The following is a 72,089-nucleotide window of genomic DNA, read 5'->3' as shown; positions in this document are numbered from 1 at the left end:
AACAAGTGAAGCAAATGCTACACATTAAAAAGAAAAATAACATCTGGCCCAAAGTTCATTGTTTCTGTGTGTTTATGTCTGGACAGATAATCTTTCATATGGCCAAACGTAATTGTGCCCGGATTCTACCAGATTGCAGTAGCAGTACACAGGTTCCTCTTGTGGCTTTTCGGCATAGGCAGAGTATTCCTATCATTGAGTAGCATGGCCCAACAACATTTTTGCCTTGGGCACAATTGCTGGTACAGAGCTGGTGCATTTGCCATCTGTGTCACTTTATATCCAAACAATGTTCTAAAGTTAATGGGTCATCATGGGATCCCTGAACTTTGTGAATGCATGGTCAGAAAATATTTATTTGCATGATGTTGTGCAAGGGATCACTGACTGCTTCCATCATACATTTAAAGTCACAAAATAGTTTGCTAATTTACATTTGGTACACCCCTGCTGATCTAGTGCAGCACATGTACAATTGTTCACTTCTCAGTATGAAGGCTATCACAGACATGGTTGTATGCTATGATCAGCAGGCCAGCATTCCTGTGAGTGCCGCCATTCCCAAGGTGCTTACAAATAGTGACCTACGTCATCAAGATTGCAGAAGTAGGGCAGTTGCTAAACCATGTTTCAATTAGGGGACAGTGTCAGTTCTGTTGTATAACCACAGATCAACCAACTTGGCAAATGTAAGCTATTGAATGTGGCAAACTGTGATCTACAATATCTGATATAGGTACACAGGGCACAGAGTAACATATTTCAGGGGCAATGTCTACACCTGTGCCCATGCATTCTGTCACGGATGATCAAATTAGACACTGTCAGCATATATTTGTTTGTTGTTTTGATTTAGATAAATGGCCAACCCATGTTTAACGTAACATTGTTATCAAGTAACACACAGGATCCCTGCCATCATGGTGTCATAGGGGGAATATACGGCTCTGGGTACACTGTCAATGTGGCATATGTAACCTACATACAACACAGGCACACATATAATGGACCATTGAAAGCACAATAATTCCAGAACTAAACTCAACCCACATGAGCATCACACAGTAATTCATTGTCCCTTGATACACAAGCAACAATACCTGAGTCACTGGTATTGCAGTGCACCAGGAATGTGTCTTTGCATGTCTCCCATAATAACAAATTAATAACAAATGATGAAATGGAGTACCCTCTAGAAATAAATCTGCACTAAATTGAGTAATCATGTTTGGCACCACATGATTGTTAGGGCCAGTGCACGTGTGCATATGTGTGTCTATCACTCACTGGAGTGACAGTGTCAATGCATGTTTGCAGTAGTATTTCTGTTGGGGTGTCTACATGCCTGATGTGTTGCTCTATCATATAAAATGTCACACACAGTAATTTGTTAATCAAGGTTTTGTACAGGGAGCAGACATTGAGCACATTTCACCCTTCCATGTTTTACAGATGGACCAGCCCCCTACACAATTGGTGAAGTGGCTCGATTTACAGGCCCAGGTGTATCCAGTAAGTGTTGATATGTTTGTCCTGTGTTGTGTTTGCAGCTGTTGTGTGATTGACTCCTGGGTGTTGGACTCATTGCAAGGTATGATGTGCTGGCACATGATCTGATATGTGACTTGACTGGAGGTTGACATTTTGTTCCATGTTTGAGATGGACATTCTGTGGTGGAGTTGAGTGCTGCGCTATAGGCATGGACAGGTAAACAGGTTGATTTTTTGCTACATGTATGCCAATGATTAATTTGGAGGTGGCCAGTTTCATGATTTAGTCAGCAGGTCGTACCCTGATTCACACAGACCAGTGATGCCGAAGTATTACCCACAGACTTGAGCATCCTTGTTAAGTAATGAACATGTAGGACTGTATGTTTGACTTCCTAGCAAAATCTAGCTCCACATGTTGTCCTCCGTTTATGTGGCACTTGAGTGAAATGTCATAGGTGTGCATGCAGCTGTAGCCCAGATGAGTGCTTGCATCTATGTGCTTATTTTTGGAAAGGTACCAGTGAGATCTAATAATGTTGACAATTGTCTGCAATTAGAAACATAAATGTGGATGTGATTGTCCAATGTTTGAGTCAATCCTAGTTGGCAGCCCTTCTTACCTGTGGTGGACTGACTAAACCCACGGACAGCTGTCTAAAGCTTCCTGCCTGTCCTTGATGTTTGAAAGTATGTGTTGCATGTCCATCCCCCCCTGAGGCACAGGGTTAGGGTGAGGAAATATATGTACCTAGGTGTTTAGGATCCCAGTGTAGAAGAAAGACATGTAATTCAAACATTCATTTGTTCCAACTTAGGATGCCCCCTCATGATTAGCAACTGCATACCGTCCATGCAATTCCATTTACAAATCACAGGTCTTGTGGGCCCTGATTGTCATCCAGAAGATAGCCATTAGTTGGCCTGACACATGTTGGGTACTTGCAGCATTTGTTATGTGATTAGTAGCAGTACAGTGATGCACAGATCATTTAAGTAGGTACACACCTTGTTGTGCATTGCTGTGGTGTTAGAGAGTAAATGTATAGGCTGCATTTGCCTGTCATTCCTCAGGGACATTCTGTACTGTGATTTGGACTGTAACAGCTATTTTTGAGGAAGTGTTACAATATCATCTGTATATGTATCACATAATGATGTCACTAATGTTTGGCTTTTTCTATTTTTACAGCTGCCAACATGAATGCCCATGAGATCAGGGAATTCCAGAGGCGGGCAATGCATTACCGCTACATACTAGATGTGGAGTCTGGGTTCCGCAATATGGCACGCCGGTATCGCCATGAGAGAGCCACAGGGGCCTGGAGGGCATTTGCCCAAGGGAGGCTGGCCTTGCCCACAACAGCCACCACCACCACTACAGCTCAGACGACAGTCACCCAAAGGATGACACCCACTGGTGCAGGTCCATCAACCTCATCTGCTCTAGGCCCACAGGCAGCAGCTTCTGCACCTCCCCCTCCAAGCACGGCACCAGCACCAGCAGTGGCTTCAACAAGTGGAACACAGACAACCCCAGCTGCTGTGATCGACAATGTTCAATTTCAGAACATGAGACATGACATGCAACGGATGTTGCGCAGAATGGACAGGCTGCGGCAGGAGGTGTCCCGCAATAGCAGGAGACTGCGGGGTATTAAGAAGATCCTGCGGAGGGCCAATTTGTGACTTTTGGATCCTCACCCATGGTTCCCTCCCCTTCCTCCTCTTTCCTGGTTCTTATCTTTAGTGGGTTTAGGGGGCTTAGTGTTAGGTTAGAGTAGGCTGTTAGTTTAGTTAGTATAAGTGGGTTGGGGGTAGAGGGGGTTATATTGTTACATGTTTTTTGGTGATGATGTTGGGGTTTATGTGTAAAAAAATATATATTAAAAAAAATATCTACATTTAAAAAATATATATATATATTTGTTTAGGATAAGTTAGTATGTGTTTAGGTTAATATATATTGTCCTACATGTGTCCCATCATATAAGGGGGGTGGCGGGTTGATGTTTAGATTGTTTAGTTAAATGTGATAGGTAATTTTAGCTTAGGATAGTTAGGGCGAGTTGTGGGTAATGTGTAGTTAGGATAGGTTAGGTTAGTTAAGGTGTTTCCCCTAGTTTTAGTATCCTTTATTACTGTGAAATAACATTTTAGGTACTCCTTTACAGTATGTGTCATATGCTTGGGGATCAGGGCCTTGGCATGGGTGAACAGTGTCAACTTAGTATTTGCATTTGTGTTCCATCCTGCATCAGAATCCCATTATTGACATGGTTATTCCCAATTCCTAATGTGCTGTCACATTGGCAGCTACACCAAAGCTACTTCTCTATGCATCTGCCATCCATTGCACCCACCACTCCAGGTTACTATGGTTCCCAATGTGTTGTGAAGTTTGGATGTGTTTTTAAATCTGTCATCGTTTGAGTCCTGATTCGGAATCTTGGGCACTGTGGTACCTCTGCCTGCAGCCTGATGTTCATTTGAACCCTGATAAGCTGAGTGATGTTATAATCTTATGTAGTATTGTATACAGTAATCCCACCTATCATTTCTTACTTTGTACTCCCAGGTTACATATTTGTCCATACACTCGTACACATCCATTCCTGCTGTATGGTGTGTGTGTGTGATGAAAGTTTATAGTCAGATTCACATACATAAAGATTGTCTTGAAGGGAATGTTGGCCACATTGAGTTTCAGCTTACACATACCTTGAAGCGGACTTTTTCTGTCCAACGCAGCATTATACTGTTTGTTTTCAATTTACTTCAGAAATAAGCCTCAGGAAGCACAGATGATGATACAATCCAGACCCCAGTGCATAGTTATCAGCCTGCAATCTTTCAATGCAGTTGTATTGACATTCTATGGCCATTGACATGTGACATACATCACTAATCTCCTACACAGTCTCCCTTACTGCTGTGGTGAATTCCCTTACACATTGTTGTAGTCCTTGCAGGATGGATGGTAGCACTTGCATGGCTGCTGCCTGTTCTGCAGATGACATCATGCACGTGCGCATCCCCTCAAGTATGGCTGCCATCTTTTGCATCCCTACCCTCACCTCCTTGGGCAGCTCCCGCTGTACTCCCACTACAGTCCTCTCAAAGGTGGCACCAGTGTCCTCAGAGTCATCAGCTGGGTTGGAGCTGGCAGGTTGGGGTGGTGGGTGGGTCCTCTGTGATGGCTGCTACTTCTATGCTCCTCCTTGCGACTGAAGGTGGGGTCTGGAGGGTTCCAAGGACATCTTGGAGGGTCTGCTGGCTAATGTTTGTCAGCTTTTCATCCATGTCATCAGGGAAGTCCAGGACAGGCATATCCCCAGGAGAGCAATCCTCCTCTGCAATGAAATACTGTACAATTAGTGTGTCTGGGGTGTGGCATTTGTAATGTGATGTTACTGACGTCCTATCAGTGAGACATAGTAATCTTGGTTCCTGTTCGTTGTTCCTGTCATTAATATTAGCATTTTCCCAGGCCTATGCCCCACCTGCAGGTCACATGTAGTGTGGGAAGTTTGGGGACTTGTCTGCATCACATCCTCTAGGTGTAGGTTCTGTCCAAATTGTATGTTGCCACCTTATTGTCCTACTCAACCCTCCGTCTACTTCCATTATCATGGTGAGGCCTTGCACTGGCTGTGGGTGTTCTGATGCCACTTGCACCACACTTAACAATCTGAAACTGATCAAGTCTCAGATATTTCACATCCACCTATATGTTGCTGAGACTTAGCATATACTATGTATAGCATTGGCATGGCACAATACAGGTGTCAGCATTGGTAGTGTGTAATGTTGATGTTGGGGAATGTGTGTTATATTGGATTGCAGTGATTGTCCTGGCAGAGTTCCATTTCCTCTTATGACTGTGCTGGTGTGTTTAACTAGCTAGACACATATGTCCTCACCCTCAATGCTGTTGTCTTAGCAGTATGACAGTTGGGATGTTGCAAGGTGCCATTGCAGCTATTGTAACACAGGCGCGGGGTAGACCCTGACATGTGCAGCATGGGTATGACATTACTGCTGTGTACTTCATAATGGAAGTAACAATACCTGGACTGCCTTTTCCTTTCTAACAGCCTTGGCATGGCAAAGTACCACCATGCAAACATTGTTGGTTTAGTGTTGTGCTGTGCCCATTTCCCCTGCACAGCCCATGCACCCGTGCCGTGCCCCTTTGTCCCTTCCACTACCTGATTATCATGGCTGACATGTATTGTGTAGTAGGTATGTCTCCCCCGCTTACAGTTAATATTTAGGCATTTTTGTCCCCCATGTAACTTACCTTGCATCTGTGTAGTTTCCTGGTAATCTGCGCTGTCCTGTCCTTGAATCCCTGTGACGATCTCCTCTGGGATGACAGCTGCCACCATCTCCTCCATCTGGTCCAGGGCCTCCTGCGGTGCTGGACTCCCACCTCCAGTCTGTAGTGCTGCATTCCTGTTCCTTGCCATATTTTCCTTGGTCCTGCGCTTGCAGTCATGCCAGCGTTTTTTGCACTCAGTGACTGTTCTCCGAACTTCTGATACACTGTTTATCTTGTAGACAATTTGTTGCCAAATTTCCTCTCTCCTCCCAATAGGCAATTTTTAGGTGACAAAAAGTTGATGCTGGTGTTCTATCACCTCTTTCACCAGTATTTCATGCTCCTCTGCACTGAACCGGCACTCCCTTTTCTTCTTCTCCCTCTCCTGGGTCTGGTCTGGGTCCTCCTGGCTGGTTCCTGGTCGGTTGTAGTCTTCCAGGGGTCTCTCATGGCTTCTGGGATCCATTTTGGGGCTCGTTTGCACATTTTGCTGTGTTTGCGCCACTTTTTGATGCTATTGTGGGGGAAAAAGGCACGTATCCAGTTTCTGACATCGTAAACCGTATTAAAGTCATTTTTGCCGCATTAACGTTGTTTTTCTTTACGACGTGGCGCAATGGTTTGAGTAAATAAAATGACTCTAACCCGTGGTTTGCGCCACTGAGCGTCAAAGTATAAATTGACGCCAGGGTGGTGCAGAGAAATGGCGTTAGCCTGTGTTAAACCTTTTGACGCAAAACTGCGTCAGCGCAGTTTTGCGTCAAAAAGCATAAATATGGCCCTAGGGCCCATATTTATACTTTTTTAGTGCTGCATTTGTGCCACTTTTTGACACAAAAGCGGCGCAAACTTACAAAATACAATTGTATTTTGTAAGTTTGCTTACAATTGTATTTTGTAAGTTTGCGCCGCTTTTGCATCAAAAAGTGGCGCAAATGCGGCACTAAGAAAGTATAAATATGGGCCTATGAGGCATATCTCAGGGAACCCATATGGCTTCGTTTCCAAACGCTGGCAATAAGCAGAGATGAAAGCTTGTTGGTTTGCATGGCAGTCTGATTATATATGACGTAAGGGCAGGCCCCGCTCACTGTGGTTGAATGAAGTTTAGACTGTTTAAGCTTTAGCCTCGCTGAGCCCCATACACATTTTTAATAACACAATTGTTTCCCCATAACATGGCAGGGAGAGCATTATAAACCCATAATTTAACCTTAGAGCCACCATTTTTTTGTTAGCTTAAACGCTTCCCTACCGTACGAGTTGAAGATTCAACTACTACACAAAGCCACCACATGTTTTCTGTAATTACTTGGTGCTGTCCCAGTTGTGCATATGATCAATTGCTTTTACAATTTCAACTTTTGAGATACTATGATGTCCTATGTTGTGTATTTAGCCATGGAAGAAATATTCCCTCCAAGAAACTTCTAGGTGCGAGGATGATGTGTGTGTGAAGTCATAAAAGTCTGTAAAAAATGGTAAAGAATTCTGCAAGTATGTCCTACAGGTGCATTAAAAGCACCCTTCTTTCACTGTGAAGGGCAGGGATGGCAGACATCGCTTCACTCTGCCATGACTCGACTGCTAAAAGTCTGTGTTCTCTGTGCTCATGTTGTTTCTTTTTTAGATCATGCAAAGCATATTGTGCCTGAGATTTGAAAAAGTATTCAATTCACATTTAGCCCAAGTTAGATTCTGCACAAAATGGTCAGAGGGAGCGGCATTGTTTCGTCTCATAACTTCTCTGATTGTAGACTGGCAAGCCAATTGGCCACCCTGGTTCTTCTTATTCCACAAAGTTAAGTCCTTTGTCATAGGACCACTTACATATAACGTACTGGCAGCACACAATGCTTAGACGGAAGAATCAGAACCCTCATTAACCAGAATAAAATCTGTGAAGTGAGATTGCAGGTTTCTCTTTTCTTCTGGCAACCTGCATTTATAGGTGTTCCAAAGCGAACAGCGCAAAGAGAGAACTACGAGGCTCAGGCCTAGTTGTAACAGTAGCTGATTTTTATCCACCAAGGCACCTTCCAAATTATTGCATGAAGTGATGTATAGCAATGTGGAAGTCAAAGTGAGGAAAAAGTCACTGTTAGGTTAGGGAACTCTATTGCATGGAGCTTGTATCATGCTTGTTTGCTGCTGCCATTTCTCTATTCCATGAGTGTGGCTCCTTGATCTCCTTTGGTTGTTTTCCAGTATGCACTAGCGTTTGATACCTTTGGGTTTATTGCCCTTTATAAATTCCATTCCAGTGCGAGTGCCAGTTCCATGCATGCATAGTACAAAGTGTAATCATCCTTCTTTTTTGACATGTAGTTTGGAGGTGGGCTGTCAAATGTATTTCTTGTTGAGACTTGACTTAATGTGAAAGCAGCGTACTTCAGTCATTTTGCTGGCGATCTCGTCACTCCCTGGTGGGCTAGCAGGTCCTATTTTCCCCTTGGCATGTTTCCTCTGATTTATTCCCTGCCCTCACAGCCACACTTGGGGTGTTTTGGACTTGTGGTGTGCACCTAACTGTCTTACAGGGTAAGACTGGGTCCCACAGCCTGGGTCTCGGCTGTGGGATTTATGCTTAGCCTCTCTTCTTGCTCTCTGCTGGCTTGTGTATTTGTGTTCTTGTTCATGGTGCTGGGCACTTTTATCATTTGTTTGGCTGATACTTGCTTCACTTGTGCTTTGGGTTCTTGCCTGCTTTATTTGGGGCTTAGATCTTCGATCCTATGGGCGCCCTGGTTGGTGATCGCTTCTTGCTGGTCTCCCTCTTTCTCTCATTTATGTTTACCCTTAAATGTGTGGGATGGTGTGGGCTGCTTTTAATTGGTCTTTTACTTCCTGCTCTTTCAACACTACTGCATCATATGCATTGTGAGTCTTTCAAAAAGGGTATGCTACGCTTGGTGGTCCTTGTCTGGGATTTGTACTTTTTGTGGTGTGCCCAAACTCTTGCAGTGTCCTGTGTCTGTAGGGTTAATACCTTCTTTCATGGTCCTGGTGTTCCAGGTCAAACATGTTTTCTTTGTCTTTGCTGTGCGGAGTGACTTCTACCTCTGCACCACTGTTCTTATTCTGATGGGTCCTGTTTTTTGTGCCTGTGATGACTACTCTGGAATTTTATGATCCTAGGTGCCTAAGTGCCTTCAGGCTTAGGACATGAAATGGCCTGAGCTTTTTCTTCTGGTTGCTCCACACTTTTTTGAATGACCTATTGGGTCTAAATTCTGTAGGTTCCATCAACTGTGCTCCTTAATGGAGCTGGAGTTTACTTCTTCTGTGCCTGCTTTGTGCCTTCTTGCTGGGACCTTTGGCTCCCTCACCCTTTTTAGGGTTGAGCGCAAAGCGCTCTGTCCCTGGTGTAATCTCTCTGTGGGCTTTTAACCACGCCCACGTCACACCCATCAGTTTGGTTTGTTTGTGGGCTTGCCTTTTAAAATTTTCTTGATTTAATTAGTGAAAGGCTTACATATGTCATGCCTTTTCCAGTGTTTAGCCCGCCTCGAGCACTGTGGCCAACTACTGAAAGCATATGAGGCTCGCTTATGTGAAACTGTTTTACTTTTCATTTTCAGTTTATGTGGCAAGAAAAGTTTGTTATGTGAAACTGCTTTACTTTTCATTTTCAGTTTATGTGGCAAGAAAAGTCTGGTTGGGAGTTTACAATGCTTATAGCTTTAACTCGAGCAAATGCAAGACCCATTGCATTGAAAATGCTTGTTGGGTCTGAGAAATGGTCATGCTGTTTGCCTGGTGTTCCCAGGTAGGCACTGGGCAGGGGCCGTATCAGCTCTTGGATATTTGGTTTCTTGATTCAGGTTAATCAGAGTTTCTCCGCCTGAGTTCCTTGTATTCTGGGGTTCCTGCGCTTGCCACACCTCTCCAATGCACTGGTGTGGATTGATGTGTCTTTGTGTTTGGTGTGCAGATCTCATCTTCTTTGCTTCTGTCTTTCATTGACATGCTGGGTCCTAGCTTTTGTGCAGTGTGGTACTTCACCTGAGGTGCTCTTGGGGCATTTATGCTAACATCCATGTTCTTTTGGGCTGTACCTTCTCCAGGGGAGTAATTTGGTCAGTGATATTGTGGGTGCGAGCTTCAGATTTTCCAACAATCATGCTGCCATTTAATGTTAAGGTGCATGAAAAGGGGTGAAGGAGCAGTGGAAAGGGGAACGAGTACAGATTGTTATGGTTACTAAGTAACAGAAAACTAGAGTTTGTAAAAACAACCGACATTTTTGAAGACTTACTTTCAAAACAGAGAAAGGAAGAGAGTGTATGTTTTTATCTGTGGTGAAAACCGACAGACACCTCACCATACCCGTCTGAAAGCACTGGTACCCAACTGTTTATCAGAAAATATATGTACTAGGAGGGTGTAACATCCCCAAACATCCCCACCCCCGAAAGCTATACCCCTTATCTTTTCCTTCTGCTGATCGAACACTAATGTGCTGCCTTGTTGGTGAATGCGGGCTCTGATTCAGCCCTCCTCTTTGGTTTGTCTTCAGAACTTGCTCAGGCTAATGCACCCTGCTAGAGGGTCTTCATGTTGCGTCTTTTGATCCTTTTTGGCCCTTTCCCTATATTGCTGAGTTTGGGTTAGTGCTGGTGCCTTTGGCCTCTTGGCTTTCTTGTTGCCTATTGTTGGTGTTACCTAAATGTGCGCTCCTGCTCCTCCGCCTGCCCAAATTGTAACCTCTGACTTTTAGGATTTTAGTGCTCATTTCCTTGCTTTGGCAGTAGCATTTGATGCTTTATTGTTCTGGGTCTAATACTTCCTCCTTTATGTCTGGCAACCTTGTTTGGGTGATCAATGTTGGTCCCACCTCCTTTGGTATACCCTCGTTGCACAGGCACAAGGATGAAGAAGTGACGAGAAGGTAATGCTTCAATTACTTCCCATAAATCCCATTACTTTAACTTTACTTCCTTATCCCAGTTTTTACGAGCCTCACACCCACTCTTATGTATGCCTTGTTTCATCACAGTCTGCTGAGCTGTTTGGGTAGCACTTAAAACTAACAGATTTCGACAGAGGAGTTTATATGTTTTTGTCTTAGACAGGCAGTGTGATGCCTTACTCCGGCGTGTGGACACATTTCATGATATAAGGATTGGGACGAGGAAGTAAAATCAGACAAATAGGATGACTGGTTAGCAATCAAAGCATTACCTCAGCAGCTCATGCGTCATCCTTTGTTCCTGGAAGAGATGCACTGTTTGTTCCTTTTCAGACCTTCAACACAAACACAAGGCTTCCCTGGTAGTTAGCAATCAAGGCACCTGCTTCAGTCCAGAAGTGTGCATGGGCACCCTTATATATACCTGCCAAGCCGTCAGTGCTTAATCTGTAAAAGTATAAGTGCTGGTGTCCAAAGTTTTGCTCAGAAGCCGATGGCTATTAGTTCTCGGTATGACAAATACTCAGACTACATAGTCTTGAATCCACCTCATGCCTCTTTAATCTACAAGACACTGCTTGAGCCTTATCTTACACTTGCAGTTACTTGCTTACTGCCTTTGTCATGGTTTTTCATCTTTCTCTTCCTTCTTTCTCCCTTGTGTTTATTTTTCTCTCTTACTCTGGGTCAAGTCTGATGAGGGAAAATAAGTACCAGCCCCTAAACACAATTAACACAATTGCCTGTGGGCCCCACCCTCAAGCACTAGCTCACATTAAGCACAGCAAGCCATTGCAACATCTTCCTCGTCCAGTACAATAGAACAGGACCCTACACAAAATGAATAAAGGACAAACCATTTCAAAAGCAATAACTGAGACAGGGCAGAGAACATAAAGTTGTACCAAAATGACAGTATAATTGGCTTATACAGAGACAGAACCAGCATGTGCATGCAGGGAATCTCTAAGTCTTGGCTTTATATATGGCTCTCAATCCCACACCAGTTTTAAGAAGCACTTTTTGGGGCATATTACACAATGTGCCTTGGCACAACAGGTGTGTGTGTGCCACTTTCTGCACCCCTGAGGCACTTTGGTATTATAGAAGAGGCTTCGGACGCTTACACAGACCGTTCTTTAATACAGAGGGCACTCATGCAATGTAGAGCTGGTGCGATCCTATGCTGAATTTGCATGTGGGCTTGGACCTAATGAAAATGTGGGAACACCTTTCCTCTGTGCCTGCGTCATATTATAGATGTGGGTACAGAGAAAAAGCAGCTGTCAGGAGGCTCAATGTCTGTGCTCCACAAAGAGGTCTCCTAAGGGTACCCTTTGACAGAAAAAGGTGTAGGTTTCCAGGGAATTCCCCAGGTATCCTCCTGCAGGTAGATACAGACGCTCACTGCACCCACTTGCAGGAGAATTTCTGCCATGGTGTCTGTGCAGGGTCAAGAGGAGGTGCTTGCCTCCCCCCACCCTTTGGATTTAGGAAGAGCCTGGTTTGCAGGCTCACAGTGCAAAATAACACTACGGCTGCCATAATGTCACATTGCCCATGGCGGCGGCCCCCATTAAAATTATGCGCCCTCGTGAAAACATTTCTGCAGACACCCATGATTTCTGCTACATCTTAGAAATGCAGGTTGTCTTGCCGCCTGCACTGTGAAACAGTGGTAGCTGCGAGTTTGAGGCTGTTCTGAAGGCAGAGCATTAAACTGTAATAGAGCGCACCGTACCATCTGCGTCCCACACACCAAAAGATGCTCTGCAGTCCAGACCAGTGAGACTATACATAAAGCACGCCCTGATGTCAGTAGCACACCCAAGAACACCCAAATAATGCATCCATGTCATGAAAAGGTGTCCACAGCACCTGACGCCATATCCGAAGCAAATCAAAATGCCTACAACAGAAACACAAGTCTGTAGTACAATGTTTAAAAAGGAATCCGAAATACTTGCGTATAACACAACATACATACTGCGGAAATGTAAACCTGTGCCGGAACTCAAATGAGTTAATAGACACAACATTTGCAGACAAACGCAAATAAAGGCGAAATCATCCGTGAGCTTTTCCTTTCCTCATTCTGAAATTATGCAATCCGTTTCGTAAGGTAATGGAAACTGAGTTTGTTTTAAAAGAATTGGAAACTCTGCCTGAAGGTGACATAATCATATCACTACACATACCTAACGTGCTCCTCCGACCAATCAGATTTGGCCTGCTCTGGGACTTCCCTAACTACTCCAGCACAGCAGCAGCAGCTCATGAGTATCGCCATTTATTTTGTGAACCTGTTTTTTCTCATACCGCTGCGAACATGCCAGTTCCTTTAAACACTGCACACCACAAATACCAGATAAAATCAGAAAGAAATACTGCGCAAGGTGAAATAAAAGGCAGGTTAAACACACGTAATGCAACTCGCAAGCGAACTGGTGTGAACATGAAGTAACGTAAAAACGAGTGAACTTCTTAAGTGATCGGCCCAGCCGCTCTTGATGATATATAAAACGGGAAGAAACCGGAAGTGTAAGATTACATTTACAGAAATAGGAGAAAGAGAAGTTGATGAGCTTGAGAGAGGAGCGTGATGAGGACTCGGAGAGAAACTGTGTTATCTGCAGGGCTCCGACCAAGTGCCGAGTAATACTCCAAGGGCCATATGTATCAAAGGGTTTTACCCATTCTGTGTCTATGGGAAAATGCGTTGGTACATATGGCCCCAAGTTCGTTCTATTCAGGCATCCTGGAAAGTTGATACTAGCAACATTCCTCAGTTGAAGGGCCTGGATTGTGAAGTAGGAAACTCTCAAATTCTTATGCTGTGTTCCATAATCAACTTAAGGTTTGCGAATCAGTTTCTGCAACAATGTTGTGGTTGCCATTTGCAATTACAGGGTTAGCCAAGATACTGAACTAAGTTAATAATGATTATTAGGCAGGGGCGGCTCCTCCAACACGGTGGAGGAGCCTCGCTCGCTCCCTCCCCCCCCTGCCAGCAGTGACAGTGCAAAACCTTTACCAAACAATGTTAATAAACTGTGTTTATTATGTTGTTTGGTAAAAGGACAGGGCCACGGGGGTGACGAGCACTTGAGGGGAGTGCACAGTGCACTCCCCTCAGAGTGCATGTGTGTTTGGCTGGCTGTCTCCGGCCGCCAAACACACTTACGCTGTAGGCTCTCTTCTACGTGGGAGTGCCCAGACTGGGTGCGCCCAGCCAATCCTGACATTGCTTTGAGAAGCCGGGAGTTTGTGCCTGCAGCAAGAAGAAGCAGGAGTGGCAAGCAGCAGTTAAGGTAAGTTTAAAAAAATAAATAATTTTTTAATGTTAGTTTTAAATTTATTTTAATTCTTCCCGCATGCCGCCCTGCCCTTTCTACTTGCTGTGAACTGCTTCTGTTATTAGGGATAGAAAAATGTCACCAGCACTCGCAGAATGTTCTTAAACAGTACAGATGACTGCGGCATGATTACAAGTGGCTGGCACAGCAGTTAAGTATTTACCACCGGCCATAAATACTAGGGGTCGGTGTATCACATATTTCTGTGATGCATATTCATGTGTAATTACATAGGAATTCTAAAAGATTACACTTGATTTATTCAAGAAGAGTAATTCTGTGTTTAGAGCAATTTCTTACATCGTCCAAAATGGATGTGAGGATGCATTTTGCGATAAGAAATACTCACACTAGACCCCATCTCCATGTCCAGCAACAGAGTCAGATACAGCCACACCATGGAACTCACCTGGTCCGATCACTTCATCGTCCACTTCACCATTGTTGGACCACTCTGCAGCCCTCTGACCATCACAGCACCCCTTTCTGCAGCTGTGCCAAAGTTACTCAGCAGCAATTGACCAACACCCTCAACATCACCCAGCCTGACGTCTCTATTAACCTGGGTCGAGCAGTAGAGAATTTCAATAAGTGGATCACTTGCGCTGCCAGCCGGGTCGCCCCGACCATACCAGCCAAAACACACAAGACCCACCAAACAAGCCAGTTGGTACAGTCTAGAACTCAGGATGTTGAAAGGCAGTTGGAAACTCCTAGAAAGAAGATGGCGCATCAGCGGAAGTGACACTGATCGAGTCACCTTCAAGTCAGCCATCAACACCTACCACTACCAACTTGGAGAAACAAAAAGAGAGGCCGCGGCAGACCGCACTGGGCCCAGCTCTAACCAGAATTATGAACTCCATCATTGTGAGGCAGTTCACCTGCCCATCAGTCACCGAGAACTCAATCCACGCCTCACAGAAACTGTGCAACACTCTAGCAGACCACTTCCACAACAAGATAGCCAGTATATACCAAAACTTCGATCCCCAACCCTCCAACCTCCTCATCCACCCCACCCCCATGAAGATCACCAGCAATCACTCGCTCACCTCATGGGAACAGCTCAGCACACTGAACAGTACAGCCCTAATGAACTCCATCTATTCAGGAGCACCCTTCGAGCCATGCCCCAATCACCTTTCCAAACTCGGAAGTGACAAGATCAGCCACCAGCTCACTACCATACTCAATGCCTCCATCATCACAGACAGCCTTCCCGATGCCTGTAAACACTCAGACCCCTCTTCAATAACCCTCTGCAGACCCCAGCGTTCTCCAGAACTACACCCACATCTCACTGCTCCTTTTTCCTGCCAAAGTCCTGGAGAAAGCCATCAACTTCCAACTCACCAAACACCTGGAAATAAAAAAATTGCTAGACTCCTCCCAATCAGGACTCAGAGGCAACCACAGCACCAGGATGGTCCTAATGACCGTTACAGATGACATCCTTTCTGTTAGACCTGACAGCCTTAGGGTGGTCACCCCCAACTTTTTGCCTGCCTCACTCCACTTTTTGACACTGTTTATTGCTGGGTTTAGGACTCTGCACACTTTACCACTGCTTACCAGTGCTAAAGTGCATATGCTGTCTCCCTTACATCGTGGTAACATTGGTCTATACTCAATTGGCATATTTGATATACTGAGAAGTCCCTAGTAAAGTGCACCAGGGCCTGTAGATTGAATGCTACAAGTGGGCCTGCAGCACTGGTTGTGCCACCCACATAAGTAGCCCCTTAACCATGTCTCAGGTCTGCCGTTGCAAGGCATGTGTGTGCAGTTTCACTTGCCAAGCCTTAAGCTCCCCTTTTTCTACATATAAGTCAGCTCTAAGGTAGGCCATAAGTAACCCAGAGGGCAGGGTGCTGTGGGTAAAAGGCACGACATATATCTGTGTGTTTTATATGTCCTGCTCCTTTCATAGGCTAACACTAAGGCTACCCCCATAAACTGTTGAGTGGTAGATTCTGATTAGAAAGGGGTAAACAGGTCATATTTAGTATGGCCAGAATGGTAATACAAAATCCTGCTGACTGGTGAAGTTAGATTTTATATTACTATTTTAGAAATGCCACTTTTAGAAAGTGAGCATTTCTCTGCACTTAAATCCTTCTGTGCTTACAATCCAAGTCTGGGCTGGGCTGGTTGACAGCTCCCTTGTGCATTTCACCCAGACAACCACAAACACAGGATGCTCAGTCACACCTGCACACATCTGCATACTGAATGGGTCTTCCTGGGCTGGAGGGGTGGAGTGCCTGAAACTTACATTTTAAAGGACAGTAGCCTGCCCTCACACAATGGACTGCCAAAGCCCCTACTGGGACCTTGGCAGACAGGGTTGTACTGAAAGGGGACCTTGTGCACTTCAAAACCACTCTTTGAAGTCTCCCCCACTTCAAAGGCGCTTATGGGTATATAAACTGGATCCTTGACCCTACCAATTCAGACACTTCCTTGGAAAGAAACTCTGAACCAGAACCTGCAACCTGCCAAGAGAAGCTGCCTGGCTGCCCAAAGGACTCACCTGGACTGCTTTGCTGTAAAGGACTGCTGCCTTGCTGTTGCCCTGCTGCCTTGCTTACCTCTGGCTCTGCTGAGAAGTGCTCTCCAAAGGCTTGGATTGAGCTTGCCTTCTGTGCCCTGAAGTCTCAGGGCCAAAAAGACTTAGGGGGTCATTCTGACCCTGGCGGTCATCGACCGCCAGGGCCAACGACCGCGGAAGCACCGCCAACAGGCTGGCAGTGCTTCCTGGGCCATTCTGACCGCGGCGGTAAAGCCGCGGTCAGAAAAGGGCAACCGGCGGTTTCCCGCCGGTTTACCGCTGGCCCAAGGAATCCTCCATGGCGGCGCTGCTTGCAGCGCCGCCATGGGGATTCCGACCCCCTTCCCGCCACCCTGTTCCTGGCGGTTTTCACCGCCAGGAACAGGATGGCGGGAACGGGTGTCGTGGGGCCCCTGGGGGCCCCTGCACTGCCCATGCCACTGGCATGGGCAGTGCAGGGGCCCCCTAACAGGGCCCCATAAAGATTTTCAGTGTCTGCAAAGCAGACACTGAAAATCGCGACGGGTGCCACTGCACCCGTCGCACCCCTACAAATCCGCCGCTCCATTCGGAGCCGGCTTCATTGTTGAAGGGGGTTTCCTGCTGGGCCGGCGGGCGGCCTTCTGGCGGTCGCCCGCCGGCCCAGCGGGAAAGCCAGAATGGCCGCCGCGGTCTTTTGACCGCGGTGCGGTCATTCGGCGGTTCCCTCCAGGCGGGCGGCTCGTGCCGCCCGCCGGGGTCAGAATGACCCCCTTAATCTCTGCAAAGAACTCCTATGAGGTGAAAAATCGACGCACAGCTTGCTGGAAACAATGCACACCCTGCTTAGCGGGGAAAGAATCCCTACATCGCCAAACAGGAATGACGCATCCCAGCTCCCCGAGTGGAGATCAACGCAGCGCCAGCGCTGCTACCGGAACTTCGACGCACAGCCCACTGGATCAATGCATCGCTGAGCGGGAATGATGCAGTCCGAGTTCCTGTGAGAGGAATCAAAGCAGCGCCTGCCATGTGACAGAAACTTTGACACATCACCCACCCGATCGGCCCTGGGCATCTAAAGACGCTGCATCGAAAAAAGGATTCAAGCCTGCGCACCGGAATTCGACGCAAAGCCCTTGCCGTGTGGAAAAGAATCTACGTTTTGTCTGTGTGTGCCCCGAAACCCGCTGCACACCTACCTTTTTCAATGCATCTCCTCCTCTGCAGTGTTCGTGCATGTAATTTTAACGCAAATCAGGTACTTTGTGCTTGCAAGAGACAATTGTTGCTTTTAAGAACTTAAAACTCATCTTATCATTACATAAGTGATATTTCAACTTGTATTTATCAAATCTTGATCGTTTTGACCTTAATCTACTCAGATAAATATTCCATATTTTTCTAAACTTGTGTGGTGTATTTTTGTGGTGTTTTCACTGTGTTATTGCATGATTTATTTACAAATACTTTACACATTGCCTTCTGAGTTAAGCCTGACTGCTCAGTGCTAAGCTACCAGAGGTTGGGTATAGGATAATTTGGATTGTGTGTGAATTACCTTGACTAGGATTGTTGTCCCTATTTGGACTAGGGTGTATACCTCTACCAACTAGAGACCCCATTTCTAACATTGGTGATCGGCGGTGAGGATAGGACTTGTATTTGTGCAGTAACATGCAATAGCTGCACGTACACAACTACCCACAGTTAAAGGTCAACTTGATTTTTCTCTTTTCTCTTTTTTCTGCAATTTCGTTTTTCTGCTTGACATTTTAACTCAATCCTCATACAACTTGTCTCTGGCTGGATCTCAAGTAGAAGCTGGGGAGTTTGACCTAGCCAAGCTGGAGACATACACTGTCAGGCGGCTGAAAGGATTCTTCAAGGCGATGGGAGTACCTACCCGTGGTGCCTCCAGGAAGGAGGAGTACCAAAAGGTGCTGAGGGCCTCCACAGAAACTCGTTCACAAGAGAATGTTGAGGTGGAAGAGCCAGAGAATGTCCCCTCAGAGGATTTGCCACCACCAGTGGGGAATGTTATCCCTGGAATTGTGCCCCCCGGTAAACCAGGGAGCAGTGTCTCTAGCCATGACCTGACCGCAGAGGAAATAAGGGAGGAGAGAGAATTTCAATTGCAAATGGCAAGGTTAAACATGGAGGCAGAGGAGAGGAAGGCTGAGAGAGAAGCCAAGCAAGCTGAGACTGAAAGGGCCTTGGCTGAGAAGAAACTTCTTCTGGCTCATGAATTGAGTCTCAAAGAGCTGGACCTCAAGTCTAGGCAATCTGAGTCCAGTAGTGGTGGTGGCAGTGTACATGCAGAACCTGCTGGGGACAAGAAGGTTAGTGTACCCCAAAATATGGTGCCAAGTTATGTGGTGGGAGATGACATTGATAAGTGGTTGGATGCTTATGAAGTTGTACTAAGGGCTCATGGGGTTCCTGAAGAGCAATGAGGGGCAGGCTTGTAGGGGTATGTACCAGTTGTTGGGAGGGACACAGTTCTCACATTAGATCCAAAGGATCAGACCACATACTCACCCATGAAAACCGCTTTGCTTGCCAAGGTTGGGCTGACCCCCGAGAAGTACCGTCAGAGGTTCAGGGACAGCACCAAGCTCTCCACATAAACTTGGGTAGATGTTTTTGATTTGTCCAGTAAGCCACTGAATGGATGGGTGCAGGGCAGTAAAGTAGATGAATATGTGGAGTTGTATAATTTGATTATGAGAGCATATGCTCAGTGTTTGCCTTACAGAGTTGCACCGGCACCTAGTTGACAGTAAGCTGACTGACCCTAGGAAACTTGCTAAGGAGGTTGACCTCTGGGTTAGCACCAGAGTGTCAAAAAAGGTATCTAGCAGGGACACGCACAAAGGTGGTCTGTGTTCCCAGCAGAAGATAGAGGGGGGAGAAAAACTTAAAAATAAGGAGTTCTCAAAAGGCCCCCAAAATAATTCCCAGAAGGGTGGTGGTAACCAGGCCAAACCTGAAAAGAGGCCAGGGTTCTTTGATAAAAAGAAAGGAAAGTTTATACCCAAATGCTTAGAGTGCACCAAGTTTGGACACTACAAGTGCGACTCCCAGTGTCCAATGCGGGCACAGTCCCCCACTGGAGGGCAGACACCTGGGTTGTCTAGCATAGCGCTTCGGGAGGAGGTAGTCCCAGATAGTTTTAGGGAACAGACAGAGGTAACCCTAGTGTTCCTGGGATTGAAGGAAATTGTGCCAAAAGTCCACATGCCTGCCAATACTTCCAAGTATAGACAGTGGGTCACCATTAATGGACAAATGGTGGAGGCTCTGTGTGACACAGGACCCAGCATGACCACTGTCAGGGGTCAGCTAGTGTCAGCAGAGCAGGTCATCCCCAATACATTCCACCAGGTCATAGTAGCTGACAATCCTGAGAGTCTCCTACCAGTGGTCTTGTTCCCTTTGAGTGGGGGGGGTCTCTGGTCTTCTAAAAGTAGCTGTGAGTCCTGCCATGCCTATAGATTGTCTGCTAGGCAACGACTTTGAGCATTCTGCCTGGAAGGAGGTGGAGCTCAGGTCTCACCTGGAGATGTTAGGTTTGCCTGAATGGGTCTGCATTACCACACTGTCCGTGGCTGCCTGGGAAGAGAGTCAAGGGCGTCTGGAGCCTGGAACAATAGCCCAGACAGCTGCAAAGAGAAAAAGAAAGTGGAGTGGGAAGCCGGTCCCAAATGTTTCCACTGTGGTTGACGGGGTCCCAGAGGAGGAGGCCCCTTAGCCAACTGGGGAGGACAATGGTAACCTACCTGAGTTGCTGACTTGCAAGTTGAGGATTGGCCGGCCAGGGAGGAGTTCTGCAAAGCGCAGAAAGAGTGCCCCACTCTTGAGGGTTTGAGGTGAGAGGCCGCAGCACAGGCAGCAGGTGAAGCCTCTGTTGTTCACCATATCGACTGGGAGAATGATCCCCCTAACAGTGAGCCCAAGGTACTGGAAGCTGGAGCAGCACGTGTGCTGGTGGTCCACCAGTGCTACTGGGCCTTTCTACTGGGGTTGGCTCACGCCATCCCCCTGACGAGACATATGGGGTAAGACAAGTCGTCCGCTAGGCTTGTTACCCATTTCCATTGGCCCAAATGTGAATGGCCTCAGATTCTCATCTGTAGGTCATGCCCAACTTTCCAGGCTAGTGGGAAGACAGGGAAAAGGCTCAAGCCCCCCCGATCCCACTCCCTGTCATTAGCACCCCCTTTGAAAGGATGAGCTTCGACATCACTGGTCCCTTGGGCCCCAAAACCGCCATAGGCAACAGGTTTATCCTGGTGTTGGTGGACCCTCTATGGACAGAGACTGCACCGGTAATGACCAGAGCTCTAATGGGACTATTTACCCGTGTGGGATTCCCAAAGGAGGTTGTGTCTAACAGAGGCACAAACTTCATGTCTGCATACATGAAGTCCATGTGGGATGAGTGTGGGGTGACGTACCGGTTCACCAACCCTTACCATCCTCAATCCAATGGGCTTGTGGAGAGATTAAATAAGACCCTAAAAGGACATCCTGAGGCCATGAGGTGTAAGTGGGACATCCTCTTGCCATGCCTTCTCTTTGTTTATAGAGAGTTGCCCCAGAAAGGGCGGGGGTTCAGCCCCTTTGAACTTCTCTATGGGTACCCTGTTTGGGGACCCTAAACACTGTGAAAGAGGGGTAGGAGATAGCTCCCAGGAACCCCCTCCAGGATGTGGTCAGTTACATGCTGGCCCTCTGCAACCAGATGCAACGCTTCTCGAAACAGGCCAAGAGAAACCTCAAGGCCAGTCAAGAGGTGAGGAAGCAATGGTATGACCAGAAGGCCACCCTGGTAGAATTCTCACCTGGAGATAAAGTTTGGGTAATGGAGCCAGTAGAGCCTAGAGCACTCCAGGACTGCTGGACTGGCCCATTTGAAATCAAGGAGCGTAAGGGAGAACCCACATACTCAGTGGACCTCAAGTCCCCTAGTAACCCCATGAGGGTGCTCCATCAAAACAGACTGAAGCCTCATTTTGAGAGGTCTGAACTCAGCATGCTTCTCGTGACAGATGAGGGTGTGGAAGAGGAAAGTGAGCCTCTTCCCGACCTCTTCTTTGCCAAAGAAGGTGATGGGTCAGTGGAGGGTGTCAATCTCTCTGACTCCTTGACCCTAGATCCGAGAGGGGACTGCTATGAGTTATTGGAGCAGTTCTCTTCCCTGTTGTCCCTCACCCCTGGACTCACACACTTGTGTGTCCACGACATTGACAAAGTAGACAGTCCCCCGTAAAGAAAAACATTTACAGAGTGTCAGATAAGGTGAGGTCCAGAATCAAGGAGGAGGTTGCCAAGATGATGGCTCTTGGGGTGAAAGAGAAGTCCAGCAGTCCCTGGCCCAGCCCAGTGGTGTTGGCTCCCAAGGCTGCTGCTCCCGGTGCCAAACCAGAGCTTAGGTTCTGCGTGGATTATCAGAGTCTCAACTCTGTCACAAAGACAGATGCTCACCCCATCCCCTGAGCTGATGAGCTCGTAGACAGGCTAGGTGCTGCCAAGTTCCTTAGTACCTTTGACCTCACGTCAGGGTACTGGCAGATCGCCTTGACTGAAGGGGCAAAAGAGAGATCAGCTTTTTCTACTCCTGAGGGTCCCTATGAGTTCTGGGTCATGCCCTTTGGACTGAAAATTGCCCCCGCTACCTTCCAAAGGTTGGTTAATGGGGACCTCGCTGTCAAGGATGCCTGTTGTGCAGCCTATCTAGACAACATCGCTATCTACAGTGCCAGCTGGGAGGAACACCTGCCCTAACTCAAGGAGGTGCTTCAGGCCCTGCAACAGGCAGGCCTGGCCATCAAGGCCAGTAAGTGCCAAATTGGGCAGGGTTCTGTGGTGTACTTGGGACACCTAGTCGGTGGTGGCAAGGTATAGCCCCTCCAGGCCAAGATTGAAACAATCAAGGGCTGCAACCACCTAGAACCCAGACAGAGGTGAAAGCCTTCTTAGGTCTCACCAGATAATATTGAAGATGTGTTAAGGGTTATGGCTCCATAGTGGCCCCCTTAACAGAACTAACATCCAAGAAGCAACACAGGTTGGTGGATTGGACAGAGGCTTGTCAGAAAGCCTTTGACTCCCTGAAGGAAGCCATGTGCACGGCACCCATAGTTCAAGGCCCCTGACTTCTCCAGGGAATTCATTGTGAAGACAGATGCTTCAGAGCATGGCGTAGGGGCGGTCCTGGCACAGCTGAATGAGGAGGGCCTAGACCAACCGGTAGTCTTTATTAGTAGAAGACTATTACCACGAGAACAGAGGTGGAGTGCTATTGAAAGAGAAGCATTTTCTGGTGTCTGGGCTCTGAAGAAGCTAAGACCATACCTGTTTGGGACTCACTTCCAAGTTCAGACAGACCACAGGTCCCTCAGATGGTTTATGCAAATGAGGGCGGAAAGTCCTAAACTCTTGAGGTGGTCCATTTCCATACAGGGGATGGAATTTACAGTGGAGCATCACCTGGGGATTGACCACACCAATGCTGATGGTCTCTCCAGATATTTCCGCCCTAACGATGAAAGCTCCAAAGGGGTTGGGTAGCTCTCCCCACTTTCAGCTGGGGGGACACATGCTAGAACTGACACCATTAGGGTGGTCACCGCCAACCTTTTGCCTGCCTCCCTGCAGGAGGCTGGCCCAGTGTGTAGTAGGTACCTTGGGTACCTACACCTTATACAAGGTCCAGTTATCCCTTATTATTGAAATGTTCTAGCAGCTTAGGCTTATAGAGGTAGCTACAGCAGAGCAGCTTAGGCTGAACTGGGAGACATGAAAATCTTCTGCAATACCACTATAGTTACACAGTACTTATACACAAGTAAAGCCAATACTCAGTGTTACCAAAAATAAAGGTAGTTTATTTGAGTGATAGAAGGCCAAAAATATCTTAGAGGCAATACTCCTTCTGGAGGTAAGTATTATACACAATATATACACTAGACACCAAAATAAGGCAAGTAATTAGACATAGGATAGTGCAAACAATAGGAAATGCTATAGAATGCAAAGGGAGAAAAAAGGTCTAGGGGCAACACAAACCATATACTAAGAAAGTGGAATGTGAATCACGAATTCCCCCATAGACAAGTGTAGTGTGTAGAGAATCGCTGGGAGAGTAAGAAAACCACAAACGTGAGTAAAATGCCCCACACCAGAGCCCAGGAAAGTAGGAGTAAAGTACTGCAAGTTTCCTTAGGACAAACTACAAGTGGTGATTAGAGTTCTTGCAAGAACCAAGCAAGACTGTGTAGGAGGCTGGCCTGGCTTGTAGTGGGTACCAAGGGGTACTTACACTCTGTACCAGGTCCAGTTATCTCTTATTAGTGTAGAAGAGGTGTTTCTAGCAGCTTAGGCTGATAGAAGGTAGCTATAGCAGAGCAGCTTAGGCTGAACTAGGAGACATGCAAAGCTCCTACTATACCACTGGTGTCATATGCACAATATCATAAGAAAACACAATACACAGTTATACTAAAAATAAAGGTACTTTATTTTTATGACAATATGCCAAAAGTATCTCAGTGAGTACCCTCAGTATGAGGATGCCAACTATACACAAGATATATGTACACAATACAACAAATATGCAGTAATAGCAAAAGGAAGTAATGCAAGCAGTGTAAAGTTACAATAGATTGCAATAGGAGCACATAGGTATAGGGGCAACACAAACCATATACTCCAAAAGTGGAAAGCGAACCACGAATGGACCCCAAACCTATGTGAGCTTGTAGAGGGTCGCTGGGACTGTAAGAAAACAGTGAGGGTTAGAAAAATAGCCCACCCCAAGACCCTGTAAGGTAGGTGTAAAGTGCACCTACAACCCCCAGAGAGCACAGAAGTCGTGATAGGGGGATTCTGCAAGGAAAACCAACACCAGCAAAGCAACAACAGTGGATTTCCGGACCTGAGTACCTGTGAAACAAGGGGACCAAGTCCAAGAGTCGCAACAGTGTCGAGAGTGGGCAGATGCCCAGGAAATACCAGCTGAGGGTGCAAAGGAGCTGCGACTGGATGGAAGAAGCTTGGTGTTTTGCAAGAACGAAGAGGACTAGGAACTTCCCCTTTGGAGGATGGATGTCACACGTCGTGAAGAAGCTTGCAGACGCAGAAAGACCACAAACAAGCCTTGCTAGCTGCAAGGGTCACGGTTAGGGTTTTTGGATGCTGCTGTGGCCCAGGAGGGACCAGGATGTCGCCACTTGGATGAGGAGACAGAGGGGGTGCCCAGCAAGTCAGGGAGCCCTCACAGAAGCAGGCAGCACCCACAGAAGTACCAGAACAGGCACTTAGAAGAGGAGTGAACCGGAGTCCACACGAAGTCACAAAAGGGAGTCCCACGACACCGGAGGACAACTCAGAAGGTTGTGCACTGCAGGTTAGAGTGTCGGGACCCAGGCTTGGCTGTGCATGAAGGAAATCTTGGAAGAGTGCACAGGAGCCGGAGCAGCTGCAAATCACACGGTACCCAGCAATGCAGTCTAGCGTGGGGAGGCAAGGACTTACCTCCACCAAACTTGGACTGAAGAGTCACTGGACTGTGGGAGTCACTTGGACAGAGTTGCTGAGTTCCAGGGACCACGCTCGTCGTGCTGAGAGGGGACCTAGAGGACCGGTGATGCAGTCTTTTGTTGCCTGCGGTTGCAGGGGGAAGATTCCGTCGACCCACAGGAGATTTCTTCAGAGCTCCTGGTGCAAGAAGGAGGCAGGCTACCCCCAGAGCATGCACCACCAGGAAACAGGCGAGAAAGCCGGCAGGATGAAGCGATACAAGGTTGCAGTAGTCGTCTTTGATACTTTGTTGCGGTTTTGCAGGCGTCCTGAGAAGTCAGCGGTCGATCCTTTGGCAGAAGGTGAAGAGGGAGATGCAGAGGAACTCTGGTGAGCACTTGCATTCGGTATCTGAAGAATTCCCCAAAGCAGAGACCCTAAATAGCCAGAAAAGGATGTTTGGCTACCTAGGAAGGAGGATAGGCTAGTAACACAGGTAAGAGCCTATCAGAAGGAGTCTCTGATGTCACCTGCTGGCCCTGGCCACTCAAAGCAGTCCAGTGTGCCAGCACACCTCTGAATCCAAGATGGCAGAGGTCTGGGGCACGCTGTAGGAGCTCTGGGCACCTCCCCTGGGAGGTGCAGGTCAGGGGAGTGGTCACTCCCCTTTCCTTTGTCCAGTTTTGCGCCAGAGCAGGGCTGGGGGATCCCTGAACAGGTGTAGACTGGCTTATGCAGAGATGGGCACATCTGTGCCCATCAAAGCATTTCCAGAGGCTGGGGGAGGCTACTTCTCCCTAGCCCTGACACCTTTTTCCAAAGGGAGAGGGTGTAACACCCTCTCTCTGAGGAAGTCCTTTGTTCTGCCTTCCTGGGCCAGGCCTAATACAACATCAAAAAAGAGAAAACGACAGGTAGGGACAAATTTAATCCTGAATTAAATTAACAGTCATTAATTCTGTTAATCCTGAGTTTAATTTCTTTCTCTTATTTATTTCAAAAAATTATGTAGTAAAAAACGAAACTATGGTTGTGTAATCCAAAACCTAATACACAATACATCAATTACTAAGCTATTATTTACAATACTCTCAAGTAAAACACAATAAAACACACAGTGAAAAAAGTCATACCCTACACATTTAAATAGTGGTCACTATTATACAACTCCCAATGTGATCCACTTCTATAAACTAAGGCAATGGGCTTTTCATGCACTTAACTATCACCGCATTGTGTATTTCTTTCACACAAGCGTGAACTAGTGCATTTTTAAATTTTTACAATATAGTCCATTTGTTCGGCGAACCCAATGCACTTGTAAGGAGAATGAAGTCAACGCGTTTTGGCCTGCTGATTTAGGGCCTCATCAGGACTGGATAAGGGCACAAGTGATTTTGTGAAAGAAAGCCCGGAGACGCTCATTAATTATCTCTCGTTCTAGAGCAGTGGGACAAGCTATTATTGCTTATATTTGGCCGAAGAAACCATTGAGGCTCATAAAGCCCACCCACTACCTGTGTTCTTCTTTCCTTTACACGCTAATTTTTTGAAATAAATAAGAGAAATAAATTAAACTCAGGATTAACAGAATTAATGACTGTTAATTTAATTCAGGATTAAATTTGTCCCTACCTGTCGTTTTCTCTTTTTTGATGTTGTATTAACCCTAGACAGGGTAGGGTGATAGGGTTCCCCCTGTTTCTTTGCAGTTCCTGGGCCAGGCCTGGCTGGACCCCAGGAGGGCAGAAACCTGTCTGAGGGGTTGGCAGCAGCGAAACCCCGGGAAAGGCAGTTTGGCAGTACCCGGGTCTGTGCTAGAGACTCGGGGAATCATGGAATTGTCTCTCCAATGCCAGAATGGCATTGGGGTGACAATTCCATGATCTTAGACATGTTACATGGCCATGTTCAGAGTTACCATTGTGACGCTATACATAGGTAGTGACCTATGTATAGTGCACGCGTGAAATGGTGTCCCCGCACTCACAAAGTCCGGGGAATTTGCCCTGAACGATGTGGGGGCACCTTGGCTAGTGCCAGGATGCCCACACACTAAATAACTTTGCACCCAACCTTCACCAGGTGAAGGTTAGACAGATATATAGGTGACTTATAAGTTACTTAAGTGCAGTGGTAAATGGCTGTGAAATAACGTGGACGTTATTTCACTCAGGCTGCAGTGGCAGGCCTGTGTAAGAATTGTCAGAGCTCCCTATGGGTGGCAAAATTAATGCTGCAGCCCATAGGGATCTCCTGGAACCCCAATACCCTGGGTACCTCAGTACCATGTACTAGGGAATTATAAGGGTGTTCCAGTATGCCAATGTGAATTGGTGAAATTGGTCACTAGCCTGTTAGTGACAATTTGGAAAGCAGAGAGAGCATAACCACTGAGGTTCTGGTTAGCAAAGCCAGGGCACACTTATGAGCACTGGGGCCCTGGCTGGCAGGGTCCCAGTGACACATACACTAAAACAACATATATACAGTGAAATATGGGGGTAACATGCCAGGCAAGATGGTACTTTCCTGCAGACTGCAAACAACAAATGGTGGATTCCTGGACCTGAAGACCTGCAAAGAGAGGAGACCAAGTCCAGAAGTCGGAAGAGGTTCCAGGAAGGACAGGAGCCCATGCCAACCTAGAAGAGGTTGCAAAAGAAGAGTCCCCGGTTGGACGAAGACTGCAGAAATGTACCAAAGGAAGATGGCTGTGGGTTCCTGCATGATGCAATGGATGTCCCACGAAAAGATGTTGGATACAGGCAAGTTTCGGCACTGGATTCGTCCAACAAGCCTTGGTTGAAGTAAAGTTGAAGATTGCATCAAAGTGGTGCTGCCTAGACCCAGGAGGGACCTGGGGGCCTCATCTCGGACTGAGGAGGCAGAGGGATCTCCCAACACTGGAGGGAACCCACAGATGACCAGGCAACACCCACGGATGTTCCAGGACATGGGGACAAAGAAGGTGCAAATTGTGGTTGGTGCAGCACTATAAAAGAAGGTCCCACGCTGCAGGAGGTCAACTCAGCAAGTTTAGCATCACAGGATAGAGTGCTGGGGACTTGGGCCAGGCTGTGCATGAAGAATGTTTGCAAATAGTGCGCAGAGGCCATAGGAGGTAAAGATGACGCAATGCACATGGATACTGTTGCAAACGGGGAAGGCAAGCTCTTACCTCCTACAAATTTGGACATCAGTAACTTAGGACAGTCTGTGTCGAAGGGGTCTACCACCTGTGTTCCAAGGAACACGCTCGTCACCAGGAGAGGAGTTCAAAAGAACTGGTCATCAACTTAGAAGGTGCCTGCAAGAACAGGGAAGTCACTCTGTCACTCCACTGGAGATTTCTTCGGTCCTTCTGTTGCAGGGTGAAGACCGGGAGTCCCCAGAGTGTGCACACCGTGGAAACTGATGCAGTTGCTGGCTGAAGCTGAAGTTGCAAAGGAAAAGTAGCCCTTTCTGGATACTTTGTTGCTGTTACAGCAGTTCCTGGAGCAGTCAGCGGTCGATCCGAGGTCAGAGGATGAAGTAGTAGTTGGAGAGGATTCATGCTGGAAACTTGCAAGTAGAATCTGAGGAGAAACCCACAGGAGAGAAACTAAATTGCCCTGAGAGGGAGATTGGCTACCTTTTCAGGTTTGGAGCTATCTGGAGGGGTCTCTGACGTCACCTGCTGGCACTGGCCACTCAGAGGCCTCCAGAGTGTCCCCACACCTTGAAAAACCAGATGGCTGAAGTCTGGGAAACACTGGAGGAGATCTTGGCACCACCCCTGGGGTGGTGATGGACAGGGGAGTGGTCACTCCCCTTTCCTTTGTGCAGTTTCACACCAGAGCAGGGACCCCCCTGAACTGGTGCAGACTGTCTTATGCAAGGAGGGCACCATCTGTGCCCTTCAAAGCATTTCCAGAGGCTGTGGGAGGCTACCCCTCCCCAGCCTGTAACACCTATTTCCAAAGGGAGAGGGTGTAACACCCTCCTCCCAACAGAAATGCTTTGTTCTGCCTTCCTGGGACTGAGCTGCTCAGACCCCAGGAGGGCTGAACCCTGTCTGTGAGGTGGCAGCAGCTGTAGCTGCAGTGCAAGCCTCATAGAGCTAGTTTAGTAGTACTGGGGGTCCATGGTGGAGCCCCCAGGATGCATGGAATTGGCTCCCCAATACCAGATTTGGAATGGGGGGACAATTCCATGATCTTAGAAACCTTACATGGCCATATTCATATAGGTGACTTATGAGTTACTTAGGTGCAGTGAAAATGGCTGTGAAATAATGTGTGCACTATCTCAGTCAGGCTGCAGTGGCAGTCCTGTGAAAGGGTTTGTCTGAGCTCCTTATGGGTGGCAAAAAAAAAGCTGCAGCCCATAAGGATCTCCTGGAACCCCAGTGCCCTGGGTACCTAGGTACCACATACTAGGGACTTATAAGGGGGGTCCAGTGTGCCAATTGAAATTTGTAAATGAAGTCACTAACCTATAGTGACAAAGGTAAAAGCAGAGAGAGCATTAGCACTGAGGTTCTGATTAGCAGAGCCTCAGTGACACAGTTAAGCGCTATTCACAACTCACACATTAGGCCACAAACTATCAGCACTGGGATCCTGACCAGCAGGATCCCAGTGAGACAGGCAAAAACATACTGCCATACAGATAAAAAGGGGAGTAACATGCCAAGAAAGATAGTACTTCCTACACAATCCTCCCCCCAAACGAGGGACAGTGAGGCTAACCTTGCCCAGATATGTCTTCATTGTCTAAGTGGAAATATCTGGAGAGTCCATCTGCATTGAAGTGTGTACTTCCAGGAGTATGTTCCACTGTAAATTCCATATCTTGTAGGGAAATGGACCACCTCAACAATTTATTGTTTTCACCTTTCATTTGTTTCAGCCATAATAGAGGTTTGTGGTCTGTTTGAATAATGAAGTGAGTCCCAAACAAGTAGGGTCTCAGCTTCTTCAAGGCCCAGCACACAGAAAAGGCCTCCCTCTCTATGGCAGACCAACCCTTTTTTCTGGGGGTCAACCCCCTGCTGATAACAGCAACAGATTGATCCTGGCCCTCTGAGTTAAGTTGTGACAGTACTGCCCCTCCCCCTAATTCAGAAGCCTCTGTTTAGACAATTACTTTTTGGAGTAGTTTTGGCTTTTCAAGACAGGTGCAGTGCACATGGCCTGCTTAGACTCCTCAAAAGCTTACTGATAGCTAGCTGTCCACAATACCTTTTTAGGCATGTTTTAGGCATTTTCTTACTGGTGAGGTCATTCAGAGAGGCAACAATGGAGCCATAGTTCTTAATGATCCTCCTGTAATACCCAGTGAGATCTAAGAAGGCTCTGACCTTGATCTGTGTAATAAGGGGAGCCCAGTCCACAATGGTCTGGGTCTTCCCCTGTAGTAGTTCAATATGTTCTCCATCTTCCAAGTGGCCCAGATACACCACTTTTCCCTGACCTATCTGGCCCTTAGAAGCCTTGATAGTTAGGCTTGCTTTTTGCAGGGCCTCCAAAACTTTCCATAGGTGGACCAGGTGGTCATCCCAGGTGCAGCTAAATACAGCTATATTAAATAAGTATGCTGCACTAAAAGCTTCCAAACCTTGGAGGACTGTATTCACCAGCCTCTGGAAAGTGGCAGGTAAATTTTTCAAACCAAAGGGCATGACAGTGAATTGATAATGCCCTCCTATGGTAGAAAATGTAGTTTTTGCTTTAGCATCCTCTAATAACTTGATCTGCCATTACCTTGCAGTCAAACCAAAGGTGCTTAGATACTTGGCAGAAGCCAGTGTATCTATTAGCTCATCTGTCCTGGTTATAGGGTGAGCATCAGTTTTGGTTACAGCATTAAGACCCTTATAGTCCACACAAAACCAAATATTTATCTTTCCTTCTTTGCTATTCAGTTTGGGGACAAGCACCACTGGGCTGGCCCAGGGCCTATCAGAGGGCTCAATAACTCCTAGATACAAAAAAGTTGTACCTCTGTTTTAATGCAATCTCTGACATGGTCAGGCTGCCTGTAAGTTTTACTTTTAACAGGTAAACTGTCTCCAGTATCAACTGAATGTTCACACCAGGTAGTTGTACCAGGTATGAGAGAAAAGAAGTCAGAAAATTGTCCTAGGAGATTTTTGCGGTCCTCTCTCTGCTCAGCAGTGAAGCAGTCTGCAAGCACCACTCCTTCCACTAAGCCATCAGCTTCAGTGTTGGCGAATAGGTCACTGAGAGGGTCACTCTCTATTTCTGCCCCTCCTCTGCGACCATGAGCAGGGTTAAGTCAGCCCTGTCATAATAAGGCTTAAGGTGATTGACATGAAGCACCCTAAGGGGACTTCTGGCAGTGCCCAGGTCCACCAGATAGGGGACCTCACCTTTCTTCTCTACAATGAGATAGGGTCCATTCCATTTGTCCTGGAGTGCTCTTGGGGCCACAGGCTTCAAAACCCACACCTTCTGTCCTGGTTGGTATTCTGTCAGGACAGCCTTCTGGTCATGCCATTGCTTTTGGAGCTCTTGGCTGGCCTGAAGGTTTTTATTGCCCTTTTTCATGTACTAAGCCATTCTTGATCTCAGGCCAAGTACATAGCCCACAATGTCTTGTTTAGGGGACTTTAGAGGTAGCTCCCAACCCTCCTTCACAAGAGCAAGGGGACCCCTAACAGGGTGACCAAAGAGGAGCTCAAAGGGGCTTTAGCCCACTCCTTTTTGGGGTACCTCCCAGTAGCCAAAAAGGAGGCATGGCAAGAGGACATCCCATCTCCTTCTGAGTTTCTCAGAGAGTCCCATGATCATGCCTTTGAGAGTTTTATTAAACCTCTCAACCAATCCATTTGTTTGTGGATGATAAGGGGGGGGTGAATTTGTGAGTTACACCACACTCCTTCCACATTGCCTTGAGGTATGCAGACATGAAGTTACTACCTCTGTCTGATACAACTTCCTTAGAGAAGCCCACCCTGGAAATTTTTCCCAAGAGGGCCTTTGCCACTGCAGGTGCTGTAGTGGTCCTTAAGGGGATAACTTCAGGATACCTTGTGGCATGGTCCACTACCACAAGAATGAATCTACTGCCAGAAGCTTTTGGAGGGTCGGGGCGAACAATGTCAACCCCTACCCTCTCAAAGGGCACCCCAGCCACTAGCTGTGGGATTAAGGGGGCTTTTGGGGTGCCACCAATCTTGCCATTGGTGTGGCACGTGACACAGGAGCGACAAAACTCCTTTGTGTCTTCTGAGATATGAGGCCAGTGAAAATGGGAAACAAGTCTATCCCATGTATTACTTTGGCCCAAATGCCCAGCCAAGGGAATGTCACGAGCTAGAGTTAGGAGGAATTCCCTATACTGGAGGGGGATGACCAGTTTCCTGGTGGCACCAGGTTTAGGGTCCCTTGCTTCAGTATAGAAGAGATTATTGTCCCTGGAAGCTCTGTGGCTGTCATTGACATCCCCCTTTGGCTGTTTGACTGATTGCTGTCTGAAACCCTCTAGTTTGGGACAGGTCTGCTGTGCCACACTCAGTGCCTCCCTGGCAGGCCCCCCCTGCACCCAAAGCTCAGCTGTGTCAGCTTCAAGCTCCTCTGGTGTAGGTTCTTCACAGGGAGAATACTCCTCCACATCAAAAGGAGAATAATCTGCAGAGGGAGGGATAGTGGACAAGGGTTTGCCCTTTATACCTCTAGTTTTTGGGAGCACTTGGTCCATTATTCCGGGATCCAAGTTTCCTTGTCCTCTTTGCTCCTTGGCCTGAGCCCTAGTAAGAGCAAAGATATGCCCAGGAATACCCAGCATTGCTGCATGGTCCTCCAACTCCACTTCAGCCCAAGCTGAAGTCTCCAAATAATTTCCTAATGGACACTTTACCTGTAAGTCAGTGGATACCACAACTTTCTTTGGACCAGTAACCCCCCCCCCCCAGTTGAGATTCACAACAACCATGGGGTGGCTAACAGTGTTGTTATGGGTGTCTGTCACTTTGTACTGATGAGCAAGTAGGTGTTGCTCAAGGGCAACCAGTTTCTCCATCACCATAGTGAAACTGGCCCCTGTGTCACTGTAGGCCTAAACCTGGACACCATTTATTACGGGTAGTTGCTTGTACTTATCCATATTAAAGGGACAAACAACTAAGGTGGCAAGGTCAATGCCAACATCAGAGACTAAAACAGCCTCAGTGGTCTCCCTAACTAGACCAACCCCCACTAAGTTACCAAAAGTGAACTCAGCTACACCCTTTGACTGACTATTTGTAGTGTTCTTCCCACCACCACTGCTATTACTAGGGGCACTAGTGAAAGCAGTGGGGTTTGTGGTGGTGGGAGGTTTGGTGTTTCTTTTTGGACAAGCGGAGTCAATCTCAATTTCAGCTTTATTTTGGCAAAAACATGCCCTTAAAGCTCAATAAAAATACGATATTAAACAAGAATTCATACTAGTAGAGAATCATTACTTTCTTAAAACAAGTTATAAAAATCTCATTGTACAAGGGTTAATCATGACTAACAAAATATAAAACGTAGATTGGGTTAAAATAATTGCATTCAAAGCAAAAGAAAATGAATCAGAAAAACGAAAACTAATTAAATACAATTTGCATATACAATTATTCACAAGGAGGAGTGGCTTGAAATTAGTCCATCACACTGAGTCCCGTACTACCAGAAGCAGTACATGCAAACTTAAAATTGTTTGCAAGTACGAATGGCAACAAGCTGTAAATACAATCTACACAAGAAGCAAAAATGATTTAAAAGTTAAAAGTCTCCTACATAAAAAATAAATGTGTATATATATATAAATAATTGTACAGAAAATAGAATATGAAAACACCAATATAAACATCTTAATAGACAAATATTTTATACCTTTGTATTTAAAAATTTAGATCTAATACTCCATATTGACTCTAAAAATGTTACCGCCACACATGCCACAATCCCATTCGGGTTTGTTCTGCAAATTCTAAGTGCCGTGTGCCGATCCCTAAAACCCAATGATTTGCAAAGAGGACTAATCCAGAGCATACTCTGCCTCTTATACCCCGGACAATGAAATAGGACATGGGATATATTCTCTACGGTCGTGCATCCCATCGGGCATAATTCTACTCGACACTGAGACTGCTCCTTTCTAGAAGTGAAAGCCCAGAGGGGTAAGTAGCCAATTCTAAACCTAATATAAAGTACACATACACAAGGTACCAAAATCCTATCAAGATATGGCTCAAATTCATAATGGCATTTGGTTCATAAAAAGCTATCAGTTAAGCTTAAGGAGGAGGTTGCGGCCAACTGAGCATCTATCCGCTTCATCCAATAGGTATCCTTCAAGGTTTGATTAGCACTCTTAGGAAGGTGCAGGGGATCTATCCAAAATGATCCTAGCCCTATTGCATAAAAGGCCTTCTTCACGTATCTGCACCAAGGAATATCCTCACTTTGCAGATCGGCCAGCACTGCTCGAAGCCATACTGTATTTGGGTCCAAGGAATCTGTTGACCATAATCTTATCCAATACTGTAGAGGTCTCAATGCGGCTACATCTGCAATTGAGTATAGGTTCAAGTCCATCTGAATAGGGAGTGTGGGAGAACTCAAGGGTACTTTTAACAAAGCTTTACAGAAATAATTTTCCACTCTCTCTAATGCTAGTAAATTGCAATGGCCCCACAACTCTGCACCATGGAGTATTCCCCCTCTGGCTTGGCTTTTGTATATCTCCATTGCTGGTGTAATGGAAAGCTGGTGGATCTGCCAGAAAATCTCCAAATGCCTCCTGGTTTATCTTTTAAGGACATAATACTTTTCAGAGATTGAGCCTCCCACTTATGCGAGTCCGCCATCCTTATTCCCAAGTAATCAAAGTCTGGTACTCTTTCTAGAGTATTTCCATCCAGTAGAATCTTTGTCTTCGCTCTGCATTTAGGGTCACCAAAAACCATATATTTGGTTTTAATTGCATTAATTTGTATATCAAAACCCCTAAAAAAACTTGAGAACCTCACAAGGAGTCTATTGAGACCTGAAGCAGTTTGGGAAAGGAGGAGGGTGTCATCCGCAAACAGGAGACATGGGGACTTGCCACCACTCAATTTTGTGGCATCGTTTTCGCAGTCATAAAGATAAGGGATGCAAGCATTTATAAAAAGTAAAAATAGTGTGGTAGCCAACACACAGCCCTGTCTTACCCCCTTCTGTAATAGGAGTTCCCCCGTCAGTTCACCATTCATACCCCACCTTACTCTAGCAAAACTACCAGAGTATAATTCCTGAATCAAAGCCAGCAAAGAACCCAGAATACCAGCCCTATCCATAATCTCCCATAATGTATCATGGGGGACCAAATCAAAAGCAGACTTCAGATCCATGAAAGCAGCAAAAAGTCTTCAGGTGTCCAGGTCGACAGTTTTCATTTAATTAAAGAAAGCGGAAGACCTGGTCTACTGTGCTAGTCTTGTGTCTGAAACCCGCCTGTAGGCATTTTCCTCCAGACAATCCTGGAGCCTACACAGGACTTGATAAAAATTTTTTGGGCAGATTATCTAAAAGACTTATTGGTCTGCAGTTTCCCAGGACTGATCTATCTCCTTTTTTTATAAATTGGCACAATTATCGCACCCTTCCAAGAACGAGGGGGTGTGCAACTCGCCACAACTGCATTTGATACATTATTAATAAATGGCCCCCAAAAACATACATCAGACTTATACAAGTCTGCAGACATTCAATCTAGTCCAGGTGCCTTACCTGACTTTTGTGCTCTGATAGCTGCCATAGTCTCTTCTAAGGTGAAAGGGACAAATGTCCCAACGCCCTGACTGGCTACTTTCATTGTGCCCGTTGGACTATGAGAAGGCACAATCTCCTGTTTAAAAAGGTTGGAATAGTAATGCAACCATACATCAGAAGAGATATGACAGTCTGGTTTGGGATTTACATTCCAGGCTTCATGTGCAATTAAAGACCAAAACCCTTTTGAATTATTTTGGTTTGCCACGGATTGTAGTTCCTGCCAAATTGACCCCACCCCATTGTTCTTGCTGGTCTTTATAGTGTGAGTGTACTCACGCCTAGCAAGGAACTATCCTCTCTTTAATTTTTGAAAATATTGCTTCCTATAACCTGCTCTTAGCCAATCTACATGCTTTTTATACCACTTACATTTGCCTTCTCTCGAGTGTGCCACTTTCTTGATTGCTCTGAAAATAGGTCTTTGAGAGAAGAAAAAAAGTCTGCATGATAAATCATAATTTGATTAGAGCTACACATAGAGGATGGAACAAGTAAATTATTAGAGGCGAAAAGATTATACAGTTTATCCACTAAGGTTTTAGAATGTATAAAAGACTCGCATTTTTTAGCACGTTTGTTGTTCAACACCATAATAGAGGGCATATCCTCATGGTCTCGTTGGGTATAATTGCCTGTAGAAAACCACATAAAGCACTCCACCAGATTAGGAGAGTGATCACTATTACTTTGTTCCCCCACTCTAAGATCTTTAAATTTGTACCAAATTCTCACATCGATAAGCACATAACAAATAAAGCTACTGTAAGACCCTTTAAAAGACGTAGGTTTTGCCAGAGAATCTGAGGGGAAATGGTCATTGCCTGGCCAGAGAACATGCGTTGTCATTAGATCAATGACTTGGAGGCTCCTGGTACTGGCTTTGGATCCATTACTTAGCTATAGAAAATTTGGAATTCCCCACGCAAAATCTTCTATCTGGGTTAACTAAAAAAAAAGAGAATTGGGTTCCAGAGACATATTTAAATCCCCTGCTATGACTATAAAATATGAAAGGGAAAGTTCTGAAACCAGGACATTCAGCATGCTAATAGTATTGGACATTTGGCTCGGGACACCAGTTCTATTATAAATATTAGCACATAAAAGGGTAGGTCCTTGCTTAAGATTAATTGAAATTGCCAAAATGTCACATGAATCAACAAATATTTATTTTACTTCAACCTCTAGTGAAATTTTTATCCAGGTGAGGAGACCCCCACCTGCTCGCCCTGACTGGAATGGAATAGCCTTCGTATAAAATGAGACAAATCATTCTCTATGGACATTTCAAGTAACCCAAGTTTCCTGAAATAGACAGATGTTAAAATTGTCTATAAACTGCTCCAACTCCTCGTCAATGATCTTGTTGCGTATACCTGCTGCATTCCATGTAATAAATACTTAGTTGGTAGACCTTGAAGGCCCGGGCTCTGACAAAGATATCTTTAAATTAAGAAGTGGAATTGGGTGCCCGTGGCTACCAGACAAATTACGGTCTTCTCCAAGAGAAGAAGTCATGGAAGGGAGCTGATTGGTATACATTTGTAATTTATTCGAGGTTCTGCCCCCATTAAAGTATGTGTCATTGGGGGAAGAATTTGGAAGAGGGCACAGTCAATAAGCATCAGGGAAGTCTACCAAGTGAGGGGTTCTTAAGGAGTTCTGTGGGCATGCCAAAGCCATACATTCCGTACCAGGCATTTCAGGGTGCGCATTCGTATCATGGGAATCAATTAAATGGTCCATAGCAACTGGTACATTAGTTACAATGAGAGGTAGAGTATTATAACTCATGTGTTTGGGCCCATTGATCACTGCAATGGAAAGTGGAGTCACTTGCCCAATGACTTTTGGCTTTACAGAGATAACACCATTTGCTTTTTCTGATTGTGTGAAGAGGATTTGTGCCCACCACCCCCAGAGGATTTTTGTGGGCCTGATGAAGACTCAGAAGCTTTGTTTTCTTTGTCCCCACCCTACCATCCTTTTTCTTGCTGTCTTTCTCACCCCATGTATGAGCTTTTCTGCTCACCCTTGTTCTGACCTGTTTGTCTGCCTTCTTTCCCAATTATTGGGGCGAGGTCAGATTGGAGTCCACAAGATACTGATGCAACAAATCAGACACACAATTATTCAATATTTGCTCTCTCAGAATTACATTATATAGGCTTTCATAGTCAGTCACCTTACTGCCATTCAACCAACCTTCTAGGGCCTTCACTGAACAGTCTACAACATCTGTCCAATCCTGTGATGACACCTTTCTGGTCACTCTGAACTTTATCCGTATTGTTCAGGGGTTAAGCCCAGACCATCTAAGAGTGCACTTTTGAGTATATGGTAGTTATCTGCATCACCCTTCCTGACAATAAGGAGTATTCCTCTCCCTTTGCCAGTGAAAGATAGCCACAGGATAGCTGCCCACTGAACTTGAGGGACTCTCTAAACTTTACAGGCCCTCTCAAGTGCAGCCAACCACTTGTATATGTCATTTCCATCCTTGTAAGGAGGGACAACTTTGTGCAGATTTCTTGAATCAAATGTAGGTTCCCGAACATTAGAATTCCTGAAACTGCTGTTGCCACCATGGGGAACTAACCCCAACCCTTGCCTTTCCCTTCCCACAGCCAGGGATTCCCTGTCTAAGGCCAGCTGTTGCTGTTGTAGCCTCAGTCTGACCTCTTCTTACCTCAGCTTTCTGAGTTCCCTGTCTAGGGACTGGTCCTCAGGGTTAGAAGTGTGGGATGCTTCTGAAACAGAAGTAACATTGGAATTTGCAGAGGCTGATCTTTCCCTAACATGAGCCACCCTAGTGACCTGGCCTCTAGGTGTGAGTGGAGCCCTGCTAGTGTGTGAAGCCTTCCAACTCCCAGCTACACTAGGGGGTTTGATGACAGAAAGACAAGTGGAAGGACCCTCCCCAGGATTATCAGTGTGCTCCTATGAGCCTGCCTGATTGGAATCTTCCTCAACTTCCCCATCTGGTTGATCCTGACCAGTGCTAAGTCCCTGCTCATCCTTCAGGATAAGATTTGAAAGGAATTCCTTATTGGGGTTTTTCCCAATCCCTAAGCTCCTTTCAATTCAGAGACCCCTCAAACTTTGAAAGTTAAGACTCTCATAGGTTGTTTTCACAACTCTAGCGGTAGCTTCTACAGTAGGCATGTTGAAAGAAAAAGAGTTTAGGAAAAAGAGTAAAAAGTTAGTAGACTAGCAGGCCTAACTTTTAGGGAAAAAAATAACTTTTCAGAAACTTTGTAAAACTTTTGCAAAGTTTAAAGTACTTTTTAGAAAGTTAGAAATTACTTCTAGGTATAATTATGTATAGCTCTAAGTATTGGGGCAAGCTTTTCTTGTGAAAAGCACAGGTAACAAAGTGGTAAAGCAATTGCAAGTACTTATCCCACCGCTGCACAACCAATGTTGGAGGCTGGTTTGTAGTGGGTACCTTGGGTACTTACACGTTATACCAGCTCCAGTTATCCTTTATTAGTGAATTAGTAGTGTTCTAGCAGCTTAGGCTGATAGAGGTAGCTATAGCAGAGCAGCTTAGGCTGAACTAGGAGACATACAAAGCTCCTGCAATACCACTATAGTTACACAGTACTTACACACAAGTAAAGACATTACTCAGTGTTACCAAAAATAAAGGTAGTTTATTTGGGTGACACAAGGCCAAAAATATCTTAGTGGCCATACTCCTTCTGGAGGTAAGTATTATACACAATATATACACTAGACACCAAAATAAGGTAATTGATTAGACATAGGATAGTGCAAACAATGGGAAATGCTATAGAATGCAATGGGAGAAAATAGGTCTAGGGGCAAGACAAACCAGATACTAAGAAAGTGGAATGCGAATCACAAATTCTCCCCTAGACAAGTGTAGTGTGTAGAGAATCGCTGGGAGAGTTAGAAAACCACAAAGGTGAGAAAAATACCCCACCACAGAGCCCAGGAAAGTAGGAGTAAAGTACTGCAAGTTTCCTTAGGAAACACTACAAATCTTGATTAGAGTTATTTCAAGAACCAAGCAACAAATGGTGGATTCCTGGACCTGAAAACCTGCAAAGAGAGGAGAACAAGTCCAGACGTCGGAAGAAGTTCCAGGAAGGATAGGATCCCCTGCCAACCTAGAAGAGGGTGCAAAAGAAGAGTCCCCGGTTGGACGAAGACTGCAGAAATGCACCAAAGGAAGACAGCTGTAGGTTACTGCATTATGCAATGGATGTCCTGCGAAGAGATGTTGGATGCAGGCACGTTTTGTTGCTGGATTCCTCCAACAAGCCTTGGTTCAAGAAAAATTACAGATTGCGTCAAAGTGGTGCTGCATGGACGCAGGAGGGACCTAGGGGCCTCAATTCAGAATGGGGAGGCAAAGGGGGCTCCCAACACTGGAGGGAACCCACAAATGACCAGGCAGCACCCATGGAGGTCCCAGGACATGGGGACAAAGAAGATGCAAATTGCGGTTGGTGCAGCACTACAAAAGAAGTTCCCACATCGCCGGAGGTCAACTCAGTGAGTTGAGCATCACAGGATAGGGTGCTGGGGACCTGGGCCAGGCTGCGCACAAAGGATTCTTGCAAATAGTGCACAGAGGCCTCAGGAGGTGAACATGACATAGTGCACAGGGGTACTGTCGCAAATAGGGAAGGAAAGCTCTTACCTCCTCCAAATTTGGACAGCAGGACCTTAGGAAAGTCTCTGTTGAAGGGGTCTACCACCTGAGTTCCTAGGAGCACGCTCATCACCAGGAGAGGAGTCCAAGAGAACTGGTCATCAACTAAGAAGGTGCCTGCAAGAGCAGGGAAGTGACTCCGTCACTCCACTGGAGATTTCTTCGGTCCTTCTGGTGCAGGGTGAAGACAGGGAGTCCTCAGAGCGTGCACACAGTGGAAACTGTTGCAGTTACTGTCCGGAGCTGAAGTTGCAGAGGAAAAGTAGCCCTTCTGGATGCTTTGTTGCTGTTACAGTGATTCCTGAGGCAGTCTGCGGTCGATCCGAGGTCAGAGGAGGAAGTAGTAGTTGCAGAGGATTCCTGCTGGAAACGTGAAAGTAGAATCTCAAGAGAAACCCACAGGAGAGACCCTAAATAGTCCTGAGAGGGGGATTGGCTACCTTATCAGGTATGTACCTATCAGGAGGGGTCTCTGACGTCACCTGCTGGCACTAGCCACTCAGAGGCCTCCAAAGTGTCCCCACACCTTAGAAAACAAGATGGCTGAAGTCTGGAACACACTGGAGGAGCTCCGGGCACCACCCCTGGGGTGGTGATAGACAGGGGAGTGGTCACTCCCCTTTCCTTTGTCCAGTTTTACGCCAGAGCAGGAACTGGGGTCTCTGAACCAGTGTAGACTGGATTATGCAAGGAGGGCACCATCTGTGCCATCAAAGCTTTTCCAGAGGCTGGGGGAGACTACTCCTCCCCAGCCTGTAACACCTATTTCCAAAGGGAGAGAGTGTAAGGAAATAATTTGTTCTGCTCAGACCCCAGGAGGGCAGACCCCTGTCTGTGAGGTGGCAGCAGCTGTAGCTGCAGTACAAGCCTCAGAGAGCTGGTTTGCCAGTACTGGGGTCTATGGTGGAGCCCCCAGGACGCACGGAATTGGCTCCCCAATACCAGATTTGGAATGGGGGGACAATTCCATGATCTTAGACACCTTACATGCCCATATTCGGAGTTACCATTGTGAAGCTACATATAGGTATTGACCTATATGTAGTGCACATGTATAATGACGTTCCCGCACTCACAAAGTCCGGGGAATTGGCCCTGGACTGCGTGGGGGCACCTTTGCTAGTGCAAGGGTACCCTCACACTTAGTATCTTTGCACCTAGCCTTCAGTAAATGCTGCAGCCCATAAAGATCTCCTGGAACCTCAATGTCCTGGGTAGCTTGGTACCATATACTAGGGACTTATAGGTGGGGTCCAGTGTGGCAATCGAAAATGGTAAATGAAGTCACTAGCCTATAGTGACAAAAAGCAGAGAGAGCATAAGCACTGAGGTTCTGATTAGCAGAGCCTCAGTGACACTGGTAAGCACTATTCACAACACACACATTAGGCCAAACTATGAGCACTGGGGTCCTAACCAGCAGGATCCTAGTGAGACAGGCAAAAAACATACTGACATACAGGTAAAAATGGGGGTAACATGCCAAGAAAGATGGTACTTTCCTACACCCCGTCCACTTTTTGACACTGTTTTTGCTGTTTTTAAGACTCTGCACACTTTACCACTACTAACCAGTGCTAAAGTGTATATGCCCTCTCCCTTAAATCATGGTAACATTGGTTCATACCCAATTGGTATATTTGATCTCCTAGTAAGTCCCTAGTAAAGTGCACCACAAGTGCCCAGGGCCTGTAGATTGAATGCTACTAGTGGGCCTGTAGCACTGGTTGTCCCATTCACATAAGTAGCCCCTTAACCATGTCTCAGGCCTGCCATTGCAAGGTCTGTGTGTTCAGTTTCACTGGCACTCCAACATTGCATTTAAAAGCACTTGCAAAGCCTTAAACTCCCCCTTTGCTACATATACGCCACCCCTAAGGTAGGCTCTAGGTACCGCAGAGGGCAGTGTCTTGTGTGGGTAAAAGGCAGGACATATATCGGTGTGTTTTAAATGCCCTGCTTCTTTTATAGGCTAACACTAAGAATACCAATAGATTCTGATTAGAAAGGGGTAAATCGGCCATATTTAGTATGGCCAGAATGGCAATACAAAATCCTGACGACTGGTGAAGTTGGATTTTACATTACTATTTTAGAAATGCCACTTTTAGAAAGTGAAAATTTCTCTGCACTTAAATCCTTCTGTGCCTTACAATCCACATCTGGGCTGGGCGACAACACCCTTGTGCATCTCACCCAGACAACCACAAACACTGGATGCTCAGTCACACCTGCACACATTTGAATATTGAATGGGTCTTCCTGGGCTAGAGGGCCTGATGCTTACATTTCAAAGGACAGTGGCCTGCCCTCACACAATGGACTGCCAAACCCCTTACTGGGACCCTGGCAGACAGGGGTGTACTAAAAGGAGATCTTGTGCACTTCAAAACCACTCTTTGAAGTCTACCCCAATTCAAAGGCACTTTTGGGTATATAAACTGGGTCCCTGACCCTACCAATTTAGACACTTCCTGGGAAAGAAACTCTGAACCAGAACCTGCAACCTGCCAAGAAAAGCTGCCTGGCTGCCCAAATGACTCACCTGGACTGCTTTGCTGTAAAGGACTGCTGCCTTGCGGTTGCCCTGCTGCCTTGCTGGCCTCTCGCTCTGCTGAGAAGTGCTCTCCAAAGGCTTGGATTGAGCTTGCCTTCTGTTCCCTGAAGTCTCAAGGCCAAAAAGACTTCACCTCCGCAAAGAAGTCATTGGTGGCGAAAAATCAGCACACAGCCTGCCGGAAATGACGCACAGCCTGTTTAGCAGTGGAATAATCCCTGCATCGCCAAACTGGAACGACACAGCCCAGCTCCCTGAGTGGAGATTGACTAATTTCTGTCAGATCGCTAGTGTTGCGATCTTAACTTCGATGCACAGCCCACTGGATCGATGCATTGCTGAACCGGAATGACTCAGCCTGACTTCCTGTGAGAGGAATCGACACAGCGCCTGCCGTGCGACAGAAACTCCGACACATCACCCATTGGTTCGATGCAGCAGCTGTGACTTCATCCTGCATGCCCAGGATTTCCACGCATCATCCCTGGGCCTCAAAAGACCCCGCATTGCAAAGAGTATTCAAGCCTGCACGCCGGAATTCATTGCAAAGCCCTTGCCATGTGGAAAAGAATCGACCCATCGTCTGTGTGCGCCAGAAAACCCGTCTCACACCTACTTTTTTCAACGCATTTCCTCCTCTGCAGTCTTTGTGCGTGTAATTTTGACACAAACCAGGTAGTTTGTGCTTGCAAGAGACAATTGTTGCTTTTCAGCCCTTCTCTTTCAGGCCTTTCCCCCTCAGGCCCCAGACCTTTTTTTGGCTATTTGGGGCAGTTTGTCCTTAGGCCCTCATAACCTTTTGTCCACATAAGCTACCCAGGCCAAATTCACATCCTTCTTTTCCAACATCCTAGGGATTCTAGAGCTACCCAGAGTTTGTGGGTTGCCCTGGGGGAGACCAAGAAATTAGCCAAAATACAGCAACAATTTTGTTTTTTAAACAAATGGGAAAAAAGGGCTGCAGAAGAAGGCTTATTGTTTTTTTCCCTGAAAATGGCATCAAGAAAGCGTGCTAAAATCACAATCTTCCCAGCTTTCAGGAACAGGCAGACTTGGATCAGAAAACCACAGTTTTCAACACAATTTTGGCATTTTACTAGGACAAACCCTAATTTTACTATTTTTTGTGTTTTTTGCCTCCTTCCAGTTAGTGACAGAAATGTATGTGAAACCAATGCTGGATCCCAGAGATCTAAACATTTCTGAAAAGTAGACAAAGCTCTGAATTGGGCAAGGAGTCATTTTTGTAGATCCTACAAGGTTTTCCTACAGAAAATAACAGCTGGAAAAACAAATATTGAAATTGAGGTAAAAAAGCTATTTTTTTCCACGTTTACCTCTGTAACTTTTCCCTGCAATGTCAGGTTTTTCAAAAGTAATATACCATTACGTCTGCTGGATTCTTCTGATTGTGGGGATATATTGGGCTTGTAGGTTCATCAAGAACCCTAGGTACCCAGAGCCAATAAAGAGCTGCACCTTGCAATTGGTTTTCGTTGTATACCTGGTACATAGCAAATCATTTGGTGAAATATAAAGAGTGAAAAATAGGTATCATTGAAACCTCTGTATTTCCAAAATGAGCACAAGATAAGGTGTTGAGAAGCAGTGGTTATTTGCACATCTCTGAAATCCGGGGGACCCATACTAGCATGTGAATTACAGGGCATTTCTCAAATAGACGTCTTTTTTACACACTGTCTTACATTTGGAAGGAAAAAGTGCAGAGAAACAGAAGGGGCAATAACACTTGTTCTGCTATTCTGTGTTCTTCCAAGTCTCCAGATAAAAGTGGTACTTCACTTGCATGGGTCGGCCTAATGCCTGCGACAGGAACTGCAGCATGGACACATCACATTTTCACATTGAAAACTGATGTGTTTTTTGGTAAGTGCCTAGCTGTGGGTTTTGATCTCTAGCTCAGTTTGCACCTAGGGAAATCTACCAAACTTGTGCATTTTTTTAAAACTAGACTCCTAGGGGAATACAAGATGGGGTGACATGTGGGGCTCTCACCAGCTTCTGTTACCCAGAATTCTTTGCAAACCTCAAACTTTGACAAAAAAACACTTTTTTCCACATATTTCGGTGATGGAAAGTTCTGGAATTTAAGAGGAGCCACAAATTTCCTTCCACCCAGCATTCCCCCATGTCTCCTAATGAAAATGGCACCTCACTTGTGTGGGTAGGCCAATTGCTCGCAAAAGGAAATACCCCAAAACACAATGTGGACACATCACATTTTCCTAAAGAAAACCGACCTGTTTTTTGCAAAGTGCCAAGCTGTGGATTTTACCCTCTAGCTTAGTCGGCACCTAGGAAAACCTACCAAACTTGTGAATTTTTGAAAACTAGATATCTATGGGATCCAAGATGAGGTGACATGTGGGGTTCTCACATGGTTCTGTTACCCAGAATCCTTTGCAAACCTCAACATTTGGCAAAAACACTTTTTCCTCACATTTCAGTGATAGAAATTTCAAGAATCTGAGAGGAGCCACAAAGCTCCTTCCACCCAGCATTTTCTCAAGTCTCTGGATAAAAATGGTACCGCACTTGTGTGGGTAGGCCAGTGCCCGCGAAACAAAATGCCCCAAAACACTATGTGGACACATCAAAATTATCAAATACAAAACTACCTTTTTTGGGGGGTGGGGTACCTGCGTTTTTGGTCCTGAGCTCAGCAGCCAAATAGGGAAACCTGCCAAACCCAAACATTTCTGAAAACTAGATGCCCAAGGGAGTCCAGGGAGGTGTGGCTTGAGTGGATCCCCCAGTGTTTTCTTACCCAGAATACTCAGCAAGCCTCAAATTTAGCTAAAAAATAAAACATTTCCCACATTTCTGTGCAGGATCACCGCACTGGCTCATATTTCAACCACCCAACATTTCCTTCAGTCTCTCGGTGAAAATGATACCTCACATGTTTAGGTGGGCCAAGTGCCTGTGATAGGGAAGAGCCAAAAATATGTTGAAAATGAGGGGGAACCAAAGCAGGTCCAAAAGGGCAGTTTGAAAAAAAATCGTTTTTAGGCTTACAAGTGGGGCAGAATTTTTATAGGTTTTTTAACAATGCTGGGTGGTAGGAATTTAGTGGATTCCTGCAGGTTCCCACACAAAAATCTGGGAAAAAATTGTGATTTCCAGCAAAGATGGAGGTTTGCAGGGCATTGTGGGTAAGAAAATGGTGCGGGTGCATGTGAAGCACACCACCCTGGACTCACCCAGATGCTTAGTTTTCAGATGTGTCTAGGTCTCATAGATTTTTCTACATGGCAGCGTCCCAAAGTCCAAAAAGTACAGCCCTCACCATTCCAAGTGGGACGATTTTGAGAGTTAGACAAGCTTTCATGGCCCACATGTAAAACCAAAACCCCCAAAAATCAAATGTCCTCCTGCTTGCCGTGAGATAAGATGAGATAAGATGTTTTAGTTTGTGGGGCGAGAGCTGAAACACTGTTACCACCTTCAGTTGGGATGGGAGCATAACTATGCCCATACTCGTTGGTAGCCACCACCCCACTATATTTTTATTTGAAAATAAAAATCCTAGCATCTAATAGGTTTTCTGCCCCCCACCCCCTGGGGAGTAAATCAGGGATAATTGCCCTATCTGCCCACCGGTGAACAGAACAACCTTGCCCCCATTTATTTGGGATCGGGGTATGGCCATACCCCCACCCTCTTTAAAAAAAAAAAATCTTCCCTGGTCTCTACTGGGCTTTCTGCCCCCATTTGGGGCAGACGGGCCTTCTAAAAATAGGCCAATCTGCCCTCAAGGGGGGGGGGGCAGAAATGGCCAACAGTAATGTGCCCCCATGGGGAGCGACGCTTGCCCAAGGGGCTGCCCTCCCAAGGGGGGCAGAAATGGCCTCAAATAAATTTGCCCCCAGGGGAGCGATCCTTGCCTAAGGGATCACTCCCCATCTGTAAAAAAATAAAATAAAAAAAAATTCTGGTGCCTAGTGGTTTCTGCCCCCCATTGTGGGCAGATAGGCTGAATAAAAATAAGCTGACCTGCCCCCAAGGGGGTATAAATGGCCTAAAATAAATTTGCCCCACAGGGTAGCGGCCCTTGCCTAAGGGGTCACTCCCCTTGCGTGAAATTGGGGTAAAAAAAAAATCCAGGTGTCTAGTGGTTTTTAACCCCTTTGGGGGCAGATTGGCCTAATGAAAATAGGCTGATCTGCTTCCAAGGGGGGCATAAATGGCCTAAAATAAAATTGCCCTCCTGGCAAGGGTCGCTCCCCATCTGTTAAAAAAAAAAAAAAAAATCCTTGGTATCTAGTGATTTCTGCCCCTCCTGGGGGCAGATTGGCCCCTAAAATAAATTAGCCCCCACGGGGAGAAGATCCTTGCCAAAGGGGTCGCTCCCCTTGCATGAAATTGACGTTCAAATAAGAAATCCCTGGTGTCTAGTGATTTCTGCCCCCCTTGGGGGCAGATTGGCCTGAGAAAAATAGTCCGATCAGCCCCCAAAGGGGGCAGAAATGGCCTAAATACAATTTGCCCCCAGGGGAGTGACCCTTGCCTAAGGCTTGCTCCCCACGTCTAAAAAAAGTTTAAATTTGTTTTATCCCTGGTGTCTAGTGGATTCTGCCCCCCCACCCCCAGGGGCAGATTAGCCTAATTTAAATAGGCCGATCTCCCCCCAGGTGGGGCAGAAAAGGCCTACTAATTAATTACCCCTCCTGGGGAGAGGCCCTTGCCCACGGGACCGCTCCCTTTATGTCTAAACACATATAAACAAAAAAACAAAACAAATTCCCTGGTGCCTTGTGAGCATTTCTACAGCCCGATCGCAGAGACGTGAAAGGAAAGGCCTTTCTTTTCCTTTTATGCCTCTGCCTGCCCTCACCTCCTGGTCGGAAGAGAAATGCTTTGCCTTTCTCCCCCGCATCGTGCTGGAAACATGCTTCCAGCGTGATGGGAGGTGACCTCTGATGATGTCAGTGCATGATTTGTGCGCTGACGTCATCAGATGTCACTGGGGGATGGTGGGGTCAGGGGGTGGAAGGAGAAGCAATTCTCCTTCCATCCCTGCCCTGGGGAAGGTGGCATTAGCTGGGTGCAAGACAAGCTGGTCTCGTCCTCGGCACTCGGTGACCGTGGCCGAGAGGGAGACCAGCTTGTGCAAGGCTCCCAAGGGGTTAAGAACCTAAAACTCATCTCATCATTACAAAAGTGATATTTCAACATTTATTTATCAAATCTTGATCGTTTTGACCTTAAACTAGTCAAATAAATATTCTCTCATTTTCTAAACTTGTTTGGTGTATTTTTGTGGTGTTTTCACTGTGTCATTGCATGATTTTTTGCACAAATGCTTTACACATTGCCTTCTACGTTAAGCCTGACTGCTCAGATCCTAGCTACCAGAGGGTGGGCACAGGATAATTTGGATTGTGTGTGACTTAACCTGACTAGGATGGATTGTGGTCCCTATTTGGATTAGGGTGTATACCTCTTCCAACTAGAGACCCCATTTCTAACACGTTCCCTACTCAAAAGAGGAGAATCTGCCACCCTGATCCTGCTTGATCTCTTTGCAGCCTTCAACACTGTCTCCCACCACGCACTCATCAAACGACTACACCAGATCGGAATTGAAGACAATGACCTAAGGTGGATGGCATCTTTCCTCATGCGGCGCACCAGAGAATCCGTCTCCCTCTTTTACCTCCCAACCCAAACGCACCATCTGCGCTGTCCCTTAAGATTCATCCCTCAATCTTACCCTCTTCATCATCCACATGACGCTGCTAGAAGACATCACCAGAGCTCACAACATCAACATAATTTCTGACGACACCCAGTTCATCCTCATGCTCTCAGTTGACCCCACCACCATGAAGTCCAATATCCACAGTTGCATAAAAAAAGTCCCCACCTGGATGAAGGGCAGCTGCCTGAAGTTCAATACGGACAAAACCGTGCTGATTTTTTGGCAGCCACAGCTCATCTTGGAATGACACCTGGTGGCCATTGGAATTCAGACCCACCCACACACAGAAAGACTATGCCCAGAACCTCAGCATCATCCTGGACAGCAAACTCTCCATGAAGCAAAATGTCAACATGGTCTCCTCAGCATGTTTCCACACTCTCTGTATGCTCTGCCGAATCTTCAAATGGCTCCCCATCAGCACCAGAAAAACAGTGTCCAGGCCCTCATCACTAGCCGTCTAGACTACAGCAACACATTCTATGCAGGCACCACCAGCGAACTCATGAGAAGACTCCAGATGTTACAGAACTCAGCAGGCAGGCTGATCCTCAAACTGCCCTAGAGGACCCACATCACCGAGCATCTCAGAGGCCTCCACTGGCTCCCCATTCAGATGAGATGCTAGTTCAAGCTACTGACCCATGCCTACAAAGACCTCCATGACCGTGAACCTGCTTACATGAACCACCACCTGAACATCCACCAACCAACTAGACACCTCTGCCTCACTCACCTCACCCTCAGACAGACTATTACTCACTGCCAACACTCCAGAGGATGCTCCTTCCCCCAAATTGCCACCGAGCTCCTACACCGCCGAACATCACCCTTACTTACATCAGCAGGAAAAGAAAGATGAGCCTGAGAGAGAATTATAATGGTATGCCATACAGCATCAAACCGAGGCCAAGACTGTCCATCCAACTATAGCAAGCTGTCACATTGAGTCAATCACCAACAGTCGGTCACTATAGCCTAGACATAGATCCAGAGAACCAGTAGTACCTGTGCGAATTACCTGATGTGGGGACATATCTACCCACTCTAGAGGCTCATCTTTCTTGTCCTGATGCTGATCCTGTCCATTTTTGGTCTGGGGATCAAAACATTACGTTGACAGCTGTACTCACAATCTTAGTTTTTGTGTAGGATTATGGGTACCTTCTATTGACACATTTAATGTGTATTCCTGTGTCTTTGATTAATAGCCTGATTCATTTTACTATGCAGTGTTGCATTGTTGTCACTGTCCATTTTGAAAGTTATTGTACTGAAACAGAGTAGCCTGAGTCATTGTGACTATGGAGTGATGCATTGTTGTCACTGGTCACTATGAAAAATCATGTACTTAAAGTTAGGTTTTCAAAGTTGTGATATGGCTCTTTCAAAAAACAGCCTGTTTGGAAACTAAAGTTTTCAGTTCTGATTGTCTAGTATTTTAAATGGAATGCATATCTTAAATGTCTATTCATAATCAATTATTTTCATTTTGTTTGAATATAGGAGTCATTGCAATTCTATGGTTTCATTCTTACAATATTTTGCATAAGGGACTGTTGTATTGTTCTCATTTTGACAAAAGAGCAGAGAGATGCATGCGCAGTAAGAAATTGCTGCTTCCCGAACACATTTGGGGGGCCAAATGGCAGACAGTGTGTACTGGGCCCAAATGTGTGGTGGTTAAGTTAATTTGCCTTTGGTGTCCATAGGAACACCGTACTCTGAATCCACAAGTTATGATAGGTATAGCCCTTTTTGCACTGAGCCTCAGATTATCGAGGGTGAACCGTCCAAGAATTCTTAAGGCCGTAGTGTGGGGGGCAACAGCTCAGAATTCAACAGTCAACCAACAGATAGAATAATTTAAAGCCTAGCCTATTGCATGTCTTTTTGTAAAAACAAGCACTTTAATAATGCAACAAAACAAAATATTACACAATGCAGTTAAGTTAGCTTAAGGACTGTATCCCTGGTTGCATTCTTAGTTCACTACAACCTTCCATTCCAACATTCTCTCTTCACCCATGTGACACCAGCAGTTACAGTCACCCATATTCTATGGAAGAGGCATGAATTAGGCAAAGGTGCAGATTAAGGGCCTCATTATGACCCTGGCGGCTGGCGGTAAACTGGCAGTAACACCGCCAACAGGCTGGCGGTGTTCCACCAGCTATTATGACAATGGCCAATAGCCACGGCCATACCACCGGCCCCTCCACTATACCGCCAGGCTTTCGTCTGGATGTCATAATCCCCAGGGCAGCGGTGCAAGCACCAATGCCCTGGGGATTAAGAGGCCCCGACCGCCAGCCTGGCCACGGCAGTAAACACCGCCATGGAAAGGCTGGAGGTAAGGGGGACTTGGGGTGCCCCTTGGGGCCCCTGCACCGCCCATGCACTTGGCACGGGCAGTGCAGGGGCCCCCAGGCATAGCCCTGTCGTGCATTTCACTGCCCACATTTCGGGCATTGAAATGTGCGACGGGTGCTACTGCACCCACTGCACATCAGCATTGCCGCCGGCTCTTTTACGAGCCAGCAGCAATGTTGATGTGACTTTTCCTCTGGGCCAGCGGACGGTAACACTGTTATCGTCTGCTGGCCCAGCGGAAAAGTTATAATAGGGAGCCAGAAATACCGCAGGCACTAGCAGTATTCTGGCTCCCGCAGCCTTGACAGTCTTTTCAAAAGACCGCCGAGGTTGCAATGAGGGCCTAAGTCCTTGTTAACTACTAGTAGGTTTCATTGTGCAGTTAAGTAAATAGCTCCTACCCCTAGTTTCAGTTTGTCTGGAAGCCTGTGCTTCCTCTGAGTACATCTTGTTCCTTTACTTTGGTTGCAGTTGAAGCCTTGCTGTGCCTGTGCAGTGATCTCGCAGGTCAGTTGATGGGACGGGCGTGACCCACGTCTTCAGTCTTAATGGAAACATCTACTCAGAACCCACACAGCTTGATGATTGTTGCACAGAAGGTCCAGGGTTTATGGCACAGCTTCCCCATCAGTAGCAGCCACCCCGGCTGTCCAGCTCCACCCAGTGGTAAAGTATCAGCTTTGTTGGATGATCAGAGCAGGAGAGGTCTGGAGGTCATCACATTGCTTCACTAACAGTTGCAGCCTCCCAGGCTGACCAGCTTGCCTCAGTGGTGATAGTTAGGGGCATATTTATACTTTTGGGAACATCAAAAAGTTTTGCACCGGCTTGCACCATTCTTGAGCGCCAGCTGGCCACCATATTTATGGAATGGTTCAAGCCGGTGCAAAGGGTAGGCTAGCATCCAAAAAATTACGTTAGCTGGGTGGGGCTGGCGGTAGCTGTATGGGAGAGGAGGGTTTTGCACCAAAAAATGACGTTAAGCAGGTTAGAGTAAAAACAAAAATGACTCTACCCAGCCTAGCATCATTTTCTGATGCAAAACCATCAATACCACATGACTCCTGTCTTAGAAAATACAGTAGTCATGCCCACCACCCCAGTGGCCGGCAGAGGGGACCAGAGTCCCCTGGGTATGGCCATTGCACTCAGTGCCATGTAGGGGGGCCCATTTCAGGTCCCCGAATGGCACTTTAAAAGAAAAAAGAAAAATGCTTTCCTGTACTTATTTATACTTACCTGGGATTGGGTCCCCCATCCTCCGCTGTCCCCCTAGTGTGGGTTTGGGTGTCCCTGGGGCCTGGAGAAGGGCACCTGTGGGCTTATTCCATGGTGTTCCCCATGGAAATAGGCCCGCAGGTCTTCTAATGCCTGCCCTGTCCCAGGCGTTAAATAATGGTGCAAGGCAAGCTTTGCACCATTATTTGACCCCTCCTCCCCCTTGTGTGATTTTAGCACGGGGGGATAAATATGGTGCTAAGTCCATAGAGTCATTTTTAGCACGGGAACACCTACCTTGCATCTCATGAACGCAAGGTAGGTTTCCATGTCCAAAAAATGACTTTAACTCCATAACTTATGGAGTTAGTTTTGCACCAAATTTGCGTAAACAAATGATGCAAATTTGGCTCAAAACAAGTATAAATATGCCCCTTAGTTTTTGTCTCTGAGGATGATGGGGTTGCACTTAGCAGGGACGTCTCTTCCTTCCATTGTTTAAAGCAGCAGCATCAGCTTGTGGTCAGCAGTCACAGCCACACTCACTTTCATTAAGTCTTAGAGGAAGTTCTAAGCAAGAACCCTGTAGAGAGACAGGATTGTTTCTCCTGTCAAGTTTTCTTCTCAGGCTACTCTCCAGGCATTGCATTTATGTAAAGTGATGCTTCTCACATCAGCAGCACTGAGGGTGTCTCCAAGCAGTAGCACACATTAAATGGGCACAATTAAGTGCGAGTACTTTACACATGGCTGTCACCAGCCTTTTTGAGTAACTAATCAGGGACAGACTAAAGGGAAGGCCACACATGCAAACCTCTATACCTTGAACAACAGAAACAGAAATCCCACCCTTTACCCCTACAACCTACTAAATGTCACTGCTCAAGAAGAACTAATTCAAGAGTCTCTTACTAACACAATCTTCATGGAATTTCTAGGGGTAGACCTGACTCCATCCTCCTTATTTCAATGTCTGGATCTCCACACTCCAGCCACAGCAAGGTAGGTAATATACGTCTGCTTTCTGGGAAGCTGTTGAAGCAGTAGGGATCAAGCTTGCACCATGCAAATCTTTGGTGCAACTTCAAGTACAAGCTGCACTCAATTGCCTTGTCCTTAGTCACGACATTAGGTTTAACATCAACTGTTCAATAATATATCAATGACAGTGAAGCACATTCCGTCCCAACAGAGAGTTTTAGTTTAGCAAACCATTAAGGTTTATTTGCAGATTAGCAAAGTTACAAACTCCAGTCGGTTGAATCAATCATAAATCAAAATCACCTTGTTACCACATGGTTCAGTATAATACAAAGGAAGCTGAAAGCAAATACAAGGACGTTATTGAAAGATAGTCTAATGCAAATGGAATGAGATTATATTCCTCTAGAGGGAACTGCTCTAATATTAAGCTGTGGATTCAGTTGGTGCTTGGTGGAATTTCAAGTAGCAGGTGTCAGCAAGGAAAGTCTCCAAAGGCAGAACCAAATGAAGGTTGATGAGGAAAAGAAATTTAGATTTGCTTGAGAGTTAAACACTATGAGCAGGGCAAATTAAGCATGGGGTCTCAAGAGAGTAGAAAAAGGCATCTGCCCCCATAAGAGTAGCTAGGAGCACCTGGAATCAAAGATGGACAGAAGGAATCTGAATCTAACTAGCTCAGCAATGTACAATCAAACATATGATTTCTAAAGTAAAGTACAACTCCCCATATTTCCCAAGAACCAGAAACAAATCAAAATCTAGCATTTTATGATAAGAAGTCTTTGTACTCCCTTCCCAGGTATCACACAAAGGAAGCTCCCAGCTGCACAGCCTTCTGTTGATGTCTCCTACTGGATGGAAAACAATAGTCAGGCCATCCTTAGCACATGTGCATAAAACCAATTATTCGGTTATAGTGAAACTAACAATAGTAATATTTTCCCATTAAACTAAACAACTAAGGCTATTCATTAGTTTAAACTACTGCAGCTAGCTTGGCTCCTGCAACGAGAAGCAACAGTGAGATAACACAGTGTAGCTAAAAGTTGATGTTGGCTGGAATTTTCAGACTGAGGCCTACATTAACTATGGTTCTCATATAATGAGTACACTTCAACTATGATCACATATAACCTTATAATCACTATGATACACATTAACATAAAATCACACTATATAAGTATTTAACCTTGACATGGGTAGAAGGTTAATTTCTGATAAAGCAAGGTTAAGGTCACTCTTATTTTGGCGGTATCTGAGAACTACCTCTGAATGAGCTAACTATGCAGAGGGCTTCCAAGATGTAACTAGGCTAGATAGAGTCCACAAAATCAATTTGTTTAAAAACTCTAAAAGGTGCTGTCTTCTTTGGGTTTGATGAGGTTTTGGGAGTCCACAGTCCTTGAGTCACTTTCATCCAAAGAAAAAAGTTGGGACATATTTGTACTCAATTTACTCTGAATTAGTGTTATTTTGTATGATGCTAATTCAACGCAACCCTAACTCCATATTTATATTTGGCGCTAGACACGTCTAGCACCAAAGTTATGAAGTTAACATCATTTTCTGGATGTGGAAACCTACTTTGCATCAATGAGATGCAAGATAAGCACTCCTGTGCAGAAAATGACAATACAGCCTTAACGCCATATTTATCCCCCGTGCTAAATTCAAGCACGGGGGATGGGGGCCTTAAATAATGGTGCTGAGCTTACTTATTCAACGCCTGGGCTTGGGCAGGCATTAGGGGATCTGTGGGCATGTTTCTGTGATCAGACACCATGGAAAGAGCCCACGGAGTGCCCTTCCCTAGCCCCAGGGACACCCCCACCCACACCAGAGAGGAACCCATCCCAGGTAGGTCCCGGTAAGTATAACAATTTTTTTCCTTCTCAGGGGCCCTAACCTGTGGCCCCCTGCATGGCACTTGCCCCAATGGCCATGACCACGAAACATTTGTCCCCTGGGCATGGCCATTGGGGTGGTGGGCCTTACTCCTGTCTTTACTAGGACAGGAGCCATGTCCATGGGGGTTGTGCACCAGAAAATGGCGTTACTCTGATTAGAGGCATTTTTTTGCCTCTAAACAGTGTAGCGCCATAATTCAGCACACAACCTCCGGTTCCCCCTACTCCTCCCCCACCCGGTTAGCGTAATTTACAATGACGCTAACCAGGGATTACCGCCTGCTAACACCATTCCATAAATATGGCGCCCTGCCAGTGTCCAGGAATGGCACTAGCCGGCACTATACTTTTACACGCAAAACTGTGCTAACACAGTTTTGCGTGTAAAAGTATACATATATGCCGAAGAAATTATACTGGTGTTGGGTGGTGTTTGAAATGGGGTCTTTGGTTGCCAGTCAGTTTACCCCCTGTCCAAGCAAGGACCCTTATTCAAGTCAGAGTAAAGGAGAATCACCCTCAGCTAACCCCCGCTCACCCCCTTGGTAGCTTGGCACGAGCAGGCAGGCTTAACTTCAGAGTGCTAGGTATAAAGTATTTGTACCAACACACACAGTAGCTTAAGGAAAACACTACAAAATGACACAACACAGGTTTAGAAAAATAGAAAATATTTATCTAAACAAAACAAGACCAGAACGACAAAAATCCAACATACACAAGTCAAGTTTTCAATTAAAAAGCAAAAAGAGTCTCAAATCATTGAGAAAACAGGTAAACACTGTTAGCTTTGAAAAGTACCTGGGTATCTACAAAATAACACGCATGGGAGAGTGTGTGTCGAAAAAGGTAAGCAGTGCATTGATTTCTCACTCACAAGCGGGGCCGTGCTTTGTTTCTCCTTCTCCAGTCGGGTCGGCATGTGTTGTTTTTCCTTCCTGTAGGGGAGCGATGTGTCGATCCGGGCAGCACTCGGGTCCGGGCAGGCGTTGTGTCATTTTTCTGAGTCCAGTAAGGTATGCGACGAAAATCCTGCTGCACGGTATCAGCAAAACCGCACAAAGTGGGTTGTGATGTTAACAGTCTCCGTCAGCGGGTGTTGCCCGTCGTTCTTCCAGCTCCGTGCGTCGATTTTCCGGCTGCGATGCCGGTGGAGCGTCGATTTCTGCAGTGAAGCTAGCGGTGTGTCACCTGCAGCTCGGAAGGTGCGTAGATATTTTCCCTGCACAGCAGTCTGTGTGTGGATTTTCAGTCTTGGTCTGCCAGCTTCACCTTCCAAGGCCTCAGGAACTAGATAGGGCACCACTTGGCTGGGCAGGAGTCTCAGCAGAGAGTCCAGGTGCTGGCAGGAGAAGTAGAAGTCTTTGATGGCCCTGAGACTTCAGCAACAGGAGGCAAGCTCAGGACAAGCCCTTGGAGATTTCTTCACAAGCAGAAGGCACACAAAGTCCAGTCTTTGTCCTTTTGCACAGACAGAAGCAGCAACTGCAGGATAGCTCCACAAAGCACAGTCTCAGGCTGGGCAGCACTTCTCAGCTCTTCAGCTCTTCTCCAGGCAGAGGTTCCTCTTGATGTCCAGAAGTGATCTAAAGTCTATGGTTTTGGGTGCCCTTCTTATACCTATTTTGGCCTTTGAAGTAGGCTTACTTTAAAGGAAAGTCTCTCTTGTTTGTGAAATCCTGCCTTGCCCAGGCCAGGCCCCAGGCACACACCAGAGGGTTGGAGACTGCATTGTGTGAGGCCAGGCACTTCCTTTCAGGTGTAAGTGACCACTCATAACACAGATGGCTCATCATGATATGCAGGCTACTCCCCAGCTCCCTTTGTGTCACTGTCTAGAGAGAGGTGCAAACAACCCAACTGTCAAACTTACCCAGACAGGGAATCCACAAACAGGCAGAATCACAGAATAGTTTAAGCAAGAAAATGCCCACTTTCTAAAAGTCTTAAAAGCAACTCTACTAAAAGATGTATTTTAAAAGTGTAGGCTCAGAGACCCCAAACTCCACATCTCTATCTGCTCCCAAAGGGAATCTATGCTTTAATCTTTTTTAAAGGTAGCACTCATGGTAACCTATGAGAGAGATAGGCCTTGCAACAGTGAAAAAACTAATTTGGCAGTATTTCACTGTCAGGACATATAAAACATATTAGGATATGTCCTACTTTAAACATACACTGCACCCTGTCCATGGGGCTACCTAGGGCCTACCTTAGGGGTGTCTTCTATGTAAGGAAAGGGAATATTTAGGCCTGGCAAGTGGGTACACCTGCAAAGTCGAAATGGCAGTTAAAATCTGCACACACAGACACTGCAGTGGCAGGTCATAGCCATGTTTACAAGGCTACTAATGTCAGTGGCACAACCAGTGCTGCAGGCCCACTAGAAGCATTTGATTTACAGGCCCTGAGTACCTTTATTGCTCTGTACTAGGTACTTACCAATAAATTAAATATGCCAATCATGGAAAGCCAATTACATACACATTTTATACAGGAGCACGTGCACTTTAGCACTGGATAGCAGTGGTAAAGTCCCCAGAGTAACAAAAACAGCCAAAAACAAATGTCCAGCACACACCAACAACCTGGGAAACAGAGGCAAAAAGTTAGGGGAGACCACGCCAAGAATGAAAAGTCTAACTGGTGGCCTAGAAGGACTCCCAAAATAGCAACAAGAGGGAGTATCCTTCTATGGATTTTGCCCTATTTAAGTCAAGTCCACTGTAGTAACAATACTTTACCAATCATGTTGAAAGGAAATTATACATACTATTTAGGAGAAGCTCCCTACCAGTCAAGGCATTTACTGCCAAATGGGCAAGCCATGTAGGGTCCTCACTAATCTGCCAGAGCTATAAAATTCCAAACAAAAGTGTTGCTCATGTTTTGTGTGCTTGTACGGCATACTCACGCCTGACACAGGCCTGGATCAAACCAGTCTGCCTTCTACTAGGTGTAAGGAACTATGCAATAGCATTAAGAATTCTAAGGTCTGGTTCTAGACCTCTTTATGAATGTGCTGTTGCAAAGTTTCTGGGCTGGATGTGGACAATAAGGTGCAAAGCTCCCACAATGTAAATAGTAACTGTTCTGGCGATTCGCCTTGCAGTTGCTATACTGCATTTAATTGCCCCCCTGGTTTGTTTTTTATCTCTGAGCTGTTGTTAGTAATTAGTTCAAGTTGCACTTTATATGAGACGGGCCAATCTGTGTTGATTATTTCAGTTTATGGTACCTGTGAACTTCCAGAGGGCCAATAATGTGTGTTTTTCTGGTTAATCATGAGCTATGCTTTAATCTGTTGACTGATTTTTCTTAGTGCTTGTAGATAATATGGATTCCTCAATTCGAGAATGTTCTGTATTCAAACTGTTTTTGTTATACTAATAATATTCAATTGTATTTGCTTTTACCCAGTGAATGCCCCCTACCAGCTGAGATGTTATAACTGACATGACAATTGTTGCTTCTGAATGTTTTAGATATTCTTTTTCTATGTTTTTTAGATGTACGCCATTTTGTATGGATGTGTTTAATCCCAAAAAAACATAATTTATTGTTATGGTTATATATAATGTGCATTAGCATGTTAAGCAAGCATTTAAAAAAGTGACAGAGCATCACCAATTTCCCCCTCTCATAGAGTAATTTCAAAAATAAGTCTCTCATGACTGATTTCAAATATCTGTTGACTGTTGCTGCTTACATCTCGACTCCTTAAATGCTTGAACTCATCATAAATATGGGATTGCAGGCATTCAAGCTCTATTTTTTCCCTCTTTCATTTTCTTCTACTTCCTTTTATTCTCAGTTTATCCTCCTTTCCTCATGAAAATACTCCTTCTAGTTATCCCTCTAACCCATCTCATACACCGCAATGAACAAATAGCTATGACAGCAACAATTAATATGAGGGTTAAAATGGTCCCCAAAATCCCATTACCTATGCCACAAAGCCAGCTACCTTTTGTGGAAAATCCTTTCCCATTTGTCTCCCAGGCACCTGTTGCTTCCATCTCCTTCAACTCCTTTTAAACTACAGTAAGGTTGTTTGCAAACTGGTTAATCTCTTTGCTCTTATCCTGCATATATGTTGCAGCACTTTTGACATTAACATACAAAACATTCCACCCTCTTTTGTTGGTAAGGTATAGAAAGCAGCATATTCTGGAGAACAATAGACGTAATAACCACAACATCTGAATAAATAGCAGACAACACTCCTGCAGTGTTGGAGGCCAAACGGTCAACCAAAGTAGGTCGCGTCTTAATCTTCAGGTCATTTAAAACTACTTCTAAACAGAGATTCACAGTGCCAAAGAGGTCACCTAACATTTGTGAAGCACTACGCTAGGGTCTTCCATGAAATTTCCTTATCATCTAACTTATTTACAGGACACACCTTAGGAAACTAAAGCTAAATAACAGCTTCCAATCCAATTAAGAGGAAGCTGAAAAAAAGCATTCTTCACACACACATAATGAATTCCAGAAATGACAGGATTGTTTCCACTAAGCACCTGTTCTCTCTGTACATCAAACCTTTGTGAGCATTAATTCCAACCCATCGTCAAAGGCTAGCTAATCTTTTCTTTTCTTCTCATAAAACAAATGGGCAGATGTAATAAAGGTGGAGTTGCACCCAGTGCAGCGCCACTTTTCTTGAGCCTCTTAGAGCCCCCCTACTGTCACCTTGTGTGCACAGTATTTAAAATATGGCACACCATGGCACAGGGTAGGGGGGCAATAGCATCAAACGTTTTTACGCTGTTGATGTACTGTTCAGGGATAGCGTGAAAAATATTGGTGTTAATCCTGAACAGTACATAGGGGCCCGTTGTAACCAATGATGTGCCCCCTTTTAACGCCTGCTCTGAGAAGGTGTTAAAAATGCTGAAAATTTCTTTGTGCCATTTTATCTCTCCCCCTAATGAGGGAATGCCCTCCTTGCATACATTATGCCTGGAACAGGAATAATGTGGCGAAAGAGGTTACAGAGTGGTGCAATGCAAGCATTGCACCACATTGTAAATCTGCATAGTGATTTTGGTCTTGGTGGGCCACATTACTGTAAAAAAAAAATGACGGTAATGTGGCACAAGGAGGCGTAAGCCATCTTAGATGTGGGCCAATGTTTTTCTTCCTTTTGCCAATCTAAACTCAACTTTGGGTGTACCTCACTGTTAGACCTGTCGGCATTAGGGTGGCCTTCCCAAAAACCTTTTGCCTGTTTGCCTCTCATTTTTGCTAAATCATGTTGTTGGCCCTAGGACTCTGAGAACTTAACCACTGCTGACCAGTGCTATAGCGTGTGTGCTTCTCCCTTAAACATAGTAACATTGGTGTATCCACAATTTGCATATTTAATTTACTTGTACTTCCCTTGTAAAGTGGTATACTATAGACCCAGGCCTGTAAATTAAATGCTACCAGTGGACCTGCAGCACTGATTGTGCCACCTGCTTAAGTAGCCAGTTAAACATGTCTAAGGCCTGACACCTGAGAGCCTGTGTGTGCAGTTTTGCTGCCACTTTGACTTGGCATTTAAAACCCTTTGATAAGCCTTAAACTCGCTTTTTATTACTAAAAGGTAGGATATGTACTTTTAAGTTTTACATGTCCTGGTAATGAAAACTCCCAAAGTTGTGTTTCACACCTATGAGGCCTACTTCTCTCAGAGGCCAGCATTGGGACTTCCTTAGTATACTTTTAAGCTGTATCCTGATCATAAAGAAGTAGCTGCATCAAGTTTCATATCAATGGAATGGTATTATAAATCCTCTTTAGTAGTAAAGCCAGATTTAACATTATTATTTTAGAAATGCGACTTTTCGAAAGTGGCCATTTCTCTGCTCTTATAGTTCTGTGTGTCTGCAACCTGTCTCCAATACACGTCTGGGGTGAGTGATAGCTCCACTTTGTGCATTCCCGCTAGACAGCCAGAAATACAGGAAGGTAAGGTGTGTCTGAGCACTCATCTGTAGTCATCTGCATTCTGATAGCTCTTCCCGGGTAGGAAGCGTGGAGGAGAGCTGATATTTACACCTTAATAGGGAGTGCCCGTCTCCACACAAAGGGCTGATTACCCTCTAATGATAGTCTGGAGCTAGGGCTGAGGAAGAAAGGACCCCTGTGCATGTCAAAGACCCTTCTTTGAAATCACCCCACCTCAAAGGCACATTTGGGTCTCAGAACCCTACTAAATCAGTAAAGTACTGGATCTGTGAAGAACTCTGCCAGGAGTAAGGACTGCTGTACTGCAAGGAGTGCCCCTCTGCTGGGCTGCTTTCCAAGAAGGATTGCTCTCTGCTTTGATGAGTTACCCTGCTGCTTGCTAATCTCTGCCCTGCTGAGGAAGGTCTGGACCCCTCTCACCTGAACGCAAAGTGATTCAAAAGGATTGATGGCTTCTCCCTGTTCTCCTGCAGTCTCAGGGACATCAAAGACTGCCTGCAACCAGCTGCTGTGATTCCTGTTCAGCCAAGTGGTGCCAATCCAGTTGTGGGCCCTTGGAGGTGAGTATATGTGCTGCAACCCAAGAAAATACACCCATTGATAATGTTGCGCCAATTGGAACCAACACTTTTCCTCTCAACACCACTGCATCGCCACTGCTGCCCAAATCATGGACACTGCATTGCTGACTGAGCAACACATTGTCCCTCCATTCCGACACATCTTTGACCCTGCACAGCTTGGTGCCAAAGTATCACTCCAACCCAGAGGCTTGACAGCAAGGCATTGCCTCAACCCCTAATACTGACTGATCTTTGATGCAGCCTCGAAACTGTGCAGCACAGAACTGACACATCACCTACATCTCCTTGATCGATAGCGACACATTTCCTCCTCTGCTCCACGCATCAAGCCCACGACGTCGGCGCTTCTTCTATTAAAGGTACTTTTTCAATGGACCCTGTGTGGGTTCTGTAGTCGGCCAGCCCTCCATTGCAATCAGCCTATACTTTGGATTTACCGTGGTCTAGTGCGACCTCAAGTAATATTTTGGCGCTATTGACTTCTAAGCACTATTTTTGGTTTATTCTTAAAAAATTCAAATTTTGACCTTTACTGATTGGATTTTTATCATTTTTATCTTATTTTACATACAAATATAGGCCCTCATCACAACCCTGGCGGTCGGTGATAAAGCGGCAGTAATACCGCTAACAGGCCGGCAGTCAAAAAATGGAATTACGACCATGGGGGAAACTGCCAACACAGACAGCCACTTTAACACACCGACCACCACGGCGATAGAAACAAACACTGCGGTGGTAACCGCCAACAGACAGGTGGAACACAATGTACTGCCCACACTATTGCAAGGCACCAATCCGCCAGCTTTTCTTGGGCGGTACCAACGCCATCAAAAGCATGGCAAAAACAGTCTTTGGAAGGGAACCCACTCACCTCTCGACACCCAACGAAGAACCAGGACGCCATGGAGCCTGAACTACAGCTGTTACCAATGTTGGTGTATCTTCTCATCTACCAGGAGTACGAAGGACGGCGGCGCCGACCACGGTGAGTACTGCACAAAGCACACAGGGGAGGGGAGGGGAGGAGGGAAAAGAGAGTGACACACACACACAACACCCCCACCCACAACAACACACACACACATATCCAATCACAGATACAGCCCATCACCCCCTGGAGGAACGCTAGGACCAAACAAAATGAGTTTAATTAGTGTAATGTTCGAACAATTAGATAGCCCAAGAGAACAGTAAATAATCAGTATATACAAATATTTACAGCAAGTACACAAGTCCGTACACTGTCCCAAGAAATGTCCGTGGACCAGTGGTCCCAAAAAGCATGGGCGAAGCCCATACATGACAACTGCCTCAAAATGGAGAGAACACTGCAGGGGCATCAGGTCGATAAAAAAACAGGCACCTCAGGGAGAAGGGGAAGGGGGCACCTCAGCCGGATGATGGGACGACGCCACTGCTCCTGGATGGGGCTCCATGCCCACTGTCTGGTCCTGGGGAGTGCAAACCACAGTCTCTCAAGTGGGTGGTTTGCCCACTGCTTGGTCCTGGGGAGTACAAAGCCACAGTCTCTCAAGTGGGTGGCTTGCCCACTGCTTGGTCCTGGGGAGTGCAAAGCCACAGTCACTCAAGTCGGTGACATGTTCCACTGGTTCTGGAGGGGGCTTTGTGCCCAGAGTGCTTCATCCTGCCAAGGACTGTGTTAGTGGATGCTTTTCTCCACTGGTTCTGGAGGGGGTTTTGTGCCCAGAGAGCTTCATCCTGCAAAGGACTATGTTAGTGGATGCTTCTCTCCACTGGTTCTGTAGGGGGCTTGGTGCCAGATTGCTTCATCCTGCCAAGGACTGTGTTAGTGGATGCTGTTCTCCACTGGTTCTGGAGGGGGCTTGGTGCCCAGAGTGCTTCATCCTGCCAAGAACTGTGTTAGTGGATGCTTTTCTCCACTGGTTCTGGAGGGGGCTTGGTGCCCAGTGATACTGCACCTGGGGTGTGGCAGTTCCCATTCCCTCACCTGGGTGTCTGAGCCACAAGATTTTCAGGGAACAGGTAGCATGATAATCCATGGAGGCAGAGCCACACTCCACCTTGCGGTGACTTAGGCTGCAAACTGCTAGTAGTGCCAGTGCTGGTGTTGGTGCCTCATGTAGTGTGTGCAGGGTCCAGGAAGTCTCCAGCAGCCTTGGACGGCTGCCCACTGGGGATGCTGCTGATGACTGTAGTTGTGGCAGCTGCCGTGCAGGTGGCGGTGCAGGTGGCGGTGCAGGTGTCGGTCGCTGCGGCGGTGCTCACTGTGGTACAGTTTGCTGGCCTGTCATGAGAAATGGGGGTCACCAGTCCCTCACCAGGAGGCTCTGTGCCCTGAGGTGACATTCCTTTGCCTTTGTCTCCCTTCCCCACCTTGGTAGCCGCTGCTGGGACCTTGGCACTGTCCTCTTTGGTTCTGGATGAGGCCTTGCTGGGTGGGTGGTGCGTCTTTCCCCTTCTGCATGCTGGCCCCTTCTTTACCTTGGCAGGTGGTGGAATCGGGTGGTTCTTAGCTTCAGTAGGTGGCACACTGGCAGCCCTGATGGGTGCCCCCTTGGATCCTCCCGGACTTGCAGGGACCACAGTGGATGACGATTGGTGTAGGGAAAAGGTCATTGTTAGCCAGGAAAAGTTTTTTAGACACACTGGGATGGGAAGATGGAGGGGGTTTGGGAGTGGAGGAACAGGTAGTGGTTGTAGGAGGTGTACGTCTGCTGAGTTTGGGTGAAGGTGCATGGGTTGGAGGCTGTTGTGAGGTGGATGGGTGTTGAGTGGGTGTGTGCCGGAGTTTGTGTACTTTGGGAGGAAGTCTCACAGACACACTAGGAGAGGACACAGTGGACGTGTGAATGGTAGTGGGATGGTGATTGCACGTGAGCGGTGTGTAGTGATGGGCGTGCTGGTGATGGAGGTAGTGGCTGAAGATGTAGTGCATGCAGGTGTGAGTGGAGACGAGACTGGGAGGGAGGTGAAGGGCGTGGAGGAAGGGGACACAGTGGAGGCAGTGGATGTTGGTGTGTCTGCATGGGTATGGTGCTTGTGTGAGTGCCTGTGGGATGTGTGGTGCTTATGTTTGCATGAGCCACTTCTGCGTGTTGATGTGTGTGCATGCTGGTCTGATGGTGTGCTCGGGATAGACTGAAGTAGAGGGCATTGGGTCTGGGTAGTGGAAGTTGGAGAGGGGAGGCTGGACACAGGGACAATGGCTGCCATCAGTGCTGAGGCCAGAGCCTGAAATGATCTCTGTTGCCCCACCAGAATGAATGCCCTCCAGGTATACATTTGTTTGTTGCACATGCCTCTCGACACCCTGTTTGGCATTCAAAATGGTTGACTGTCCAACAGTGAGGGATCTCAGGAGGTAAATAGCCTCCTCACTGAGGGCATCAGGGCTGACAGGGGCAGGGCCTGAGGTGCCAGGGGTGAAGGAGATGCCCAACCTCTTGGGTGAGGGGGCACGGGAAACATGCTGAGGGGCTGCTGGGAGGGCGGTGCTGGTAGGGGGGGTGGTGGCTGTACCTGTTGTTGCGGTGGGCACAGAGGTGCCTGCCACCGCAAGGGAGCTCTCATCAGAGGAGGAGCCGCTGTGGCTGGTGTCCCCTCCTGTCCCCGTCGTGGAGCTCCCCTCACTCTCCTTCCCACTGGTGCCTTCAGACTCCATAGCTTCACCCTCCTGGACCATGTGGAATGTAGCTCCCTCCGTCTCCTGTGCCTCCGCCAGATGATGCTAATGCACACAAGAACAGGGTGACAAAACAAGATGGGGAGAAAGACAGAGGAGACACATGGTCAATGCCAGCAACACCTCTATCGTTGACAGACACAACACACAGGGAGCAGCCCTATGCACTAGGCCATGCACTAGCAGTTAGTAGGAAAAACACCTGCCCATGGGGGACTATGCTCAACCCCATTTGCTGCACACCTGGAACCCACAGGAGGCTGACTAGCTGTAGATGGCCACTACCACTATTGGGGTTGGAGTGCCACAGACCCTGCCTAACAAGGGACCTACCCTACCAAGTTCACTCTGGCCTAGGGGAAAACCACAGCCCACATCCCCCACCCAGACACCTCGTAAAGTGCGCTGACTCACCTGAATGAGACTATACTCACCCCCTTGTGGCTGCTGTGATTCCCTCAAGCGCTAATCCAACTCCGGATTTGCCACCGCCAGGATCCGGAACATCAGGGGGGTCATGGTGCAACGGGCACCCCTTCCACGTTGGGAGGCCAGCCCCAGCTGGGCCTCAGCCATATTCTTGCTCCAGCGGCGCAGGTCCTCCCATCTCTTGCGGCAGTGGGTGCGCCATCTATGATAGGCCCCCAGGGTCCACACTTCCTTGGCGATGGCATGCCAAATGCCCTTCTTCTGGTGGGCGCTGACCTAGAGGAAAGGTATAGGATGATAGGAAATTACTCCCCCGTCCGGTTCGTCAGACTCATTGCCCCCCACTTCCCACCCATGCCCTGACATACATATACTCACCATCCTCTCATGCAGGCCTCAGCCCTCAACCCCACATGTATATTCCATCCACACCACTCCATACATTCATGTCCCACACATCATGCTCACAGTGTACTCACTTGTTTGTCAGGAGGACCGTAGAGTAGCGTGTACTGGGGGATGACCCCATCCACTAGTCTCTCCAACTCCACTGAAATGAAGGCAGGGGCCCTTTTCCCCAGATACTCGAGCCATTGTCGCTTCCAGACACAGGTCACAGCAGCACTTGCAGTATAGGTCCTCTCCTGTTGAAGATCAGATATCAAGTGAGTGAACAGATAGAAAATGGCGGTCACGTCCGCGGCGGTGGGTACCGTCACCGCCAGCGTACATCGTCATTCGCTCTTGGAACCCATAGGGCCCAATGATAACCAATGCTGAATTGCGCGGCGGTCTTCGACCGCCTACTGCGATGCTGCACAACGCCAGCGCAGTTACCTCATTTCTCCTGGTCCCTCCTTACAGGTCAGGCAACCGCCATTTCAGGGTGGGACATGGCATGGCACCTAACTGTGTGACAGCACATTTGGGCAGAAATACGGACATACAACGCCACACACGGATTTACTCACATTACTGCAAAAACACTTGTGCACCATTCTTCTCCATAGGGCACATCCGCTGGGGCAGATGATGAGATGGCGTCATCCTCCAGTGTACAGACCCCTGGTGGACCTGTCGACAATGGAAGACTGACACATCATTATCACCTACAGACTTGATTGTGCCACAATCCAAGAACTGTGTGCCCAATTGGAGCCAGACCTGATGTCAGCTATCCACCATCCCACAGGTACCCCCCCTATAGTGCAGGTCCTGTCAGTGCTCCATTTCCTGGCAAGTGTTTCCTTTCAAACAACAGTGGCCATGGCATCAGGGATGTCTCAGCCAATGTTCTCTAACCTGTTGACCAGAGTGTTATCTGCCCTGCTGAAACACATGCACAGCTACATTGTTTTCCCCCAGGTGGAGGATTTGGCCACAGTGAAAGCTGACTTCTATGCCCTGGGATATATCCCCAACATCATTGGTGCCATTGATGGTGCACATGTGGCATTTGTCCCCCCGCAAGAATTTACAGGTGTATAGAAATCAAAAAAGCTACCATTCAATGAATGTGCAGATGGTGAGTTTGGCAGACCAGTCCATCTCGCCAGTGAATGCCAAGTATCCTGGCTCTGTGCACGATGCTTGCATTTTGAGGAATATCAGCATCCCTTATGTGATGGGGCAACTCCAGAGGCACCGGGTGTGGCTAAGAGGTGAGCCCAAGGTCCCCACACAGTATGAATAGGTGTCTGGGTATGGGGTAGTCCCTAAGGGTTGGTGTGTGTCTAACAGATATCCATCGACATTTGCAGGTGACTCTGGTTACTCCAGCTTCTCATGGCTACTGACCCCAGTGAAGAATGCCAGGACAAGGGCAGAGGACCGCTACAATGAGGCACATGGGCGAACTAGGCGTATAATTGAGTGGATATTTGGCCTCCTGAAGGCCAGATTCCGGTGCCTCCATCTAACAGGTGACTCCCTATACTACTCACCGAAGAAGGTGTGCCAGATCATTGTGGCATGCTGTATGCTGCACAACCTGGCTTTGCGACGCCAGGTGTCTTTTCTGCAGGAGGATGGGCCTGACAATGGTCTTGTGGCTTCTGTGGAGCCTGTGGACAGGGAAGAAGAGGAGGCAGAGGAAGAAGATATTGACAACTGAAACAACATCATCATGCAGTACTTAGACACAGGTAAGAGACTGGCACTGCTCATCTCATATCTGACTACTGTAGGACATTGTATAAGTCAGCCTTTTAACCTCTGTGTATGGACCCTGACAGTTCACTTTGGCTTTCCTTTTCACAGATCGGGGTACCTCATTCTGTCTTCTGCTATGTTTACTGCTGCCCAACAACTGTCATACATAGGTATGTGCAAATGAACATTGACATTGATATTTGTCAAAGAAGTTGTAATAATACATTTGTGAAAGTACAGACTGACTCCAGATTGTTTTGTGATTCAAGGGCATTTACTTCTGTGCTAATAAATAGAGGGGGATGTGCAATGGGCTGGGGGATGGTGGAGGAATGTCCAGGATAGAGTCCAATCTATTTGTATCACAGGTGCATTGTCCCAGGGGGCATGGGAAGTGGAGCAATGGCAGTTCAAGGTGGACAGGGTGACAGAGTGGGACAGAAGGGTGACAATCAGTAGAGTCCTATTTCCTGGCAGGGTCTTGGTAATGTTCTCTGTCTTGTGCCTGGATCACAGGGACCGTTTGCGGGGTGGTTCTCCTTCTGCAGGGGGTGGGGTGCTGGTGGCCTGTTGGTGCTGTGGCGGGACCTCCTGTCCACTAGCGCCGGCGAACGTGGAAGGCTGTCTATCGGTTGGGCTGGTGTCAGGAGCCAGGTGGGATGCCACTGTCTCCCTCATGGTGTTGGCCATGTCTGCCAGCACCGCTGCAATGGTGACCAGGGTGGTGTTAATGGACTTCAAGTCCTGCCTGATCCCCAGGTACTATTCCTCCTTCAGCCGCTGGGTCTCCTGAAACTTGGCCAGTACCGTGCCCATGGTCTCCTGGGAATGGTGGTATGCTCCCATGATGTTTGAGAGTGCCTTGTGGAGAGTGGGTTCCCTGGGCCTGTCCTCCTCCTGTCGCATAGCAGTCCTCCCAGCTTCCCTGTTATCCTGGGCCTCTGTCCCCTGAACCGTGTGCCCACTGCCACTGACCCCAGGTCCCTGATCGTCCTGTGTTAGTGGGGTCGCCTGGGGACCTGTTGTGGTGGACACACTGCTGGTTGACATGTCCTGGGGACAGTGGCGTGGGCCCACTGGGTGGGTGCTGTGGTGGTGTTGCCTGAGGGGGGAGGTTCAGCAGTGGTTTGAGACTGTGGTAGGGGAACCAACTGTCCTGAGTCCCTGATGGGCTGGTCATCTTGATCTAGGCGTGCAGAGCTGCTGTCGTCACTGTGGGCCTCTTCTGTGGGGGGACTGGATATGGCTGGCACCTCCTGTCCAGTGACGTTGTGTATGGGTCCTGTTGGGGTGTAAATGCATTGTTATTGTATCTGTGTGTGCTATCTTGTGCAATGGGTGTGTTATCCTCTACTACTGTTCTTGCAATATCACCTTGGCCCTTGTGTGAATGGTGATTGTGTGCCCTGGGTGAGTCTCTCCCTTGACATGCTTTGGTGATGGGTGTCCATGCAGGTCTGTGATGGGTGTCCATGTATTGTTGTCACATGCAGGGCTTCGTATTGGGATATGTGGGTTGTGATAGTGGGGTATATGTGAGGTGTTGGGGTGTTGGGTATGAGGGTAGGGGTTGGGGTTTGTGATGGCATGCAGGTAGGGTAGGGGGATATAATAGTAGAGATATGACTTACCAGAGTCAAGTCCTCCTGCTACTCCTGCGAGGCCCTCAGGATGCATTATTGCCAAGACCTGCTTCTCCCATGTTGTTAGTTGTGGGGGAGGAAGTGGGGGTCCACCGCCAGTCCTCTGTACGTCTAACTGGTGTCTGGATACCACAGAACATACCTTCCCCCGTAGGTCGTTCCACCTCTTCCTGATGTCATCCCATGTTCTTGGATGCTGTCCCACTGCGTTGACCCTGTCGACAATTCTCTGTCATAGCTCCATCTTCCTTGCAGTGGATGTCTGCTGCACATGTGATCCAAATAGCTGTGGCTCTACCCGGATGATTTCCTCCACCATGACCCTGAGCTCCTCCTCAGAAAACCTGGGGTGTCTTTGAGGTGCCATGATGTGGTGTGGGTGATGTGTGAGGTGATGGTTGATGTGATGTGTGGGGTGAAGTGTTGGGGTGTGTGGTGTTTTGTGCGTGGATGGTGTATGAGTGATGGTGTTGTGTGCCTCTGGATGCTGGTGTTATCTTTGCTTTTCTCTCTCTCTGGTTCTTCCAAAAATGTCATTGTAAGGCGTTGTGGGTAATGTGGGTATGTGTTTTATAGTGGTGTGAGTGTGTAGTGTGTGGTGTGTGTATGTGTGTCAGGTGTTTGTATTTTGAATTGTCCAATTTGGTTGTGTTTTGTAAATGTGTGTGTATTTTGAGCGCGGCGGTGTGTACCGTGAATGGTTTACCACGGTTGAATGACCGCCGTGTTGATTCGTGGGTCGTGATATTGTGGGCGTATTCCTGTTGGCGTGACGGTGTGGGTTTTGGCACTGCCAGTTTATCACTGACCTTTGCTGTGGCGGACTTGTGTGGGTGTCTGTATTGTGGAGGATTTCTCAGTGTGGGTCATAATACCCTTAGCGGATTTCCGCCGTGGACATGGTATGTTGGCGGCCGTCAGCACGGCGGTCAGCGGACTTTACCGCCAGGGTTGTAATGAGGGCCATAATCTTTTTTCTGACCCTCAGTGGTGTTCTGTTTGTGGATCTTTTCACTGTGTTTTAGTATGTGTGTTGTATTAATACTATACACATTGCCTCTTTAGATAAGCATGACTGTTCTGTGCCAAGCTACAAGAGGGTGCGTACAGCTTGTCCCTAAGTGTGTATCTAGCTTACCCTGACAAGAAGTGGTGGATCCTACTTCTACAGGGTACATACTCTGACACTCACCCTCAATTACTCTCTCTTTTATCATATCCTGCTAACCCTGGGGTTCCATACCTTTGAGTTCAACTTCATGCTTTCATCCGTCCAACTCTTCATTAAGCCCCTTCTCAGCCTTTGACATCTTACATGTCGATTCTTTCTTCTGTGCAACTGAAACATCAGTTTTTGTCACTGATTTAAAGAAATGGCACACAGTATTCTTGTACCTAGTATCTAAAATGAGGATTGAAATGTGTTTCTTTTGTAAACAAGTTTTATTGATTTTCAAATATCATCAGCTGATGATCAGCAAGAATAACATGAACATAGGAATCATATATATGCTCAGCATTGTTATATCATCTGTATTGACTCATAATTCTCCCCCAATAATTATCCACCCACCTCCCTATTCGCGTCCATATGTGCGTATATCAATCATCTCCATCCCATGTGCAGTCATCTCACTACAACGATTATAGGGCAGTTGCCAATCAGAGTTTGTGGTCTTGAATCAGCCTCTTGTAATTCGATTGACAATGATCAGGCACATAAGTGTCCCATTCTAAGAAGGGGTCATCTCTTAGGGACTTCCTGGTGATGTTGCTGGCAATGAGGTATCAGGATCTTTCGTACTGTCTACTACTGCCTCCCAGGCCCTGGCCATGTCCAATGAACCAGGTCCATGTCTAGCTTCCCAGGGCAGCACTTCACTCTCATACCTTTCCCATCTCTCAAGCTTTCATTGCCATGTCTCTGCTCAGGGCCCTCAGCAGTCTTCCAATTCCTGGTGATTTCTCTTTTTGCCAGGATAAAGGCCACATTTGAAATCTACTTGTGGTCTTTGTCTTAACAGTGTGCGGAAACCAACTTAATAAGCAGTGTCCGAGAGTGGAAGGACATCTTTTGAGGTAATATCAGTGACTGTGTTTGTAACTTCTCCCCAATACGCTGTAAGTAATGGGCAACTTCACATCATGTGTAAGAACTCCCCCCACCTCCCCACATTTTAGGCATGCTCCACCTACTGTGTGAAAGTAACTATTGATTCTTTGGGGTGAGGTATGCCCTTTGTAATACTTAGAAGTTAATAAGCTTGAAACAGG

Source organism: Pleurodeles waltl, chromosome 7 (genome assembly GCF_031143425.1).
Source record: "Pleurodeles waltl isolate 20211129_DDA chromosome 7, aPleWal1.hap1.20221129, whole genome shotgun sequence".
NCBI classification, from domain to species: Eukaryota; Metazoa; Chordata; class Amphibia; order Caudata; family Salamandridae; genus Pleurodeles; species Pleurodeles waltl.
Note: the sequence above shows the minus strand (reverse complement) of the source record.